Source organism: Phocoena phocoena, chromosome 11 (genome assembly GCF_963924675.1).
Source record: "Phocoena phocoena chromosome 11, mPhoPho1.1, whole genome shotgun sequence".
Lineage (NCBI taxonomy): Eukaryota > Metazoa > Chordata > Mammalia > Artiodactyla > Phocoenidae > Phocoena > Phocoena phocoena.
This window is the reverse complement of record NC_089229.1, coordinates 10,008,412-10,073,559: the sequence shown is the minus strand read 5'-3', so window position 1 is coordinate 10,073,559 and position 65,148 is coordinate 10,008,412. Positions and strand designations below refer to the sequence as shown.

General features: G+C 54.5%; 2 protein-coding genes and 1 pseudogene across 2 annotated transcripts; 1 reads left to right on the top strand and 2 right to left on the bottom strand.

The window, feature by feature from the left end:
* Positions 1-7,895: 7,895 nt before the first annotated feature.
* Positions 7,896-8,580, bottom strand: LOC136130954 (succinate dehydrogenase [ubiquinone] cytochrome b small subunit, mitochondrial-like; annotated as a pseudogene).
* Positions 8,581-13,482: 4,902 nt separating this feature from the next.
* MAFF (MAF bZIP transcription factor F) lies at positions 13,483-22,853 on the top strand. The gene is made up of 3 exons (XM_065887587.1): positions 13,483-13,681; positions 20,409-20,474; positions 21,041-22,853. Exons 2-3 carry the CDS (start codon positions 20,439-20,441, stop codon positions 21,491-21,493), a joined length of 489 nt encoding a protein of 162 aa, XP_065743659.1. The 5' UTR covers positions 13,483-13,681; positions 20,409-20,438; the 3' UTR covers positions 21,494-22,853.
* Positions 22,854-26,663: 3,810 nt separating this feature from the next.
* TMEM184B (transmembrane protein 184B) lies at positions 26,664-49,179 on the bottom strand. Its single transcript, XM_065887559.1, has 8 exons — positions 48,988-49,179; positions 47,302-47,467; positions 35,030-35,120; positions 34,434-34,509; positions 31,575-31,666; positions 30,575-30,744; positions 29,908-30,102; positions 26,664-26,905 (listed from the first exon to the last, which is right to left on the bottom strand). The coding sequence occupies exons 1-8, from the start codon at positions 49,177-49,179 to the stop codon at positions 26,664-26,666; spliced, it is 1,224 nt and encodes a 407-aa protein (XP_065743631.1).
* Positions 49,180-65,148: the final 15,969 nt, after the last annotated feature.

Sequence of the window (65,148 nt, the reverse complement as noted above, 5' to 3'; positions counted from 1 at the left end):
GTTGTGTATATGAGCGCCTTTGTATTCATCCTTCCATTTTCTGTGTGTTTGAACATTGTTATAATTAAAAAGTTGGGAAGGGCTTCCCTGGTGGCTCAGTGGTTGAGAGTCCGCCTGCCGATGCAAGGGACACAGGTTCGTGCCCCGGTCCGGGAAGATCCCACATGCCGCGGAGCAGCTAGGCCCGTGAGCCATGGCCGCTGGGCCTGCACGTCCGGAGCCTGTGCTCTGTAGTCGGCAATGAGGCTGAAGGGAAATCAGGGCCTGTAGTACACTGTGGACAATTTTTAAACTTTAGCTTTCACTCTGAGGGAAATGGGGAGCCACGGGAAGTTTTTGAGCACAGGAGTGGCCTGTCAGACTTACATTTTAACAAACTGTGTCTGTTCTGTAGGAATAGACTGTAAGGGCAAGGCAGAGGCTTGGGAGACCAGTGAGGAGGCTCTGGCAGCCACCCAGGTGAGGTGAGAGACAATGGTGTGACCACCATCCCATTTAATCATCACAACTGTAGAATCATTACAATCGGGGTTTGTATTATGACAAAATGTGTAAGGTACAGAGGGCTTTGCGAGAAGGCATGGTTGAACTCTGTCTTCTGGGGAGATTTGTGAGATGACTCTTGAACAGGGGCGGGCAAACTATCCCACCTGCCACCTGTTCCTGGAAATAAAATTTTCTTGGAACACAGCACCATTCGTTTATGTATGAACATGCTTTCTACAGTGGCAGAGTTGAGTCATTATGACAGAAGCTGTATGGCCCACAAAGCCTGAAATATTTCTATTTGGACCTTTACAGAAAAAAAAAAAAAATTCACCAACCCTTGATCTTAAGTTGGGTTTCAAAGGTTGAATGGGAGTTTGCCAGCTGGATTAGGAAAGTAAGAAAGCCCGGTGGAAAGAGCCGTATGGGCAAAGGGCAACATCGTGAGATTGTGTGGATTGTCTGGGGAACGGCAACAGGTCAGGTGTTGCTGGAACCTGCTATGTGAGCAGGTGAATGGGCAGGTGAGCCCCAGAGGCAAGGCACGAAGGGTCACGAGTGCCAGGCTGAGGCTGAGGAACTTGCCCTGCGGGCGATGGGGGCCCCAGAATGGTTACAGTGACTAGAAAAAAAAATCATTCTGCTGCAGTGGAAGAGGTGACTGAAGGGCCCAGAGGCCACGAGGCAGCTGTGTAATGATTACAGTAACGAGGTGGCTCTGATTTGAGGAGTGGGCCATTGGGGCTTGTGCCTTCCTCAGGGAGGAAACGAGCACATGTGACCTTGAGCTGTGAGGCTGCAGCCACGTGTGCTCCCAGCCTAAGGGGGACAGCCAGTCCTGGCCAGCAAAGGCAGGATTTCCCCACTTGGGCGTCCCTCAGCCCAGCTCAGGGGCTCACAGGACAGACTGTGGGCTGAGGGGAGGCCGGTTCTCAGGGCCAGCGGGCCAGGGAAGCTTGGCCAAGAAGCTGGCCTGAGCCTGGGTTCTGAAGGACGGGGAGGGTTTGGGGAGGCTGCTGAGAAGACGGCATTTCAGACAAAGATGCAGGCCGTGTGCTGGGGATCATGCAGGATATGGCTTCTCGGGACGAGGTCCAACGGGGGGTTCATGAGGGTCAGAGTGTGCAAAGCCTTCATCCCTTTCTTCTTTCTCCTGGGCTTCTCATCCTCACTTAAGCTTCTTCAGTCAGCAATTATGATTTATTCCCCCCTGAGCCGTGCAGCATGCGGGATCTTCCCCGACCAGGGATTGAACCTGTGTCCCCTGCAGTGGAAGCACCGAGTCTTAACCACTGTACCACCAGGGAAGTCCTCAGCCAGCAATTATGAAGTGCCTACTACAGTCTGTATGGCCTCACTCCTGGTGGTGTGGGGTCACACGAAAGATATCCATTCCTGGGCTTCCCTGGTGGCGCAGTGATTGAGAGTCCGCCTACCGATGCAGGGGACACAGGTTCGTGCTCCGGTCCGGGAAGATCCCACATGCCGCGGAGCGGCTGGGCCCGTGAGCCATGGTCGCTGAGCCTGTGCGTCCGGAGCCTGTGCTCCGCAACGGGAGAGGCCACAGCAGTGAGAGGCCCACGTACCGCAAAAAAAAAAAAAAAAAAAAAGATACCCATTCCTGTCCTTAAAGTTCACAATTGAATACAAAGTTGCCTCAAATACCGAGATAATTGTTTGTTGTGAAAAAGCACTGGAATAAAGGCAAATACGGTCTTCCTGAAGAAATCACGAAATGACAGCAGATGATGTTCCAGGCTCTGTCAGGCAGGATAGGCTAGGGAATGCTGCAGTAACGAACAACCCCACAGTCTCGTTGGCTTAACAGGAGTTAACATCTTTGTTCACACTGTGTGTCTGATGTGGGAGGGTGGTGGGTGGGGCGTTCTGTTTATCAAAATCACTCGGGAACCCAGGCTGAGGGGGCCTCTGCTCTACACGGGGCTGGGGATGCGGTGAATCAGGCCCTGGGTCTTAAAGCCGCCGCTCAGAAGTGACACGTGAGTCTTCTGCTCACATTTCACTGGCCGAAGCGCATCACATGGCCATACCCAACCTCAAGGGAGCTGGGAAATGCAGTCCTACCAGGCGGCCAGAAGAAGAGGAACTAGGATAGTTGCAAATATCCCAAATAACTACACTGATTGACAAGGCAATGAGGTTCTGTTTTTGTTTGTGATGACAGAAACCTCCCTGCTTAATCAACTGTAAATCATATTCCCAGTCAGTCTTCAGCCTAAAGTTTTCTAAAATGTATATAAATTAATTTAATATGGCAATACCACCATAATTTTAGAGCTTTCTGGAAGAGAGGACTGAGTAAGAGGCACAGGGTTCTATGGGATTAAGAAGAAAGAGACCAGAATGGGTCAGGACTCTCTTGATGGTAAGCCTCAGAAACCCGACTCAAATTAGCACAGGCAAACAGGCAAAAAGACTGGAAAGTAACCAGAGAATATCCCAGAATCCAAGAAAGCGGTGACCAGCCAAATGCTGGAGGAACCTCACGGTGAGCCTTAAACAGGCCCTCCACGGCCTCTGCCTTTCAGCGCATCCATCTCACTCTCTCCTCTGGCTTCTGCCCAGGAGTGAGGAACGTAGCCCCCGCACCACCTACAGCTCTCAGCACTGGAAATGGACTGAGCTTCTTCCCTTAGCTCCTGGAAACAACTCTCACTGAGTCAGCTTGGGCTGTGTGCCCACCCCCGAGCCCATCAGCTCTGGCAGCTCCCACTCTAGCTGGGCATGCACAGAATTATCAGGAGAAAACAGGGTGCTGGGCACACAGCATCCTACAGAGACCCTTTCAGCCCTCAAGGAGGTGATTCCAAGGTAGAGAAGACCACCAGAGGCCAAGAGCAGAGAGGGGGTCTGAAGCCTTGGGTGATGACAGGGGCCAGGCACGGTGAGTGAGGTGGCGGGGAGAGGAGGTGAGGTCCCGAAGAAAGAACATGGGCAGAACCCACTGGGCAACCACGCACGTTTGAATTATCCTGGATGATCTACATTCTGTCCTGGTGGTCCTTGTTTATGTTCCAGGGGCTCCCGAAACTGCTGCAAATGACACATTTGTGAGCAGGCTGAATCGGATAGTCCCTGGGACGCAGTGGTCATCAGGGGGAATGGCAGGGACTCCCCGAGGATCCTGCCACTGGTGGTCAGGCAGGGCACAGCGGACAGCCAGCGAGTGGACACAGCCTCCACTATCAGGGCAGAAGGACCTTTTAGGAAATTAACCATACCCTCTCCCTCCCTCCCTCCCTCCCTCCCTCCCTCCCTCCCCTGCCCAGCCTGCCCCACTGCTCCAGCCTAGGACACCGCCCAGCCCCAGCGGAGCAAGGGCAACTCCTCCATTCATCCAGCAAATAGTTACTGTGCCACAACTGCTTGACGGCCGGGGCTAGGCACCGGGGACACAAAAATGAAAAGATGTAGTTCTAGTCCTTAAGGAACTTGTGGATTAAGAGGAGAAGGCAGCCACAAAAACACGGAACACGAACTCGGAGGGAAAAGTGCCATCGTGCAGGGGGCCGTCTCTACTGTGAGGGCAGGAGCCTGGGTCCGCCCCGGGGTTACTCGGGAAGCTCGCTGAGGAACGTGACCTGTGCGCTGGGTATTGAAGGACAAGCTGCACCTGCGGAGGGAGTTTCCGGTCGAGGGGTCTACAAGAGCCAAAGCGTGGCGGTATGGAAGAGCCCAGAGGGAGGGGTGAGAGCTGGGCAGTCAGAGGAGGCAGAGGCCAGACCTAGAAGGTCTGTGGAGAGAGTGTCAACTTTGTTGTGAAGGCAGTGGGGAGCCATGGAAGTTTCTGAGCCCAGGAGTGTCCGGGTCCGATTTAGGTTTTAGAAAGCTCTCTCTACTTTCCCCCTGGAGGCTGGATTAGAAGGTGCTGGAGGCAGGGAGACCAGGCAGGAGGCCGTTGCCACGTCCAGGAGGAGAGATGCTGTGATTTGAACTGAGACCATGGCTGAGCGAAGAGAGCGGAGCATGGAGGGAAGCTAGGGGGACCACGGGGACTTGGTGACGGGTTAGCTGTGGGATGGAGGGACGGGGGTGAGGCAAGGATGGTGGCCTGGTTTCTCTCTAGGGTGATTGATTGGAAGGTGGTGTCACCAACCCATCTGAGAAATGTGTGGGGAGCAGGGGTGCAGGCTGGGAGGGTGACGCTGAGTGGCGCTGTGACTGTGGTGGGCTGGACATACCGGAAGCGGGGGTGGGGGGGTCGGGGGGGTGTGGAGGGATGGGGGGAGGGCAGGGGGAAATCCACATCTACTGTGTAGCTGTTTAAGAAGATCTGGCCCCTGAGACGCAGAGGCGCACAGGTGAGAGACGAGGGAGTCATCAGCATCAGGTGCCGCCTGGACTCTCGAGGGTTAATAAGATTCCCCTGGGAGAAGAGGCTGCGGGCAAAGGCGGAAGCTCTGAGCATCACTGGTCACCGAGAGGTCAAGAGGAGCCGGAGCCGGAGACTGAAAAAGGAGGAGAGAAACCCACGCCCTGGAACCCCAGGGGCCAGAGTGTATCAAAAGGAGGAGGGGAGGGAGCAACAAGGTCCAGGGCTGTCAAAGGACAAGACAGATTAGGACGGAACATGGACCCCGGATTTAGCAACAGAGAGGTCACGTGGACCTCAGCAAGAGTCCCTTCAGAGGACTGTGGGTACTGGAGCGAGGCTGGGAGGGGAGGGGGCAGGGAGGGCTCAGAGGCAGAGACGACTCGAGCGTCTGGCCATAAAAGGGAAGAAAAGGCAAAGGTTGGGTGGGTGGAGGAGTGAAATGTAGGGGAGTGGGTGTTACAGATGGCAGCCGCTTGGGGAAATTTCGGGGCTGAGAGGACAGGAGCCGGAGGGTGAGTCTGAGGGTCCAGGAAAGAAGAGAGGGAGGTAGCTTTGGGGCCGGAGGAGGAACAGCTTGTGCCGGGACTGAGAGGGAGGGGATGAACAGTGCAGGGAGCTGAGGCCGGGCCTCGCAGGTGGGGGCGAGGACGAGGCCAGCGAGAATGGGGTTTGGAGAAGGGAGGCGGTGATCAGGGACCCCGAGTGCCTGGCTGTGACGGGAGGATGACTTTGCAGTGGAGTCTTGTTGCTGTGGGTGTCGTGTTCACGGTGGTAGTTTCTCTCTGAAGCCCAGAGCAGCTGGCAGGGCAGAAGGGTAGCAGACAAACGAGGTGCCCAAGGTTACGGGTTTACAGGCTCGGGGCATGGAAAGGACTCAGACTGGGAGTGGCAGATTTCCAAGTACACTGAAGCTGTCAGGAGGAAAAAGTTTTTAGAGGGAAAATATGATGGAGGGGTGGGAGAAAAAAGGGCATCTGTACAGTTCTAAGTCTGAGGGCCCTGAAATGTCAGTTTGCAGAGTACAGAGAAATGTACCTGTACTTTTCAGTACCCTGAAATGTCAGTTTGCAGAGAAGAAACTCAACTGATGAGCAAAAGTAAGGGAATGTGTCCAAGCCCATTCATATTCAGAGAAATGTAAATTTAAACAAGACAATGTTATTTGCCTAGAAAATTAGCAGAACTTAAAAAAAAATGGTAACAGGGACCTCCCGGTGGTCCAGTGGTTAAGACTCCGTGCTTCCATTGCAGGGGGCATGGGTTCGATCCCTGGTAGAGGAACTAAGATCCCACATGCCATGTGGCGTGGCCATGAGAAAAAAAAAAAAAGGGAACACCCAAAGCTGGTGAAGTGGCAGCGAAACGCTCATATTCACACAGAGGTCGTGAGGGCCTTTATTCACTGGGGTGTCCTGAGCAAATGGCATTGCCTCTCCGAGCCTCAGTTTCCTTATCTGCACAGTGGGAACAAGAAAGACGCTCATCTCACAGCGTTTTGTGTGATAAAAGGTTCACAAGGGAAGTGTCTCATAAACGGGACAACAGTAGTTACTGCGATTGTCTGGATTTGTTCAAACTCATTTTTCTCCCTGCTGGACCATCTCTAGCCCAGACCCAGGACCCTTGCAGACAGCAGCCCAGTGCAGGGACACCCTTTGCCAGCCCCTCCCTAGTTTGCCTTATGATTTAAAAGTAGGAAGGGAGAAGGGGGGGGGAATTGCCACGTGACAGGGGACATCTCTCTCCAACAAAGCCCATGGTTATGCCTGGCCCTGGGCAGTGGGAGAGCATGGCCCTTGAGTCAGACCACCTGGGTTCAAGTCCTCCTCTGCTGGGGACTAGCTGTGTGATATTGGGCAAGTTTCCTCACCACTCAGAGTCTCAATTTCCTCACCTGCAACATCTAACTCCTAAGATGTGGGAAGAGGATTAAGGGCATGAGGCACACCCAGCAACAGGAGGGTACTCCCTGGACAGTTAGTGAACCCATAAATCAGTCAGAACCTCAGCTTGCCTTATTTATTTACTTTTTATTATATAGCATTCGATTTTTTTAAAACTTTACCTTCATAGAATACATTTTCACATTAGAGATTCCCACAGTGGGAAAAAAACAACTTACTACTTATAATTTTATATTTGTGGACAGATTATTTTAGGACCAGTAAAACAAACACATTTGAGGATTAAGTCTCAGTTTAGAATCTGTAACAATTTGAAACGTCTATAAAGGGACCTCTTCCCTCCGTGGAACTTCTCTATATTCAGAAACTCTCCAGGCTCTTCTTCCTAGTATTTAGAAATCAGTAATGTGAAATATCAACATTTCTAATTTTCAAATTTCCCCGGGACACAGAACCATTGGTAACTGGTATCAACTGAACAGAGAGGGGATGTTTGCAAAAACTAAACACTGCCTAAATTTCTGCCAAGCCTTTACTTACGAAATAACAGTCTTCCCCTTTCTCCACCATCCTAGGACAAACATAGATGCTTGATCGGGTATTGAGAGTAATAAAGCTGATTTCCCTCTAAGAGTTTGATAAATTAAAAGGGAAAAGCTCATATATAATGTTTAGTTATACTGTGAGTCTTGTGAGAAGCTGAGAGACACCCCATTAACTCCCCAGCATACAGAACTCAGTCTGACAGCTTTTTGGATGCAACTCCTCTCACATCTTTCCTCAAAGATTACATTCTAAAAATAACCAGGAGGGGACTTCCCTGGTGGTCCAGTGGTTAAGAATCCGCTTTCCAGTGCAGGGGATCCCACATGCCGTGGGGCAACTAAGCCCTTGCACCACAACTATTGATCCTGCACACCACAACTAGAGAGAAGCCCGCGCACCGCAAGGAAAGATCCCGCGTGCACAGCTAAGACCCGACGCAGCCAAAAAATAAATAAATTAATTAAATATTTTAAAAATTAAAAAAATAACCAGGTGATTAGGAGAAGAGGTTTGTCTCACCAGTGGACTTATCTGTTATTGCCTTGTTATTGTGAGTTGAATGGCATGACGGAGCAAAGGCGAGCTGGTCTACAATCAATTCTCAAGGTATTACGTCTAAAGGGTCAGAGCTTCCACAGCACAGCCACAGCTTTGCAGGTGCCCACATCTTGATAGTTGAAATAACAAAGCCCACCCAGCAAAGGTGAAAGCCGAGGGCACCAAAAGGCCTGCCTTGACAGCTTTCTGCCATGCATCCCCTCGAACATACAGCTGGTCCAATGCCTCAGTGACTATGAAGAGTGAGGGCTGTCGCCAGGAAGTAGTGCATCGCAGAGCAAGGATTCAAATAAGCAGCTGGGGGACTTCCCTGGTGGTCCAGGGATAAGACTCTGCTCTCCCAATGCAGGGGGCCCAGGTTCGATCCCTGGTCCGGGAACTAGATCCCACATACATGCCGCAACTAAGAGTTCGCATGCCGCAACTAAGGAGCCCGCCTGCCACACCTAAGACCCAGTGCAACCAAATAAATAAATATTAAAAACAAACAAAACACAAATAAGCAGCTGGAAGTAGGCCCAGGAGCAAAACACTGACAATCCTCTCACCAATCCAGTGGAGAGATGCAGCCTTGGAAGCAGAACGGTGGTTGGGTGACAGGTGAATATGCTGTGTTCCACACCATCCTGGGGTAGGTCGGTCCTAGAGAAATGCTGAGACCTGAGCCAGTCTGACCACTGGGATTTAGAGGAACAGAGCTCGTCCTCCTCCGGCACCACAGAGGACACTCAGCCTCCAGAGAGTCCCCATGTCGCTCCTGAAGGCTCAAGGTCATCCCCAGAACGTCAGCTTTAAAATGAGGATGATTGTTTCTGCACCACCGTTCCGCCTCACTGGGGAGGGCTATGGTAAGAAGGAAAAGTTGAATTTATAAAGATATTGAAATGTGATAAAAAGTACAGATAATTTTTGTTTCGGATGATTGTTTTGTTTAGCAGTGGGAGAAAAGATACACTATGGGAAAATATATACTATGCAAACAGGTTTAGGCATTTAGCACTGTGCTTGGCTCAAAGGAAGCATCTCGTAAACGTAATAGGAATAAGTATAGTCAGAAGTAATAAGCTGTAAGAAGAAACTGATATGGGCCGTGCGGTGGGTGGAAGAACTGGGACAATATAAGGTGCCTGAAGGTGCCGAAAGGGATGCCTCTGATTATCACTCCCACCTAGTAGAGGGCCCTGCAGGAAATGTGGGACCCAGCCCAGCTGATGGAGCTGCCCTGCAGAGCGGGGCAGGGAAGGCCCCAGGGTCCAGGGACAGGCATTCATGGGGGCCTGGAAATCAAATCTCAGGGCAGGAAGGGCCTCCAGAGAACACTCAACAGGGGAACCTTGAAGCCAAACCTGGTCTCCTCCATAGCAGCCCAGCTTCTAGCTGTTTTAGGAGGAGGGACATTCTGCAGAGTCAACTTTCATGTGAAGAAAGTTTACTGTGGTTTGAGATTGTTTAAAAACCACTGCCCTAATTCTACACTCTCACTCTGCAGGTGGAAAACTGAAGCTCGGAGCAAGGAATGCCCCACTCTGGGGTCAGCCAGGGGTGCGATCTGAGCTGCAGATCCTGGCTTGGGTCAAGCCTGGTTACTGAGCCGCTACTATCGGGCAAGGTGCCTACTGTGCACCAGGGTCCCACAGGGACCTGCTTGGGCGCTGTTTGGTGTTTTGGACCCTCGAGCAGGTGAACAGGGACTAGCTGGGCCGGTTAGAGGTCTGCTGGACTGTGCTGGCAGAGGGTGGCTCTATCCCTAGAAACTGGCGACAAGGCCACTCCCTGTTGACAGGAGGTGGGGTCTCTGGGCAGGGTGAGGTCTTCACTGGCTTCGAGTCACTCACCTGGGGAAGACGCAGGTTCTCAGAGGGAGTGTCCTAGGGGACTCCAGAGGACTCATCTCTCTCTAACCCAATATTTATTCCACACGAGACACTGTGCCCCATGCTTCTAAGTGTGAACCCATGAAATTGTTTCACAATCTATGAAGCAGGCGCTATTAGTAAACCCAGGTTACAAAGGAGGCACGGAGAGGTTAAGTCACTCAGCTCGTGGTGGGTGAGGCTGGGATTTGAGCCCACAGGCTAACTTGAGAGCCCCTACTTAATTTTTCTTTTTTTTTGGCCGGGCCGAGTGGCTTGCAGGATCTTAGTTCCCCCACCAGGGATTGAACTCAGGCCCTCAGTAGTGAAACCCTGGAGTCCTAACCACTGAATCGCCTGAGAGCCCCTACCTTAAACTAACAAACAGGGACTTCCCTGGGGGTCCAGTCGTTAGGACTCCACACTTCCACTGCAGGTGGTACAGGTTCGATGGGGGAACTAAGATCCCGCATGCCGCGTGGTACGGCCAAAAAAGAACCAACCAAACAAAAACCTACTCCTTTATTAAACCAAAAATTGCAGGAATGATAGAGAATTTCTATATGCACTTCACCCAGATTCCCCAATTGTAAATATTTCATCACATTTTCTCAATAATCCGCTCTCTCTCAATCTCGTTTTGAACCATTTGAGAGTAAATTGCAGATAGATGCCCCTTACCTCTAAGCACTTCCGTGTGTGTTACCTAAAATCGAGGACATTCTCTACCATGACCATAGGACAATGATCAAAACCAGGAAATTAACATCGATACGATACTATTATCTAGGGTTCAGACCTTATTCAGATTTTACTAATTATCTTCATAACGTCCTTCATGACGAAAGAAAATTCTGGGTCCCACGTTGCGTTCGATCATCTCCTCTGGCTCCTTTAATCTGGAGCAGTTCCCCTTTCTTTATCTTTCATGATCCTGTCACTTTTTCTCAGCATAGAGTTCCAGTTATTTTATAGAACTTCTCTCAATTTAGGTTTGTCTGATGTTTCCTCATGGGGAGAGCGATCGTATGAATTTCTGGCAGGAACACCACAGAAGTGATGCTGTCTCCTTCTCCATGAATCGTTTAGGAGCTACACATGTCAATTTGTCCCATTCCTGGTGATATTAACTTTGGTCACTTAGTGAAGATGGTACCTGCCAGGTTTCTCACTCTATTTGTAATTAATAATTGTCCATGGAGAAATACTTTGGACCCATGTAATATCACGTTCCTCATCAAATTTTTGTGTCCACTGGTGATTCTTTGAGGAATCAATTATTACTTTGTGGTCTTAATTGTCATTTTCTAATTCTGTCCTTCTTTTTACTTGAAGGACGAGTTTTCTCATTTATTTATTCATATCAGTTTGGATTCCTCTCTTATTCGGTAGGTTATAATCCATGGTTACTGTTACTTCTTTTGATGTTCAAATTGTCCCAGATTTGGCCATTAGGAACCCCCTTCAAGCCAGAGAGCTCCCACTTTTAAATATGACATTGCACCATGTCCCTTGACCTTGACCAGAAAGGGAGACACATCCGTGGGGAGCAGTCCCTGCTGGGTGGATACTGAAGCCCTGACCCCCTAATGCAGGCAGGCAGGGGATGGGAGAGGGTTTAGGCAGCCTGGTGTCCAGGGGTGTTGTGCAGACCCACTGGGGATTCATTCACTAGCTGAGCACCTACTATGACCTCAGCTTTTGAAAAGCTCATTGAAAATGGAGGGTAAAGAAACCAATCGCAATTGTGCAGTTTCTAAAACTGAGAACTTTTTACCCCAAGAGGTAACATGAGTGGCTCTCCTTGATATGTAAATATAAGGTAAGGGGAATTGTTTGAGTGCCAGACATAACTGCTGCAATATTTGGTCACTTGGGAAGCTAGTGGGCCAACCTGCATATGAAACCCAAGGCTTTTGGGAGGTAAGGGATAGATGTCACAATCCCAGGTGGACAAAGGCCCACAGCCCAGAGGCAAGGAAGCATAGCAAGGGCTCTGAAATCAAAGTACACTACATCAAAGGAAGAGGGAGCCTTGCTGGTGACCAGGGCTCCACACAAAGACCTCCTAGTTAGGGAGGTCCTATGCCCTACTCAGTAAGATAAGGTAGGTGCTGTGTTGTCAGTTTCAAAAAAAAAAGACATGGCTCTTGGAGTGACAGCAGGCACTTCAGGCAATGGAAACACCATGAGCAAAGAAAAGAAGGAACTGGGACACTCTCCCGTTTTGCCCCCAAAGCCGCCTCTTTTGGGTGGAGCTCCAGGCCCTGAATACATCCCCACATTTATGCTGGGCCCCACCCAGTTGGACAGAGCCCCAAACGTCTGGATCAGGAATTAGTTAGGTCTGGATTCAAACTCAAGTTCTTATACTTCCTGGCTGGGTGACTTTGGAAAGTCACTTTACCTCTCTGAGCCTTCACTCATTTATTTCTTCAACGTGCGTTTATTGAAGGCTTACTATGTACAGAGCACTGCTCTAGGTACAGGACGTGAAGTGGTCAGCAAGATAGACAAGGTTCTACCTTCATGAAATTTACATTCTGGTTGAAGACTGACACTGAATAATAAGCAAATACATAAGCAAGATAATACCCTATGGGAATATTAAAGTAGTATAAAAACGAATTTCAGAGGTGGGGGCTCCTTTAGCCAGGGCTGTCAGGAAAGACGTCTCTGAGGCAGGGACATCTGAGCTCACCTGAAAGATGAGAAAGAGCCAGGCAGTGAACAGAAGAGGAAACAGCAAGTGTGGCAGGAATGCCGCAGTGCCGCAGACCTGTGGCAGGAATGAGCTTGGTGTGTTTGAGGAACAGTAAGAAGGGCAGTGTGGCTGAAGAGTAGTGGTGAGGGGAGAGAGACGGGAGGTGAGGCTGCAGCGCTGGGTAGAGGCCAGATGGCTTAGGGTCCTGTATGCCAAAGAGAGGAGTACAGTTTATATTCTAAATGCAAAGGGAAACCTTTGAGGGCGTTAAGCCAGAGGGTGGGAGAGTGTGAAACAATCTGATCTTTGTTTCGAGAAGAACATTGGTGTGCAAAGAAAGCCTTTAGGGGCAAAGTGAAGAAGTTATCAGGAGCCCTCCGCCATTGTCCAGGTGAGTTGATGGTCCCTGGATCAGGTGGTAGGACTGGGGGTGGCCAGAAGCGGTCAGATGCAGGGTAGTGTTGGAGGTGGAGCCAGCCTGACTCATGAAGTGAAGAGGAAGGAGAAAGGGATGCAGCAAGGCTCCTAGGTCTGGGCTTGAACAGCTGATGTGGGAGAGACTGGAGGTGTGGGTTGCTGAGGTAGGGTTAATGCTCAGGAGTTGGATTTTGGCCGTGCAGGGTATGCAGGCCCCATCTGGTACCCACGTGGAGGCGTTGAGTGGGCAGTTGGATACAGTCTGAAACTCAGAGAAGCTGTTCGCTCTGGAAATACAAATTTGGAGCTCCTGAGCCTATAGATGGCATTTAAAACCACGAGACTAGATGAGATCATCAAGGCAGAGGGTGTAGGTCGAAAGGAGGCCCAGAACTGTCGACTGTAAAATGAGACAAATGACACCTTCATCCGAGCGGCTCTAGTGAGGTGTCACGTGAACGCCCCTAGCCGCACTCTAACTGGGATTGAAAATTCTGGGGGCGGGGCTTGGCTGTGGGCGGGGTCTTCCGGGGGCGGAGTTGGCCGGGGGCGGGGCTGAGGAGCTGGGAGCGCACTGCGGGGCCGGGGGGGGCGGGGCGGCCGGGGAGGTGACGTCACCGCATGACTGAGTTTTTATGAATGAAAGGAATCCTATGAGTGAGTAATTCCGGGAAGCTCGCCTTACAACTCCGCGCGGCCCCCTGCGCTTCCCGCCCCACAACAAAACTCGGCGCGTCGCTCCCGGGAGCTGGGCTCGGAGCGACCCGCGGTCGGGACCTGAGGGGAGACTGACCAGGGCGCGGGCCGGGACAGCAGCTCGGAAGGCAGCGGGACCCGCGAGTGCCAGGGACGCCAGGCGAAGCAGGCCGAGAGGCGGGTGAGTGTCGCTGGTCCTGGACCGGGACGGGCGCGCGGGACCCGGAGGCGGCAGGGTCTCCGCACCCCGGGAACGTGCCTGGGGCAGGGCGCCGGGGCTCACTCAGTCGGTGCTCCCGTGGATCCCTCGCTGGGACGACTGGCTTGAGGAGTTGGTGGGGGGGGGAAGGGCAGAGGTCCGGCGGGGCCGAGACGCGGCCGAAGCAAGCTTGGCGGGGTGCGGGGGTTATGGGCCCCATTTGGGGGGCGCAGGCCGAGAGGCGGCGAAGCCAGGCAGGAAGGGACAGCGCGGGCTGGCGAGCGTCAGCGTCCGCCCAGGCGGGGCCGGGAGCGGTGTGTGAAAGTACGTGACTCGGTGAGAACAGTCCCTGGACCGGTGCCCGCGGGCCGTGCGTGCGCGGTTTGTTTACGTCCGAGGGCGGCCGTGCGTGTGTGTTCCCTGGCCACCTTCCTGGGTATGCCGTCAGGTGCGTGCTTGCGCCGTGTACCTTGGGGAGTGTGCGTGTGTGTGTGAGTGTGTGTGTGTGTGTGTGTGTGTGTGTGTGTGTCCGCGCGCTCCCAGGAGGATAAGGACCCTGGCGCCTGTGTACCAGCGGAGCGTACCTCGGAGAGAGAGTGACCACAGGAATAAACACGGAATAGGGACGCAGCTAGAGAAGCGCCCCAGTCCATAGTCACAAGGGGTCCGGGAATTCTCTCCCGGGTTGTCTCCTCTCCACCAGCCGGCGGCGTTCAGGCCCTTGCTCTCCCCGGAGTTTCCCAGGACCGCAGCCATGTGACCCGCGGTGTTTGTCCCCCGCCCAGAGCCGGCGCCTTCAGCCACAGGGTGGGGCGAAATATCAAAGATCCCACCGGGCTCGTCTGGGCGACGAGGTGAGGGGGCCACTCCTGGCCCCAGCACCCTAGTGGGTCTGGCAACAAAGTAGGCTGGGGTCCAGGTCCTTGTCCCAAGGTTTTCTGGCTAGCTGGGGGAAGACAGACTCTCCCCTCAGGACTCTCCTTCATCCCCAGGGTTGCCCAACCCTTCAGTCTCAGGAGAAACAGGAAGAGCCAGAAAAACCCACGGCAAAAGTCGGAGGTAGGAAGGGATACCACGCTTCCTCTGGGTGGTCTGGGTTCTAGAGGTTGTACCTGCTGGGTCAGGGAGGGTGAGAACCCAAGGTTGGGGTGGAGCTGGTTTCTGCACTCCTGGTGGTTTCAGTTCACAGGTGGGACTAGTCAGACAGACCTATGGATGACTGGACCTGAGGAGATAGTTGAGGGCCTGGGCCAGGCATGGAAAATAAGCAGTGGGACTGCTGGTCTTGGTGCATGAGGGGGTAATGCGTGAGGGGTGGGGCCCTCAACCTCACCCCACCCCCTCCCCATCAGCCCCCTGCTGAGGGAGGCTGAGGGGTGGGCTGGGGGTTAGGGATTCCTTGGTCCTATTCTGCCCTCCCTGTCCTCCCACCCACAAGGCTACAGAATCATGGGGGTTGGGAGGAGGGCATTGAGCTTGATTAGATTACCTTTTTTTAAAAAAATAAATTTACTTTATTTATTTATTTTTGGCTGCATTGGGTCTTCGTTGCTGCATGTGGGCTTTCTCTAGTTGCAGCGAGGGGGGGCTGCTCTTCGTTGCCGTGCGTGGGCTTCTCATTGCAGTGGCTTCTCTTGTTGCAGAGCACAGGCTCAAGGCACATGGGCTCAGTAGTTGTGGCTCCCAGGCTCTAGAGCGCAGGCTCAGTAGTTGTGGTGCACGGGCTTAGTTGCTCCGCGGCATGTAGGATCTTCCCGGACCAGGGATCAAACCTGTGTCCCCTGCATCGGCAGGCGGATTCTTAACCACTGAGCCACCAGGGAAGTCCGATCAGATAAACTTTTAACTTTGAATCTTTGAGCAGCTACCACAGCTGGGAACTTCCATGTCCCCATCTGCAACAGGAACTAGGTAACATCCAAGGTGGTAGGATGGGAGTAGAATGGGGGAGGTATGGCAGCCTGCACACACAGACTAATTTCCAGGGGAACTGTGGGAGAGAAAGCAGAGCTGACCACCCCGGGCTGAGGCCAAGGGTGTCCAGAAGTATGTGGGGTCCAAGTAAGGGAGGCGGCCGCCAGGAGCACAGGAATCAAGCAGGCCCATCCTCAAAGCTGGGCAAGAAACATCCCTGCATAGGGCTAGGGACCAGGGGGTTGGGGGGCAAGAGGGAATGGCTGGTTGACTCAGTCATAGATGGAAAGCTAGTACTGAGAGGTTTAACCTCCCATGGAACCACCCCTGGGCCTTCAGTAGGGTCCAGGACCCAATGTCGGCTCCCTTGGCCTCTATGCCTCCCTCAGTCCTAACACTTTTAGCCTGCATTGCCGTGGAGCCCATCAAGGCCTAGATGCTGGGGATAACATGGTGAACAAATCAGATCCAAAGCCTGCCCTCTGGGAGCTTACAGTCAAGGAAGGGAGATGAAGTTGAAGGAAGAGCCACTAACCTAAATGTAAAACCACAGCTGAGATGGGTGGTATGAGGGAGAAGTCACTGTGGTTAGAAAGTATATAACAGAGCTCTGATTTAGCCAGGGCAATCAAGGAAGGCTTCCCTGAGGAGGTGACCAGTCAGCCAGGTTGTCAGTTCAAGTGATGATCATCTATGAATGCCTTGAGGGCAGGGGCTTTGATTCAACTTTGGGTCTGAGGAAGCCCAGCACTGATCCTGGCACCTACAGGGTAGGTGCTTCTTGGGTGTTTGCTGATTGAATGAATGAATGAGCACTGGGTCAGTATTCTGGTAGAACTCCACAACACCTAGAGAAAAAGCCCTGGGAACCCCAGGGAAGCAAGAAGCCTGGGCATGGGCTGTAGGATTCTTGAAGCAGTTTTTCCAAAGCGAGCAGATACTTCAGGGTCCAGGTGACATCCTCCCCCCACCCCCCTCCACACACACCCCGTGTGACCCTCTAGGAAAAGTGCAGAGATGGTAGAGTTTACTGGGTGCTCATTCATTTATTGTCAGCCTGAGGATCCTGGAAGAGAGTGGGGAGAGAACATAGTGGAGGCCCAAAGGGCTGGAAGGGAGGCTGGCGTCCTAGGGTTTTGAAATGGGCCGAACATGATCAGGTTTATAGGCTTGTGTCAGTAATGCTCCCTCTGACAGCTCTTGGGGGAGGATAGATGGTGGGGTCAGAGGTGGAGGCAGGCACAACTAGAGGCCAGTGAGGAGGTGGCTTTGGTCATGGTTCAGCTGAAAGAGGAAGTGGTCCCTGGCTATGCAAGTGGAGCAGAGGGAGGGTTGAGGCTGATAGTCTCTGAGTTTGTGTTCTCATGCCCCTGCCCCCAAGAAGCCTTCCCTGATTTCCTTTCCCTTCCTCCAGGGTCTCTACTCTGCTAGTGGTCTTGGAGCTCCATTCTGGGCCAGAAGCTGACACTCTAAACTCTGAGACTGTCAGTGCTAGGAGGTACCTTAGGCTTGGTGGTTTTGCGTGTTGGGCCCAGAGAGAGGGAGTGGCGTACCTGAAGTCACACAGCAGGTGTGAGCAGGTGGTAGAACCTGAGCTGGACCCCCAGGCTCCCACTTCCCAGCTGGGTTCTCCCAGCTTTGCTCCCCTTCCAGCAGGGAGGAGGCTCCACCAGTGCTGGCTGCCAAGGCCCAGGAAAACACATTTTTTCCCTCTGTCCTCACAGAGGAAGCAAAATGGCTCAGCAGTCAGTGAATAGCCCATGCCAGCGGGTGGGCCGTCTACTAGGGGGCCGGGGATGTGGCTGCTGACTGGGCAGGGCAGCTGTCAATCCCCCAAGAGAAAGTTCATTCTCCAGGCCTCCAAGGGAATGTTAGGAACCTGCAGACCCCAGAAGTCAGCTCTGCGGGCCTCAAGAAGAAAAAGGGAAGAAGCAGGGCTGGGGGCGTGGGGGAAGTGCGGTGACTGGCAACGAAGAAAGAGCCCTGAGCTGGGGGTCGGGACTCCTGGGTTCCAGCCCACCACTGCCACCAAACAGCTGCCCTGTTGCTTCAGTTACAGAACAAGGAGGTTGGAACAGCTGCTGTCTCAGGTCCCAGGTCTACCGGACTGGCCGAGGCAGCCTGGTGGAGGACCCTGGCCCCTTGGCTGACAGCCCAGCAGCCCCTGGCCTGAAGTTGGAGGCTGAAAGCCTGAGGTTATCAGAAAGGTCCCCCTTCTTGTGACTTTCCCTCTGTGGTTGCCTGACTTTGCTGAGCTAGGACATTCCTGCGCAAACATAGGTACCTCAGCTGACATCCAGCATGTGCTTGAGGCTGCTGAGGGGAGGTCAGGGGGAGGAAGATGAAAGGAGGGAAGAACAGGTTCAGAGCTTCCCTAGGGCCCCAGCCAGCAGAGGGGGTGGGGCCTTCAGCCACTAGATAGAAGAGGGCATGGCCAACAGTTTCCTCTTGGGCCTAATCTGGAGGGCTGCGTTGACGAGGATTCTGAGGTTGTGTCCAACCTCAGTGGGAAAAAGTGCTGTGATTGATTACTGATGTCTGTGTTAGGAGTGGAGGGAGGGGTGATGGTGAGATAAACCAACCGTCTGCCACTGCTGATCTTGTCTAAGCCTCTTGTATTTTACACGCTAATACTATGATGATTGTCCCCACTTTATAAGTGAGGAAGCCAAGGTCCAGAGAGGAAAAATGACTTATCTGAGGGGACATGCCTCCCAAGTTCTGCATCAGCCATAGCACCCTGTGCTCAGCACCCAGCAGGCTCTTAGTTAACCTATGTCAGGAGAGGCTTCCCCTCTCCCATTAGGCTCTCCGCGTAGCCCAGACTGCCTGGGTGTCACCTAACACCCCAGCTCCCTGAACAACCGGCCAGGGGGCCTGGATATCTGTATGTCATTTGCATATCCCTAACAGACCCAATACAAATCCTAGCACATCAGAGCTGGGCAGCCTCGTAGACTGGCAAGTCCTCCGCTTCACAGGGTTGGGGAAACAGGGCCCAGAGAGGGTGCCCTGTAAGGGCCACACTGGGAGGAGACACGTGGCTCAATGTGGCCTCAGTCCCAGGATCCACCCCCTGTTAGCTGTGTGACCCTGGACTACTCTATTGACATCTCTGGCCTCACAGGGTTGTTGGGAGAACTGGGGTGATGATGGTGTGAAAGGGATCAGGATTCAGTCCTGGGGCCTTTACAGGTGTTCAGAATTCCTCCTGATTTGGGGGGAGGCAGCCATTCACAGGCTGTGTGACTTCAGGCAAGAGATGCCCCTCTCTTGTCTCCACCTCCCCCTGGGTGAAGTGAGGAGGCAGGGGCCAGACGGTCTCTCAGGACCTTTCCTGTGTGGCTCTGGCCAGCCGGAGCTGCCAAATCAAAGCGAGGTCCCAGGAACTGCTACAGGCCCAACCCCTCCTGGACAGACTCGCCAATTCTAATAACCACCCAGGTGCTCACTGACCTCTCTGGTTTGTACCACTTAGTTCCACCAAAACCCTGCGAGGCAGGTATTGTTTGCATCCTACAGATGGGAGAGTGGAGACCCAGAGAGGTGGAGGGGCTTGCCCACAGTCACACAGCCTGGGGAAAAGAGAGATGGGACTCAAACCCAGGCTTTACCCTTAATCCCATGTTCCTCTCCCGTACCCCACCTGGGAGCCAGTCATGAGGATAGAATCCCTTCTGCTCCCTTCCCATCCTCCTGGTGTCTGTGTACCATCCCTGCCATGCAGAAGCCAGGAGGCAGATGGAAAGCAGGAAGAATCGGAGGTAGGGCCAAGAGGTTTGTCTCTCGATGGTATTCAGCGGGGCTTGGGCTTGGCGTTCGATTCAGACTCTGACAAGCTGGGTGACGGACGGTGTCATAGACCCATCCATGCTTCACCGGTGCCTGCTCCCTGCCAGCCCCTGTGCTGGCAGCCTCAGCACCCAAAGCTGCCTGGGCCTGGTTCTTGCCTGTGGAGCTCCCTGTCTGGTAGGGAGTCAAGGAAACAGACCATTACAACGTAGGGGAGAACTGCTGGGGTGGGTGGTGTTGAACAAGTCCTAGGAGCCTGGGAGGGCTTCCTGGAGGAAGAGATGTCTACGTCCAGGGCAGAAGGCTGAATAGTAGGGTCTGCCAGATAAAGTGGGGGTGGGGGGAGAAGTGTCACAAGGTTTGGGGCGGCCCAAAGGCAAGAAAGCATAGGGTGAGAGGAAGTGTAAGTAATTCTGGGACTTCCCTAGTGGCACAGTGGTTAAGACTCCGTGCTCCCAATGCAAGGGGCCCAGGTTCGATCCCTGGTCATGGAACTAGATCCCACATGCATGCCACAGCTAAGGAGCCCACGTGCCGCAACTAAGGAGCTTGCCTGCCGCAACTAAGCCCCAGCACAACCAAATGAATAAATTAAATAACTAAATATTAAAAAAAAAAAAGAAGAAATTCCTTGTGGCTGGAGTGCCGAATGGAGGCGGGCAGTAGTGGGAAATGAGTCTGGGGTGCCTGTGGGTTAGTAAATGGGGTTATGTGATATGGCACAAGGAGTGGTTTAGCTGGATAGTTAGACCTTTTTGAACAGGTGGCACTGAGCAAAGACCTAAATGATGAAGAGTCTGGAAGAGAACAGTAAAGAGAACAGCAAAGGCCCTGAGGCTGGAATGAACCACTCAGTGAGGCCACTGTGGCTGGACCACTGGGGCAGAGGAAAGTGGTATGAGATGAGTTGTAAGACAGCAGGGGCCTTGAATGCCAAGGTAGTGTGTTTGGGTTTTATTCCAAGTGGGAAAAAAAACTGACCTTGGCCTCCTGTCTCCCCTAGGTCTCAGCCCAGAGGGCACCTTCTGCAAACATGTCTGTGGATCCCTTATCCAGCAAAGCCCTGAAGGTGAGAAGGCAGCCCTTATTGTCTCTGGTCCTCCCCTCCCTCCCTGCCCCCGCTGAGCTCCCATCCCAACTTCCCCTCTGGAATCCCCAAGAGTGGCTCAGCACTCATGAAGCCACTGAAAGGGCCCCGGGCTGGGAAACCAAGAGGCCAGGGCTCTGGCCACAGGCTGTGTGCCCCGAGGCAGGTCACTTCCCTCTCTGGACCTGCTTCCCCATGGAACAACGTTCCCTGGGCTGTAGGACTTCAAAGTGCTTTCCTGGGTTTCTCTGGCTGAGTCCAGGCCCGGTCGCTGGGTTAGAATCTGGGCTGAGCTCTGGGGTGGCTCCTTTTGTGTTCAGATCCCGGTTTGGCCCGGTTTCCCCTTTCGGGATTACTGCTCCCCTTCCGAGTCTTGGAGCAAGTCCAGCCACCACCTCAGTGCCCCTGGCGGTGAAGGGGGAATACTAGCGGTGGAGGGGGAGCCGTCCCCAGCACCTGCTGCGCGCCAGGTCCAGAGCTCTGGGCCCGCAGGTCGCACTGTGACCCTGGGTCTCAGTTTCCCCATGCACCCGACCTGCTGCCCGCAGATCAAGCGCGAGCTGAGCGAGAACACGCCGCACCTGTCCGACGAGGCGCTGATGGGGCTGTCGGTGCGCGAGCTGAACCGGCACCTGCGCGGGCTCTCAGCCGAGGAGGTGACGCGGCTCAAGCAGCGGCGCCGCACACTCAAGAACCGCGGCTACGCAGCCAGCTGCCGCGTGAAGCGCGTGTGCCAGAAAGAGGAGCTGCAGAAGCAGAAGTCGGAGCTGGAGCGCGAGGTGGACAAGCTGGCGCGCGAGAACGCCGCCATGCGCTTGGAGCTCGACGCGCTGCGCGGCAAGTGCGAGGCGCTGCAGGGCTTCGCCCGCTCCGTGGCCGCCGCCCGCGGGCCCGCCGCGCTGGTGGCTCCGGCCAGCGTCATCACCATCGTCAAGTCAGCCCCGAGCCCCGGCCCCGCCCCCGGTCCGGGCCCCGCCCCCGGCCCCGCCGCCTGCTCCTAGTGGCCGCCGAGCCCCGCTCGCTCCGCCCACGCCCATTCCCCAAACCACAGGCCCCTCTGACCCCAGCTGCCTTCCCTAAGTGCCTAAGCGCAGTCTCTGTCTCCAAGTGCCATATCTCTGCAGCCACCAGCCCCCGTGGTGAACACACACGTTCCCCTCCCCAGAGCCTGTCTTCTCCTGCGGCCCCTGAAACTGGGACCTAATGGCCCCGGGGAGGGGCAACGGTGATGAGATAGGAGGTAGGTGGGGTCGGGGTCTGGGGTTTCCTCTGGTAGAAAATTTCAGACTTCTTAGTTTGGGAGGAGGGGATACAGAGCGGATGAGAGAAGGGCCATCGAGGGGAAGACGGCCACCCCTCATTTTGTAACAGCTCAGCTTGTGCCATCAGCCCCTCCCCACCCGCCAGGGATACAGGACTAGGCTTGGCCCGGTATGGGTCTTGTGGGGCTGTCTAGCTGGGAAGCTGATGCTCCCGCCTCCGCCTTGCACCCGGATGCCTGGCCTTCCAAAGCTGGAAGACTCATTAGAAATCACCTAGTGAAGCCCACTTAACAGATGAGAAAACAGGCCTCTATCGGACGTGCCCAAGGCCACATATGCTTAGTGGTTGAGCTGGAACCCTGTCTTCCCACGCTGCCCTGAGATTCCAGCCATGGTTGTCAGGGGGACAGCGGCCAGGGCCTGAACAGGTGGTGAAAGGGCCTCCGTGGCCTGGGAGATGGCTCTCTGTGAGTCAGGTGAAGAGAAGTAGAGGGAGAGAGAAGGTGATGCAGATGGAAGAGAGGGAAGGAGCTGGCCAGGCTCAACCCTGGGCTCTCCCTGCAGCCAGGGAGCTGGCCAGCCAAAGAGAAAGGGGACCAAGGAGGTGACCACTTTGGCGGTGGGGAGATGAGAAGACAGATCCTATGGTTCTGCAGCCTGGGATAGGGGTCCCTAAAGGGAAGGGTCCCACCTGTCCACCCTGTGGGATGGGGGCTGACCACTGCCATTGATCGCCATTCTCTTGGGAAGCCCGGCTCGAGCCTTCCCCCGCCTGCCCGCCCCCAACTATACAGCTCCTCCTCCCTGCTGTTTATTTATTGCACGAATCTAAGTTATTCTCCCCAGCCAGAGCCCAGCGCCCACTGCCCGGGAAAAGTGGTGTGTGGCCCTGAGCTGGACTTTATATTTTATATCTGCAAATAAATCACATTTTATCTTATACTTAGGAGAAGCCGGATGGCAAAAACAACCAAAAAATGTTTTTTAAAAATTGCCCGGCCCCCGGAATTTATTTATTTTTCTGACTTACAGTAAGCGAGTTATCCGCCTTCTGTATTTTGTAGACTTTCTGAATAAAGTCAAGTTCTCTTTTTCCACAGTTTAGAAGTGTATGTCCTGGTCTATGTTTTTTTTGGGGGGGGGGTTCTGAATGAGGGGCCCAAGAGGGGGTTCTGCTTTCAACCCCAGACAGGCCCCTCTGCTGGGTGGGAAGTTTAGCCCCAATTTGCAGAGGAAGGAATTGTGCCCCATCACTAGCTCTCGCACCCAGGCGTGGTGCAGGGGCAGGTTAGGTGGAGGTGGAACCAGGCAGGGTGGTGCCCAAACATCTGTCCTTCCATCTGGTTGCCTGGGGCCAAGGAGCTTCCCTGGGGAAGGCAGAGCCAGGAGGATAATGATATGGGGGGTTAAATTCCCTGGGCATCCCTTCAGCAAATAAACAGCCCCACCCAGGGAGGAAAATTCCCCGATTGGAGAGTAATCTTTCCAGCCTTTCACATTGAGGTCAGATTTTCTACAGCCAAGTAAAAAACATTCTCCTCGTGTTCCAAAAGGCACTGAGAAGCAGGGAGAGAAGTAGCCTCCTCAACCCCCGCCTGCGGGCCTGAAGCACAACCGTGTGTCTCATCCTAGGCCCCAAACTCCCTGTAATTCAACCCAATCTGCTAGCCCGATGGGGTGTTCTGCGGCCTGTGGGTCAGGGAGATCGAGGTGTGTTTTTCTTTAGCCGTATGACCTTTGATGACTTATTTCACTTCTTGCAGCCTCGGTTTACCCATGTGTACAACCAAGGTACTCTAAGGGTGTAGGTGTGACAAGCACTGGGAACCTGAGGGGCTGCAAGCTTTAACACGCAGAGTGAAAGTTTACCCAGCGCACCTGAGAGCGGTGAGGAGGATTTCTGCGCGGCTGGGTACGGAGGGATGGCGGGGCTGGGAGAAGGCTGCTCCTTTGGAAACTGCAGGATCTGAGAGCTGGGGAAGGGCCAAACCACATGGTTTGGGTTGGTCCACAGGCCTTTCTCCCCTCACAGGTTGGGGCCCAGGATCCTGATCCAGAGACGCTGAGCTCAGGCCGGCAGAAAGGGCAGCAGGAAGCTGTCAGGGGGACGAGTGGAGGTTGGCTGGGCTGGGAATTGCCCCCACCCACGCTGCATTCCTGAGTGCCCCCGTCAGCCAGGCCAGGCCCCAGGAAGGCACGCGGCGGTGGTAGGAAGGTGCCAGGTGTCTGGCGCATGTCCACTGCCCCACAGGCCCTGCTCCAGGCCTCCTTACCCCTGGGGGAAGGCGCCTTGGGTCCCAGGGTGGAGGGTGGGCCCAGGGAGGCAGGAAGATAGCCTGGGAGGCGTGAGGACCCTGGGAAATCTCTTCCAACCCTGGGAGACACCTGCAGGAATGGGGCTGCCAGAGTATGGGCTCCCCCGATCTGGATGACCAAACTGGGTACAAGCTATCAACCCACTGTGCACGCCAGCCCTGTGGGGTGTTGAGGAGGGTGGACCCCTAGTGACCAAGGCTGCCACCGTGTCCCACTGGCCAGGGGAAGGGGAGACACTTTGTCCAACAGGGGCCTGGACCCCAACTTCAGTCTCTGGCAATGGGAATCGCCCCATCACCTACACCTACACCCGGAAGGAAGGGGGTTTCCTAGGACACCCTTGTCCACAACCACTAAACTCACCCCCAAACACATACGAGGGAGCCGAAGAAGAGGAAGGAAAAAGCCTTACCCACAGGCAGAGATTTCAATACAATCTATATTATCTCATATATATATTTCTTTCTCACTGTATTTGCTCACTTCTGTCACGCATTTAAAATGTCACAGAGACCAAAATAGAGTGGCTTTCTGGTGGAACTCATGGCAGTCACACACGAGATACAAAACTAGGGGACTCTGTCTTCTCATACATCATACAATTAATTTTTCAAGTATTTTTTATGTACAAAGAGCTACTCTATTGGGGAAAAAAATTAACAAAAAAATAAAAAATAAAAAGACAAGGCAGATTACACATCCTAGGAAGGAGGGGTGGAGTGGTCGGCACGTGTTCCCAGCCCCCAGCCCCCCAGGGGCTGCTAGCTCCCTGCCACGGAGCCCTGCATCCACCATGCCAGCGGGCAGGTAGCAGGGTAGGCAAAGACCAGTGGGGCAGGGAGTCAGCAGCACACTTTGGCCTGGAAGGAGAATCAGAGAAACAGATTCATGAAAGCAGATGGTGGGGGTGGATAGAGGTCCTCCTGGGACGGGTTGCCTCCTGCGTAGCCTGCCACCACTGGCCAGGCCCACCAGGGGCCTGAGAGCTGGTCTCCGGCACCAGACATGCAGGCCTCAGTGCCTGCCACCTGCAGAGCTGGCTTGGTCACTGAAGGAGGCCGGGGGACACTACTGTGATGGAACCCCCCTCCCGACCTCGGCACAGTTCAGTCCAAGAGTGGCCAGAAGGAGAGATGCCACAGCGAAGTTCTGCGCCCACGGGGCAAGGCCCTTCTCCCCCGCTCTGCCCCGTCCTCCAGGCTGTTGCAGCCCAAACCCATGTGCTCTCCGGGTTGCAAGTGACAGAACGCTCTGCCTGTATGAATGTGCATTGTGTCCCATCACAAGGCTCTTCTGAAGACAGCGGCCAGTGTGAGGCCGGCCTGCCCGGGGGCTGTGGCCCCGGGAGGCTCCATGATATGGGCGTGGAGGTGGGGGAGGGGGAGGGGACTGGTGGTCCTGGCCACCCGAGGCCTGTCCAAGGGCGCTTGGCCCAGCACTGCAGGATCCTCTGAGCGCCAGCAGCTTAACAGGGGGCCCCCAGGGAGTGTCTGGGACAGGCTGAGGGCCTAGTGAGGGGGAGCTTTCATATGTGACTAAGGCACAGAAGAGACGGGCCTTGGGGCCAGATGAGGCAGGACACCAGGCCCTGTTTGGATACGGGGCCAGAGAGAGGAGTCTCCCATCTCCTGGCTCCCCGCCACATGCCCCATCCCTCCCTCCTCCCTCCCAGAGTCCTCTGGAGGCTGGAAGCTGGTCTGAAATGTGGAGACCAGACCCTCCCCAGGAAACAGGAGGGAGCAGCCCCAGGGAGAGAGACGAGGATCCAGCAGAGGTGCTGACTGCTCAGCCTGGGAAGGAGGGGTGGGGACCCCTGACCCTTTGAGTAGCTGGGAAGCAAGGGCTCTACCCAAAATGCTCTCAAGAGGAAAGACCGCAAGTGGGAGGGCAGTGTGGGCGGCCGGCTGTCTTCAGCAGGCCAGGAGGAAGGGGCATGAGGCAGGCGGAAGGTGCAGCCACAGAGAGATCACTCAGGAGCCCAGATGCACCTGAGCACCCTTCTGAGGTGGGACCCATGGCTCTCGGTGTCTGGCTCTGAGCCCTGCAGCATGCCAGTCAGGCCTGGGTCAGGAGGAAGGTCCACAGAGAGCATCCGTTCCCTCCTCCCTCCTCCCGCCCAGGGTGAGGCTAATCTAGCATCAGACAGGGGGACAGGGGAGGGAGCAGGCGGGAGGGAGAGCCCGGGTCAGAGTATTGCACGGTGTTTGGGGGAGGGGCTGTACGTCTTGTGGGGGAGGGGCTGAGAAGGCTGCGGCCGCTGGTCCACAACACAAGTGTCTGGGCCTGGGCACGGCTGGTCCCAACATGCTGCCGCCAAAGGATGAGCTGCAGGGGCGTGGGAGTCGCTCCCACTGTCCGGTGCCCGTCGTCCAGGCAGTAGAGCCTTGGCCTTGTATAAACATTCCTGAAGGCTCCTGGGTGAGCCTGGGCCATCCTCTGGGCAGACAGCATCTGGCTGTTCCTCTTGAAGCGATATGTGTTTCTGGTCCAATAAATTAAAGGCAGCCTGCCTCCCAGCCTGGATGTGAGGCTGGAGGAGGGGCACACCCTGCCCTGGGCCAAGGTCCCAGTCCTTCCCCGCCAGCAGCCGCACCTAGAACTCGTCATCAGAGCTGAGCAGGAGGGTCTTCTCGTTGTCCCGGGCGCCAGTGAGGCTGTGGGAGCGCGAGAGGCCGTGGGCACCCCCGCGCCAGGTGGGCCCGGGCTCCAGGGTGGACTGCTGCGTGTACTGCTGGTAGGCGGGCGAGAAGTTGTGGATGGCATCCTGCACGATGTCGTGCGGGTTCATGGTCTCCTTGAGGCTGCTGGAGATGCTCTTCATGGGGGCGCAGCGGCCTGCAGGGCGGGAGGCGGGGGTGAGGGGTCCGGGCAGCGGGAGGCAAGGCAGCCTGGGCCCCTGCCCCTGGTCCTGGGACCGAACCCCCTGCCCCAAGGCTGTGTCATCTAACCAACCCCTCCTGGGACAGAGAATGGGGTCCCGGACATGAGAAGGGACAAGCAAAGAAATGGCTCCTTTGGCGGGGTGCAGAGTGGAGCGCACCCCCGGGGAGAAGGTAAGCAGCCACTCGGGAAGTCTGGCAGGCGGGAAGGGAGCTGGGGTGGAGACTGGCGTGCTGCAGGCGTGAGCCCGAGCACCCTGGGGAGGCCAAGACAAGCTCCGCGCCAACTGGAGACAGGGAGTGGAGGGGAGGGGCCCAGGCTCCACGGCACTGGCCCAGGCCCCTCTCGCCTGCGGGGTGCTCCCCTTCACTCTGGGGAGTGGACCAGGGACCCGCTCCGTCAGGACAGGCCGACAGGGGCCTGGACCCACAACGGAGCAGACATCTTGGCTCTGACAGGGCAGGGGCCACCTGCCTTGAGGTGCTTCCTCGTAATTCCCTAACAAATCATCCCCAAGGTTCTGTGGGGGCAGAAATGGCCCAGGCCCCCAAACCGAGATGGAAGGGGTGAGCCCGACTCTGGTCCCAGGTCTTGAGACTCAAACTTGCATGCTCTTTTCCCCTTCACGCTCTCTGCCACGGAACAGAACTAACTCCCCAATTCCCCACTAACAGGCACCGTGCCCCCAGACAGTGCAGGGCATGTTCCAGGACAATGGGAGACCAGGACGGAAAGAGGAAAGCTCTACGGAGGGCAGCCCTTGGAGGCGAGTGCTCTGGGCTCTGCCGCCCAGGGGTGCCTGGCGGGGAGGAGGCGGGGACACAGCGAAGGAGCTTGGGAGACACACATGCTGCTGACAGGGACCAGGACTGACGTGCAGGACAGCCGTGCAGACTGAGAGCAGAACCTACCGTAAGGGCCGTATGTCGGCACTGCCCGCGGCCAAATCCGGGGCAAAAGCGGGGCAGGGGGAGGGGGAGAGGAGCCAGAGAAACAGAGAAGACAAGAGACAGCTGAGTGAACGCCTCGTGCCCACCACCGAGGCCGGCACCGCACCACGCACCCTGCCCGCCCCGCCCCGGGCCCTGCCGGCACCCAGGCAGCCCGCTGCCCGCTGGGGGCCTGGGGGGCGTGTCCACCTAGGAGACTCCTCCTTCGAGGCTCACGCTTTCTTCTGGTGGGGGACAAAGAGTGGACCCCCAGAACGCTGGTCGGAGTTCCACCTCCGCACTGAAGTAGGGACCGCCCACCCCACTTCTCCTCAGGCTTAGCTAGAACTGCTGAGCCTGTGTCGCCTGCTTTACAAACCTCACAACACTCCACAGACGGGACACGGAGGAGGGGGCAGGTGACGTGTACTGACCGCACCACGGCTTTGCACCCAACCCTGACGGGCTGAGAGGGGCCGGGCGCCGCGGTTAGTGGGTGGACAACCGGCCTGGGACCAGCACAGCGGTGGACAGGGGCTCTCAGCACCTTGGCTGGGCTGGGCTGGGCTGGCATCCCCGCTACAGCTGGATGCCTGACAACGCTGTTTCTGGCTGGAGCTGGATGTGTCTGTGGGCGGTGGACGGGAAGACAGCCCAGGCAACCGCGGAGAGCCCCTGCAGGGCCACTAGTGCAGAAGCGCCAGCTTGAACCATGTTAAACCTCAAGGGTGTAGAAAGGGTTCTTGGCCACGGCCTCAGACTCCTGGCATAAGGGTGACGTTCCCAAGGGCAGAGGGTGTCAGGACCAGGTCGAAGGGACATCGCCCTCAACACTGGGAGGGTGTCAGCCAGATCCTTCCAACTGGGGGCCTGGTGGGAAGCAGGTGGGATGCCGGCCGGCAGCGGTGAGCCCTGGCCAGTACAGCGCCCAGCACTAAGTGTAGAACGCAAACCGGAAAAAGTACCTAGAGTGCCCAGGCAGCAAGTGTCAGGTGCCCGAGTCGCGAGGCCTGGAGGGTGATTCAGTCCACATGCTTCCAGCAGCCTCGGGTATTTTAAGGCCTCTTCCCAACCAGGGAAAGAACAAGGCAGGTAGGGCGAGAGGTGGGGGGCCCGAGGAGCCCTGCACAGGCCAGGCCAGGACAGTGCTTCTACACTCCTCTCAGCACGCCGCTCCCGGGGCCCGAGGTGGGCACAGGTGGTGGGCCTGGGCAAGTGGGTCCCGCTTTCAGCCCCACAGGCAGGGAGCTGGCAGCAGCCAAACCCCGGGGTGGATGTGTCAGACCAGGAGGCTTCCTCCTCCCCAGGCCCCGCCCCCCCACGGGGTGAGTCAGTTCAGGCATCCTCCGCCCCCACGAGCATCCCCTCTCTGCCCAGCAGCAGCCAGAGGTAGCCCCCAGCCCCTGCTTCTCCAGCCAGCAAGTTAGAATCACCTGGGGATCTGTCAGCACATCCTGCCAGGCCCAAACCCAGGCCAATTATGCAGAAGCTCCGAGGGTGGGGCCTGGACAGCATGGACTTCTAAGACTCTCCAGGGCATCTTAATATACAACCGGGGTTGCCAGCTGCTGTTCTAACAAAGTGAAGATTAGCAGGTGTAAAAAGAAAGCTGTTAAAAGCTATTACCATCTGAGTCTGTTTCTTAGAAGGGATCAGGTTAAAAAAAAAAAAAAAGCTTTAGAGACAAGGGAATTACAGGACAAAACGGATAACAGTGTTCGATGTCAGGAACCCTTAGGAACTTGCTTATTCTAGGGTCTCTGTCCTGACCTTCCCATGGGGATATTGTGCTATATCATCTCCATACTCCAGATCTGCTGCAAGAGACAGGTGGGTGTAGCTTCCAGGACCAGTCCCTGACCCTGACACCTTGTGACAGGGGACAGGGGAGCCTGGACCTCTGTGGCCCCTTTCCTATACCTGGGATCCCTGACCTGACCCATCAACACCTGAAGGACCCTGGGAGGCAGGAGGGGCCCTGGGGCGGGGCCGGGAAGCACCCTTCGACTCCAGGACCCTGGCTCATACCTTGTGCGTCCAGCCTCTTGTCAGCGTAGACCTTGTAGGTGAAGGCGTGCCGCAGGGCCAGAGCTGCAAAGAACATCTCCACGCAGATGATGAAGTCCTGGTAGCCAGCAGCCACGGTGCCCTCACCCACCGACACGCGGGCCGAGTGGATCTTGGGGATGGCCCCGCACTTCTCCAGGATGGCCAGGAGCATGCCTGGAAGGGGGGGTGTGGAAGGGGAGGCATGGGCGTCTGGTCCCAGACTGGATGCCCTTCCCCATCTCCCTTCTTCCTTATAGCCCCCCTCAAATGCCACACTCCCCAGGGAGGTTGGAAGCAGGGTCCACGGTTACCCCTGTTGGGCAGGGATGCAGACACAAGCCAAGGCCTCAGGGAAACCACACTCCCCAGGTCCTGGCTGGACACCACCTGGACTGGATCCCCCTGTCCAGGAAGCAGTCCCGCCCACGGTCATGGCTCCTGTGAAAGAGCCCTGAGGGCCCAGACATCACATCCCACAGGTGCTCAGTGGACAGAGGTCCCTTTGAGCTCCAGGCCAGGATCGCCTAGGGACAGCCCCATGGCCTGGGCCCTCGGGGCACTGGGGACGGTGGGCAGGAGGAAGAGGACAAGGCTTCGGGGACAGAGGGGCACAGGCCAGCCTCACAGGCACTGGGAGGAGGCTCACCTTGCCAGAAGGAGAGAAAGATGACAGACTTGACCATGAAGAACTTGAGGACGGGGCTGTAAGGGCTAAGCAGATCCCGAGTGGCAAAGTAGAAGAGGAAGAGGGCGTACAGGGCCAGGCTGACGGAGATGTTGTAGATGATGGTCACGTACAGGTAGCCACTGGTGACGCTGTGGGAACGGGGAGCATTCTCTGGCTTGAACTGACCCTTGTGCAGGACAAGGGGCCTCCTTCCCCGCTTTGCCCTGTCCACATGCCACTCTGCACAGCTCTCAGCAATGCTCCCCGAGCTATCAAAGGGAGGGGACGGGTGATCAAAGCGGTCCAAACACTGCGGGGAGTGCAAGGGTGAGCACCTGCAGGACAGGCCAGCCCTGCCACCTGCAGCTCCGGTGCCCACGCTCCTGGTGGAGGACTCCAGGTGTCCTCGGGGGCGGGGCCTCAGACTGATGGTCGGAGGGACACGAAGCTCAGCTTTGCTCTTTGCGCTTGAGCCAAGTGACGTCCCCTGTGAGCCTCTGTTTGCTCACCGGCCCTTGGGGGCTGTCGTGTAGGACACAGGGAGTGTGTCTGACGTGCGTGCAAGCCACGTGGTCACTTTCACTAACCCCCCGCAGTCTTGTGTGTGCGTCAGTTCACACAGGAGAGGAGACTCGAGACGGGCCCCTCAGGGCTCTGGCCCTCTCGCCCCCTGCCCTGGGATAGTCACTGTCCCTTCTTGCTCTCCCCGGCCCCCACCCGGCACCGCTCTGCAGCCTGAAGGTGACAGATGCTGAGTGCTCACTCTGGTGCCAGAGGCGGGGCCAAGTGCGATGGCACCACTGCCAGGCTCCATCCTCACAATTCAGGGGTGCAGCAGGAGGGAGGAAGGCCGGGGTCAGGCTTGGCCTCCGCTCAGAGGATGGACACGGGGGTGGGGCAATCTGAGGCCAGGGCATGAGCCTCGGGGCAGGGCCGCCCACTCCTCCCCACCCGCGCCGTGGGGGGACCCACTGCTTACTCAAAGTCACCGTCTCGGTACTTGCCGAAGGCCTGGAGGACCACGGTGCTGACAGCCATGAGCGGCTTCACCACGCAGAACTGCAGGGTGGCCTGTTGCAGAGAGAAGGTCAAGAGTCAAGGATAAGCACAGAAACCACGGAAGCAGCAGCTCCTCTGGCCAGCTGGGCCTGGGCTGGATGCCAGGGGATGGGGGCGGCCCAACCTCTCGCCCCTGGGGGAACTGCTGTCAGGAGGGGAAGGCAGAATACACGAGACAGTAACAGGGCGATGCAGCTGCGTGAGAAGACAGGAGGGTGTGAAGGAAGAATGGCAGAGACGCAGGAGACAGAGATTCCACCAGAGGAGGGGCCACCGTGAATGTGCCAGGGACGGGGGAACGGGCAGAGGGAGCAGCTCGTGCCAGGGGCACGAGCTCGGCCCAGGGGCAGAGAGCGGACAAGTGCAAGGGGTTAAGTGCTGGTGAGGGGCGGCAGCAGGGAGGTGGCCCCAGAGAGCAGAGGCAGGTGAGGGTCTCCTTGTCCGCCCCGGGTCTGGCTCCCTGCCCCATGCTCTAGGCCTGGGTCCAGGGTTTCTGTCAAGCTGGGGTCTTACTGGGGACGGAGATGACCCCACAGGAGCACAAAATAGGAAGCAGCCTGAAGCCCAAGGTCCGGAGTCCCGGCAGGCGTCTGAATTCTGGCCTTTTGCCAACTACCGCTGCGGAAGCCCGAGTGGACGGTCACCCAGCCTCCGAGTGGTTGCTCACGGTAGATGGCTGTAACCAGCCCCATGTTGCACGGCCGCTGTGCGGGGACTGGAGAACAAGACCGCACGGGGTGTCCTTGGAGGTCTCCCACTTCTGAGCACTCAGCAGAGGCCTCTGCCATGGAAAGAATCCCTCAGCCAGGTTTCCACAAGTCCCTACAGAGGCGCCAGTAAACGCCAGAGGTACCCTCGGTGCCCATAAAATCACTAGAAGCACGATTCCCTTGAAACCAAGTAAGTCTAAGCCACAAGGCCCCTTCCGTGGAGATGGGAGTCATTCAACAAGGCTAAGCTAGTGTGACTCCAAATGGGACAAGGACCCCGGAACAGAGAAAGTAACCTGTGGAACCCCCAGTTTCTGTCCCGAAAGAGGCTCGAGTGCAGTTTGCAGGGGAGCCCGGGGCGGCCTGAGCCGTGTGGCTGCCAGGAGGAGAGGCGCGTGTGACGGGGGCTAGAGGGGCGATGCTGCTGTCGGCAAACCCCGCAAAACTCCCCTGCCCCCCACCCCCTAGAGGAAGCGGGACCAGCACGCTTTGGGGAAAGGGAGGGTCAGCAGCGTGTCCCAAGCGAGCCTGCCGATAGGCCGGTGCTGCCCCGGGTCAGCTCACTTGGGGCCCACGACAGCCCCGTGACTTATAAGTACTGTCGGCATCCTCAGGGTACAGATGAGGAAACTGAGGCACAGAGAAGCTGAAGTGGCAGAAGAGGCAAACTCTCCAGGAGACTCAGACCCGGGCGCCGGCACTGCTGGCAAAGCTGCGGGGTCCTCTCTCACGTGGGAAAGGGGGGAGGAGGCTTCTTCAGTTCTTTCCTTTTACTACCTGACCCTGCCACTTCCAGGAACAGCAGTGGAACATCACAGCCCACAGGGCTGGGGAATAATGTGCAACAAGGCAACCCAGCTAGTGATCTGGGGTCAAAACTTCATACACTACATCACCATCAAAGAAGGCGGTGAGTCACAGCTGGGCCAGCGCTGGTAAACAATGGCTCTGACAGGCCCCACCCTGAACCCAGGACAGTCTGAACTCCTTCCCTGCAGGTCCTGTGGGGAGGTTTTGAATTTAGAAACACCCTAGGGAAAGAGGATCTGGAAACAGAACTGCAGACTGGGCCGTCCAGGCAGTGCTTTGTGGGTGCGTCTGCACTGCGGGCACGGCCCCGCCCAAAAGGGAGCAGAAAGGCCAGTCCTCCCGCAGGTCACGGTGATGGGCCGTGGGTTTCATTTCCCCTCGTGACGACGCTGCATGATGCTGGACGGGCTGACAGGCCCCGTGGAGCCCCAGAGGAGACTAAATCGAGGTCACGCCAGCTGGGCGTGGTGCCTGACTGCCTCCCGGGCAAGGGACAGCGGGCTCTGAGCCAGGGCTGTGTTAAGGGCTTTCCCTCACCTGTTCCTCAAACCATCCCTTGAGGTAAGTATCATTACACTCATCTCACAGAAGAGGAAACCAAGGCTCAGAGAGGTTTCGTACTTTATCCAAAGTCACACAGTCACGGGAGAGGCTGGAATTCAAACCCAGATGGTCAGACACCCAGAGCCGTGCACCTAGGCACACCACCACACTGCCTCCACCCAGGCCACTCGAGGCCACTGGGGCGGCAGCTCTGGAAACTGGAAGCTGATAGACTGCCTGACAAGTGGGAAATGGGGGAAGGGACCAGAGGCTGCTCAGGCCTGTTCTGTCACGTTCTTTAGTGCAGAAACCCTCCTGGCCTCTAGCCGCAGCTAATCCGAAGTTTCTGAACTGAGATTCTAGAATCGCCATGCACTTCCTCAGACACTCACACGCCACAACTTGGTCAAAGTGAGCAGGAGTCTGGGACCACTTCCTGCCCAGGGCTGCATCGGGCACTCCTGGGAGACCTGTTGCTTCCCCTCTGAGCACACCCCACCCATGCAGGTGCATCCCTAACTGCTCAGGGAGTGGGTGCTGGGGCTTGGGGTGCCTCACAGGAAATGGGAACCCTGCAGGTGGGCCCTATGCCCGTCTTTGTCCCTATGTCAACCAAGGGCAGCACGGCCCCTGCAGCTGCTACTCCAGGGCACAGACCCAGGCTCCTGGTGCCTGGCCTGCGACTCTTGACCAGGGCAGCTGCTGGGGGTACCCACCTGCTTGCAGAACCGCAGAAATCCGATGGAGTAAGTCTTTCCCCAGAGGCAGCACGTGCCATACATACAGCTGGACCTGGAAGAGACAAGCAGAGAAGGGGTTGGTGAGCAAAGAGCCAGACTCAGGAAGGCAGGGCTGGGGGAGGCCGCCCTCACCCTCCTGCAGATCCAGACAAGCTGGGGTAGGGCGGGGTAGGGTGAGGATGGGGCTTGGATCCTGGGCAGTCTTTGAGCACAAGGCCAAGCACAGGGAGAGAAGCAGGAGAGTGTTTGCATATGCAGTAGGGTATATGCAGGAGCCGGGAGACACTGACCTTGGGATAACAAACCAACTTAAAAGGCACTGAATGTAAAAACTACAAGAGGGAGAAACAGGCAAACAGGAAAGGACGGGAAGAGAGAGAAGGAGAAAGAGCCAGACAGGCCCTCCCAAGAGTTCCAATGAATGGCCTCGCTCAGGAAGTGTGGGAGAGGCAGAGGTCAAGGTCACGGGCAGAGATGGTCTGTGTGACCGGCTGACACCAGGAGAGCTCGGAGAACGTCAGGCCCGGGAAACAGGGTGGTGTGGGGGGGCTCTGGGGGGACTTCATACTCACTCGATGGGCTTCCCTCTGATCTCTGACATGATGGAACTTTCCCCCCCAAGGTATTCATAGCACAGGCTCAGGAAATTATAGATGACCAAGGCTGTGAAAACAATGTCCAGAGAGAAACCACTCAAATCAACAGGATGGATAAACAGATGGTGGAGTTCTAAGCAGCAACGAAAGTGAAAGAACCACAGTCACAGGCGGCAACGGGGAGGGAACCTCAGGGACGCAAGAATCCGCAGTGAATATTCCATTTGTAATCAAAGTCAGTCACGGCTAAATCATGCTGCTCAGGGAGGCGCACACACACTGCTGGTCACACCACAAAGAAAGGCAAGAAAGTCATTAGCACCAAACCCAGGGCCGTGTGGGAAGCTGTGGGAGGGGAGCTCGGGACGGGGTGCCGGGGGCTTGAGGAGCTGGCAGTGTGCGTGGTCTGGGTTTCGGCTTTACAGTTAGTTATTACTAGCTTTATGCACTTTTCTGTTTGTGTGTCACAGATCACAATTTTATGACAAAGCAACAGTAAAACTTTCTCCAGAGGGATCTCAGGAGAAATTCTCAGCAAGAATGAGAGAGAACCCCTTACGCATTCAGCAGCGTGCAGCGGCATCTCAGCACAGCGTGACAAGCTGTAACAAAACCTATGAGAGGTGCACAAAATACAGTGCAAATTTCTTAGGAAGCTGGGCCAGCTCCTCCTGAATCATGACACAGCTTGACATCACCCACAGAGGTCCAAAATTTACAACAGCAACCTAGGGCACGGTGGAAGCACGCTGTAAATGCTGCAAGCACAGCACTATGTTGTAATTGGTCTCCTGGTCAGAGGACTTCTGCGGGGTCAGCAAATGCAGGCTGCTGCCTGCAGGGTGCTAGAAGCACACAGAAGTGCCGGGAGCCAGGGAGACAGGGCGTGGAGGGGAGGACAAGGTGCACAGCGGAGGACGCCACGTTGGAGAGGATGCAGGAGGCAGATCAGGGACCTAGCGCAGGGGAACAGGAGACGTGTCCAGCGCAGGAGTGAGGCCAAGGGGAGGGTCAAGGCGGGGTCAGGGGATAATAAGATCAAGGGAGAGGCACCAGCAGCCCCGCAGCCAGCGGGCTCCTTCTTATCTGACCAGCCAACCCCAGCGCAGCAAAAGGGCCTTCAAGACCCCCCGGTGCAGCCCCCTGGCTCAGCTCAAGATCTCACCAGGTGGCTTGGTCCCTGCCCACCCGTCACACTTCCTTCCCAGCAACACTAGGCGCCCCCTTCCCCTCGGCAGGGTCTCGTGCCCTCTGTGTTTCTGCCCTGGCAGATCCTACGGCCTGGACGCCCTGCCCTCTGGCCTCCTGGTACCGTCAACCCGTCAGACACCACCCACCATGAGAAGTCCCCGGCCACCACCATGGGGGCTCATGCGTCCCCACCCACGGAACCTACCGGACGGACGCTGTGCCCCCGCCCCGCCCACCCCTGGACTGGGAGCCTGCTTCTCCCTCGAGCGTGGGCCCAGCCCTCGGCACATACTAACCACACCACAAACGCTTGACTGCCTGAAACTGGAACACGGGAAGTCCTGGCCGTACGTTTGGAGGTAGAAGTTGGCCTTCAGCAACGTGGAAAGGAATATATTTGCGGGCTGTACGCCCCTCAGTTGCTCTAACCTAGTAAGGTTTCACGTCTGGGGCTGGGGAACAGGGGCCCAAGTGGCACCCTGCATAAACATGACCCATAGCATCTGTCACCTGTGCTGCAGCCGTCCCCCTAGAGACACACAGCAGAGGGTTTGCAGTGTGACTCTGCTGGGAGCCTCTCTGTGGCTCAGTTTCCTCGCCTGTTAAAATGGAGACAGAAAGAGCCCCTACGGAGTTAGGAGGTGGCAGGATTTCAGTGAGTATGCAAAGTGCTCAGAAGAGTGGCCAGCACTCAGTGTTGGCTGTCACGGCCACTATTGTTTATCTGTCCCCTGACGGGGCTGAGGGCCCTGTGAGCTGCCTGTCCGACACGGAAGCAGCTCAGGATGTTTGGTGGCTGCAGGAATTGCCACTGACTGGGCTCCAGATCACTCTCCACTGACAGAAACTTTGGGGTATCTGAAGGCCGGGGGGTGAGGGGGCGGGGGGCATCACGCCCAATCTGATGTCAGCCTGCTAGTAACCTTCATCCAAAACCATATAAGGCCAAGTAGGGTGGATGTGCCCATTCCGGTCTGGGTCCAGCTGTATTGTGGTTGATGGTATCTTCCAAAGGCAGCCACATCCCATGACAACGACACTCCTCTCAGAAGATGGGGTCTTCTTCCCTCTCTTTGCATCTGGGTGAACTGGGGTGACCACGGCGGAAGCGAAGCTTGGAGACACCTGATGCTGGGGTTAGAAAAGGCCTCTTTCTTCTGGCTCTTCCTCTCTTGAGACGCTTGCCCTTGGACCCAGCCACCATGCGGTGAGGAAGCCCATGCTGGCCCACGTGGAGAGTCCACGTGGAGAGGCTCATGTGGGGGAGGAAGTGAGGCCCCCAGCTGACATCAGCATCAACTGGACACGTAAGTAAACCAGACATCAGATGGCCCCTCCCCCAGCCTTCAGGTCTCCAGCTGAGGCCCAGGTACCACAGAGCAGGACCCAACTGTCCCCAGCGTGCCCTGTCCAAATTCCTGACGTGCAGTATCCATGAACACAACACATGGCTGTTTTACACTAGTCTGTTTGGGGGTAGTTATGTACACAGCTACAGTAAGTGGAATGTACATAAAACCCCTTCCGGAGTTCCCAGGACACGCCGTGATCTCCCACACCTCCCCTTGGTGGTACATCCCGATCTCTGCTAAACCCCAGAGGCAGACCCAGTTCAGATGCCACCTTGTCCTTGGCAGCCTCCCCTGTCCTGTCGCCATGCTCACATCACACCCCACAATCTCTCTGCTGATCTGTCTGATCCTTCCAGTACAAGAGGCAGCATAAAGCAGCCAGAAAGCCATGGATCCCGGAGCCAGACTGCCTGGGTGTGAATCATGGTTCCACCACTTAGGAGCTGTGTGGTCTCAGGCCAGTTTCTTAAGTGCTCTGTGCCTCGGTTTCCTCATCTCTAAGCCGGGGATAACAACAGCTTCTTCCTGGTGAGGCTGCTGTGAGGATGGGCCTTAGGGGTGGGAGTGTGATGCCTTATCTATAAGCCTGTGCTCACAATGAACAGTCCATAGTGTTACCCACTGTCTTCTGTAAACACCTTGCAGGCAGGAACTGAGGCCCACCCACAACAACTACCAAAGGGCCTGACACTTCCATACTCAATCAACACGGAAGGATGGACACAGGCCACAGCTCCAGGCGAGGCTCAGAGAGGCGGGGCAGGCGGGTATGGCCAACACTCAGTCTTGCGCTCAAGGAGCTCACCCTGCCACAGCCTGGGAAGCTGCACCTTCCCCAAGGGGATCAGACTTCCAGTCCCCAAAGACAAAACCCTCAGGCGAAGCCACAGGGGCCCAAGGTTCATCAGCCTCTCTGTCCAGAACCACCAAGCTAGGCTGTCCTGCAATCCACTCCTGGGAAGAGCTTGGTGCCTGAGCTCACATCCTTTCCTGTGTCACAGCACACGCAGCGCGCTCTGGATTACGTGCTCCACCTGTCTGTCCACGTGCAGCTCTGCATTCAACTGGTCAGGTCATCAAACTTCATCTGTCTCTCTCAGTTCAGGACTTTTGACCTTTTCACAGTGCTATGGGGCCAGACAGTCTGGCCAAATACCAGTTTGCTGACGGTGTCTGTTAAAGAGTCATTAGTGAGTCAATAATGCATCTCGGAGAAGGGAGACAAGACAGGATCTCCTCGAGATGACTCACCCAGCCCACACCAAGACCCACTGACCATCTGGACAAATCAATGCCCTTCCGAGCCATGCAAAATACCACCCACCCCACCCCAGCAGGCATGTTTAAACTGGACAACTCAACACACACCCCAGGAACAAACACAGAGATATGCTGGCTCTGGACGTCAGAAGAGCAAAAAAGATTATGAGTGGGGTTCTCGGCCAGCAGCACTGCCACCTGACCACGCTTCTGACCACAGCTCCAGTTCTGGTCCCCTGGAGAGGCCCCAGACACACAAGGGACCAAGGGGCCCACAGGGGGCATCCAGCATGAGGGAAGGGATGGGCTCCCGCCCACCCCACCCCGGCCTCTCTCTCTCTCGCCCTGGAAAATCAGGTACCTGGAACTTTCAGCTCCATTCTAGATACCAAATCTTAAAGGAACTAGAGACAAATGCACACAATCAGGGGCAAAGGACCAGAATGGAGATGAAAGGAGGATGGCACTGGAGACTTGAGGCCTGGAGAAAAGACATTAGGGATCACTTTCATGTAAGTGATGACCACCTTCGCCCAGAGGACCCACTCATCCCAGGGGCAGATCCTAGGACTTCAGCTTAGTATAAGAAACAATTTCTGGCAGGTAGTCTTCAGAGATGAAAGGTAGTGAGCTCCCTGCCAGTGGAAGCATGCAATCAGAGGCTAGGCAGCCTCTGAGCTGAGACATTAAAGGGGTTCCAAGCAGCTAGGATTTTACAGGTCCCTTCCGACGCTGAGATGCGAGGCTTTCTTTCCTCACTGGCAACTTCTCCCACCAAGAGCTGTCTGGACAGGAAGCCGCAGACCAAGAGGTTACTCTCCACCCAGCCTCCCATCCAGCATCCCCCCTGGCCTGACAACTGCAGCCACACAGCCCTCAGGGGCCCGAGGGACTTCAAGAGAGGACCACTAAGAAGCATACTCTGACTGTCCCTGCTAGCTGCAGGGGACTGTCCTCATGAGTCCCCCACTGCAAGTGACACTGGCTACAGGTCACTGACGATCCCCAGTTCACCTCCTCCACACACCTGCAGCCCCTAAAGCCGGCCTCAGGGCCTAGCTCCTTCCACTGCACAGAAATACTTTGGTTATTTGGAAAGATATATTTCAGAGTAACTTGTGGATGAGCCCAGAAAACTTAATTTTGACCACTTTGGACAGAAACCTTCTCTGCTCAGTAAACAGGGGCAGCCAAACATTCCTTCCCGCTTTTTCTGTGACTGGTGATCACCACTGACAACGACGGATGCGGCGACGTGCCACAGCCAGGTGGGCGGGGTCCTCCCTAAGCACCTGTCCCCAGACACTGAGCTGCTCCAACGGCACTTTGCTCTTCCTTCCTCATAGCTTTTCTGTCCTTTGCCGTTCCTGCTCATTGATGCCTCTTGCCACCCGAAACACTGATTCTGGTCCCTCTTTCTATTGGTTTCTTCCGGATGTCTGCCTTTATTCTGATTGGTTGAGCTCTTCTGATTCCTGGCTCTCTCAGAGCCATGGCCAGCAAGGGCCACCACCAGCCCGTGAGTCCTCCTGGCAGCACACCGGCCTCTGGGTCTTCTGTGGTCCTCAGCTGTATTCATCCAGGCTGTGTGCTCCCTACCTGGGAAGACGTCTTACTTGGGCCAGATTCCAGGAAGCTAAGTTTTGTCCCAAATCTGAAACCGGGACAGATTTCAGAAAATGGGGCATCATTCTTTGCTTCTTTCACGCATGTAAAATCTCTTCCCTTAACAAGAGCTCACACTTTTGCAGGGGAGAGACTTGTCCTGTGTTCCTTCACCAAGCCTGGCACGGAGCAGTTCCTGGGCCTCAGAGACCCAGGGCTCAGTCCGGTCCCTGGCAATCACTCTCTGGGTAACTTGGGCAAGTTTCTTAGCCTACGTGAATTTTTTTTTCACATCTGTAAAACGGGGGTGATAATGTATACCCCACCAGGTAATTGAGAGGTGAGAATGAGCTAACAGTAATGAAAAACACATGGTGAACTGTGAAGTGCCACACGAACGTTATTAAAAAAACAGCACCGCACGAAACACCTGTGGAGGGCGTCTCCCCCGTCTGAGCTCTGGCCACCCACATGTCTGCCCACAGAGCTCCCCAGGCTGTCTCAGAGTCAACTTTAGGGGCTACCTCTCACCCCAAACACAATCAAACACTAAATGTAGGGAAGGGGGTTGGATTCTACCCCTCCACCATCTGCCTGCCCCCTACACCCTGGTGGCACATTCCTTAGGCTCTGTGAATTCCGGCCCTTACCAGGTAGTAGATGCAGAGCAGAGGCACCGTGGACAAGCATTCACTTCTCCCTGGAAAATGGAAACACTACCTCCAAATTCGCAGGGTTTACCTCCACTCTCCCCTGAAATGCCCCTGAAGTGAGAACGAACGGGGGGACAGGTACAAACCTTCAAGGACAAGGACATGGCACCAGAGGCAGCAAACAAGGGATGTCGACCAAAGCTCTGGAAGATGCGGCATGGTCACTAACCCCAGGGACAGGAGGGAGCCAGTGAGAACCCCAGGAACCCGAAGACTGGGCGCACCACGCAGCTCTGATGGCTGTGGGTAGGGGTGCAAACAGAAACGCTGGCCTACAAGTGTCCACGTGGAGCTCTTGGCTTTTTACTTTCAAGACAGGTTGTGATGGTTCTGTCCTCACAGAACGTGGCCCAGCTGAGAACAGCAATGCGAAGACTTGCAGAAAATATAGAGAGGAAGTCTAAATACCAAGGGGAGATGTCCAAGGCCTTTCCCCGGCTGCACCTGTAGCTCAGCCCCTCAGCTCCTTCCTCCCAGGCAGGAGATGAGAACATTATTCTCTGGGGAAACAGGTCCAGAATCAAAGCCTTCATTTGGTGTCTGCCCACGACCACACGAACATGGAAGAGGAAACGCCCCATGTCCTATCACCCAGCTGGGAGGAGGCCCAGCAGTTTTAAGCCCCATCCTTTTTTTATTTTTATTTTTTGCGGTACGCGGGCCTCTCACTGTTGTGGCCTCTCCCGTTGCGGAGCACAGGCTCCGGACGTGCAGGCTCAGCGGCCATGGCTCACGGGCCCAGCCGCTCCGCAGCATGTGGGATCTTCTCGGACCGGGGCAGAACCCGTGTCCCCTGCATTGGCAGGCGGACTCTCAACCACTGCGCCACGAGGGAAGCCCCCCATTCTTAAATATAAAAAATAGCCAAGGACATGAGACATTTGAGGAAAGCTTCTTACCCAAAGGTCAAAGAGCAAAGCAAACAAACAGATGGAAGGAACTCAGGAGACAGAGATAATGCAGGGAACAGAAGAAAACTGTAATTAGCATCCCCAGAAAAAGAAGAACCAATACCAAGAACAAGGCTAGGAAAAAGAGAGCAGGGACGAGCTCCTGACATTTTACAACATGATAAAGGAAATAAAACCTCAACAGAGGGACTTCCCTGGTGGCACAGTGGTTAAGAATCCACCTGCTAATGCAGAGGACATGGGTTCAATCCCTGGTCTGGGAAGATCCCCACATGCCGTGGAGCAACTAAGCCCGTGCACCACAACTACTGAGTCTGCACTCTAGAGCCTGCGAGCCGCAACTACCGAGCACGTGTGCCACAACTACTGAAGCCCATGTGCCTAGAACCCGTGCTCCGCAACAAGAGAAGCCACCGCAATGAGAAGCCCGCACATAGCAATGAAGAGCAGCCCCCTGCTCGCCACAACTAGAGAAAGCCTGCACGGAGCAATGAGGACCTAATGCAGCCAAAAAAGAGAGAGAGAGAGAGAGAAAAACTTCAACAGAAAAGCTCAAAGGTAAAGATTAAAAAACAAAACAAACAAAAAAAAACACCTCCTGAAAAGCAGAACAAAAAAGAGATGGAAAATCCCAGGAAATTGTAAAGGAAATTTGAGGCTCAATCCAGAAGTGCAACATTCTACTTAACAGGAATCCCAGAAAAAGGGCTAATAAAGTGGAGGGGAAGACATGATCAAAAAACATTCAGGAAAACTTCCCAGAACCACAGGACGGGAGTTGCTTCCACACTGAACTGAAAGGGCCCATCAGGTGCCCGGCACAATGAACATCCCACCTCTTGTGAGGTTTCAGGACAATGGGGATAAAGGCAAGATCCTAAAAGCCAGCGGGTGGGGGGGTGGGGGGGTGGGGGGGAAGGTCACATACAATCATTAAGGATCAGAATCCAGCAGACTTTCCAAAAACAACACTGGAAACTAAGAGAATGTGAAAAACATGCCTTCAAAATTCAGAGGGAAAATTATTTCCAATTTAGAATCATATTCCCACTGAACACCAATTGAATAAACAATATAATAAAGATATTTGCAGATAATTTTCAGATTTCAAAAAACAAAACTCCAGGGGCTTCCCTGGTGGCGCAGTGGTTGAGAGTCCGCCTGCCGATGCAGGGGACACGGGTTCGTGCCCCGGTCTGGGAAGATCCCACATGCCGCGGAGCGGCTGGGCCCATGAGCCATGGCCGCTGAGCCTGCGCGTCTGGAGCCTGTGCTCCGCAACGGGAGAGGCCACAACAGTGAGAGGCCCGCGTACCGCAAAAAGAAAAAAAAAAAGGTCACATACAATCATTAAGGATCAGAATCCAGCAGACTTTCCAGAAACAACACTGGAAACTAAGAGAATGTGAAAATCATGTCTTCAAAATTCAGAGGGAAAATGATTTCCAATTTAGAATCACATTCCCACTGAACACCAATCGAATAAACAATATAATAAAGATATTTGCAGATAATTTTCAGATTTCAAAAAACAAAACTCCCATGCAACTTTTTTTTCTCAGGGAGCTCCTAGAAGATGTGCGTGAACTAAAAAGAGAGCAGACGTCAAACGTGGAAAAGAGGGCATCCAGGGAGCAGGCGATTCAGGACAGGAGAGGCGACAGGATTCCCGGGATGACGGTGAAGCAAAGACCCAGGACAACAGCTGAGCAGAAGGAGGCCTCAAGGGCAAGCAGTGCAGACGGGAGCAAGAAGGGCAGGGCTCCAGGAGCACCACCACCCGGAAACCCTAGAGCTAGGAGGCAAGCTGATGTGTCTGGCGTCACTGACAGGAGGGCTTCTTTTTTCACTTGACTGAAGCATTTGCGGAATAAAGTAATGATAGAGACACAGAAAACAGCAAACCAAAAAGCAAGACAAGTAGTAACCAGAGGAAAAATGAAGTCAAACGAGGAAACGTCGTCTTGGGACACTGTAAGGCTCAGCTCTGAACAACATTTACAGACGTGTAATGATGTACACGCTGAACACAGACTAAGAAAAATCATGATATGGTCACATTAAAAAGATGAAGGGGGCTTCCCTGGTGGCGCAGTGGTTGAGAGTCCGCCTGCCGATGCAGGGGACGCGGGTTCGTTCCCCGGTCCGGGAGGATCCCACATGCCGCGGAGCGGCTGGGCCCGTGAGCCATGGCCGCTGAGCCTGCACGTCCGGAGCCTGTGCTCCGCAGTGGGAGAGGCCACGGCAGTGAGAGGCCCGCATACCGCAAAAAAAAAAAAAAGATGAAGGAAAGAAAACGTGTGTGTGTGTGTGTGTGTGTGTGTGTGTGTGTGTGTAGTTGGAGGTAACATACCTAAATCAGGACCTTCCACAGCAGGAAGTCACTATGTAACACTACATAAAATTGAAAAATCAAGAAACAACAGTATAATCATATTTTTAGGTTATTCTAGAAAAAGAAACCAGTTTAAAGTAGGATGACTTTGGGAGTGAGGAGGAGTTGGGGCAGTTCTGTGTTTCAAACATGTGCATGTATTACCTTAATAAAAGTAAAATTTTAGTTGTTTTAATTTTGTTAAAAAGAAAAGCAAATGTCTCTGCGATGCCCGGCAGAGAGTCTGGCTCTGACCTGGCCTGCAGGACGGGCTGGCTCCAGGCGTTGGGACACTGAGGAGGAATGGTGGGAGGAGGAATGAACGGGGAGGGGGCTTCTTTTTGAATTGTAAGGGACACACCCCATCACCAACTCTACAGGGGAAGCTCTTGCTGGCAGCCGCGGATAAGACCACAAAAGGGGAGGGTCCGAGACAGAGCAGAGGTGCTCGAGCTGGCCAGGCCAGGGCCAAGCCCACTGACTTAGACACTGCAAGCCGGTGAACCGGGGGGCAGCCTGAACTTCACAGCAGCTGCTGTGCTGTTTGTAAACTCCCTCGGAGAGGCCAAGCGGATAATAGCGTTGCTAGGAGATGTGCTTCGCAGGGCAGCAGCCTTCCCGGGAGGACCCTTACGTGGCTGGGAGGAAAGCTGGGACAGGCAGGGCCTGAACAAAAGGGCTTCTGGGGTGGGGGGAGCTACCAAGCATCTGCTCTGAGGCCTGGAGTGAGGATGGTGCGGAGGCCCCGGCGGTGCCCCCCCTTCTGCCATGCGCCCCAGGCTTCAGGGCCCAGGAGAGAGAAGAGCCTATACTTGCCCCCCATCACATAGGAGACACCCCCCACCTCCGCCCCCAGCAGGGATCAGCTCTTTGCTTCTCAAGAAACCAGTCGGCATTGGCTGCTCCTGAGCACCGTGCAAGGCTGGCAGCTGAACGGAAAAGGGTTCTCAGCCCCGCCTTCCCCATCCCCAGCCTTTACAGCTCCCCAGGTGCCCAAAGGTCTCCCTGGGGACTCCACTGCTTCCAGGAACACCAGGCGCTAGAGCCCCAGTTATGCCCTGAGCAGGTCCCCGCCTGGCCGCAGTGTTCTCACCTGACAGAGCCGGGCCAGCCTGGGGATTCAATGAGGCCCCATGTGGGCGAACGCAAGGCATGCAGCAGGTGTTCAATGAAGTCCCTTATTCATTCGAAAAATGCAGAAGGAGTGAGCACCCATCACGTGCCTGGCTCTGTCGCACAGGCTCTCCGCCCATTCCTGCTCTCGTGGAGCTGACAGTCCACGAGGGAGACGGAGCAAACCGGGCTCGCAGGCTGTCTGAGCTTAACTGCAAACCGCGGTGAGGCTGAGAGGACTTGGACAGGGGGCTGGGAGCGGGAGCGACGGGGAGGCCTTTCCGAGGAGATGCTGGAGGCAAGATGAAGGAGGAGGCTCTGCAGCCACTGGGGAAACTGATGTGCCGGGTGGGCGGGAAAAGGGGTCAATGTGACCGCAGGGCTGGTGGGGCGCAGTCTGTGCCTGTCAGGTGCCTGCATTCCCTCGCCAAGTCCAAAGGCATCTCCTGTGCCCTGCGAGTCCTCAGGGATGCACAGGTTCAAAGTGGGACAAGAAGAGAGACTCTGGCTTCTCTGGGAATGAGCAGGCTGCACCCCAATATCCACGGAGCCCAGGACTGGGGCAAAGCCCTCTGGGGTCCGGGAAGCAAATAACCAGTCGTGGTCAGAGCTGCCGGGCCTCGGCATAAGGAATACCAGGTCTGGTCACTCTATCCGAAACCAACAGTGCAGGTATGGGGAGAAAACAGGAAAACGCAGGACCATGAGAGGAGGGTGGGCATCAGAGCAGGGATCTTGAATTCAAGGGCCCTCCTTCCCATCCCTGCTGGCCTGTTTGGGTACAGGCCAAAGCATCGCTGGCCTGTGACTTGTCTTGGGGCCTCTGGCCACCCCCTCCCCTTCACCCACCCACCACCTGGAGATTTTCTAAACTGCAGTTTCCAATCACATCGTATTTTTGTGTATCACCAGTAAAAAGAAAATCTAAGTTTCCCTCTATGTCCCACAAGGCTTTGTATGTCCCCATCCCTGTTCCCATGGCAATGCCCTCCAGCTGCTGGTCTCTCCTCTGGCTGTGGCCGGCCCCCTGCACAGCTCCCAGCACCTCCCAGCCCAGCATGCTGGGACTCCTCTCTGCCCACCCCAGGCCAGGGCCACTGGGAGAGAGCGTCCCTGTCTCCTTGTGCTGACAGTTTAGGTGGCACAGACGTCTGGAGAGCAGGCGGGTTGAGGGCGGGCTTGCCCAGGGCCCAGCACAGGGCCTGGCCGGTGCTTGCAACTCGGTATAGGAGCGGGTGATGCTTTCACACCACACATGAGAACTGCCCCGAAAGGCAGCAAGTCACCTGTCCCAGTAGCACAGGCTCCTCCAGGGACAAAGCCCTCAGAATTAAGACACGTGGGGAGGGAGGTCCAGTCCTGCTACCACCTTACCACGGACCCCTGGATAAGCCCCTTACCCGTCTGTACCTGGGGCTTCTACCTACAAATGGACCACTTATTTGCTGCCCACTCCCCCATCAGAGATGCCGGCACTGAGAAATGGGACACAGGTGGAGGGTCCCTGCTCCCAGGTATCTGTGGAGGTGTTTGGGGGCCGCCTCAGCAGGTGAGACGCTGGCTACATGTGTGCTGGTACCTGGATGGAAACCGTGAAGGGGTTCAAGAAGTGACGGCTGGCCCCTCAGGGAGGAAGCTGGGACACCCAGACAAGGTGGGTGCACAGCCCCCGGCCCAGCTCTGCAACCCCCTCCCCTGGCCCTCCCGGCGCCGCTCGCGCTGTCCTCACCCTCGTAGCAGTCGCGCACGGTGCCAAAGTACACATAGTACTGGTCGTTGGTGAAGAAGAGGAGGCTGAGCCAGGAGTCGAAGGCGTAGATGGGCACGATGAAGAGGATGCGGACGATGTAGCGCTGCTCGTTGGGGCAGCTATAGCAGCGCAGGTGCATGTAGATCTGGGGGCAGAGGGGCCGGGTCAGTCAGGGCCCACGGCCCGCCTTGGCCCGCCTGCTCCACAGAAGGAGGAGACCAGCCCGTGTCTAGCTCCGTCCTCACTAGCGCTGGGACCAAGTTACTCAACCCTGAGCCTTGGCGTCCTCCTCTGTAAAGTGTGATGACACAAAACTTCCGTCGTGAGGCTGTGGGAGCATCAACCACAGGGCGCGTGAAGCTTGCAGGCTGCGTGTGGTGGCGCCGGGGCCACCACACAGACACCGGCCGCGAGGCCACGCCCAAGACCGTGCACACCAGCCAGGGATGTGCCGGCATCCACAGCTGTGACAAGCTCCCTGGGGACCCATGTGCACGGCCAGGTTTGGGAACTGGGTGCCTGGTGCAGAGGAGGCTATTAACATGCGTGTGCGTGTCCCTCCGCCGCCTGGCCTTTCTAAACACCTGGCCCCTAGGGCATGGAGCTAACACACAGGCGTCCAGGTGGTCGCCCACCCCACCCCGTCCCTTAACTAACTTATGGTGTAGAGGGCGGGAGGGACGGGACCCTTGCTTTCACAGAAGGTGGGAGCACTTCCTGGCTGAATGGCTGCAGTGATGGCCTGTCTCATTTTCCCATCTGTTGAACAGGTGCAGTGCTGCCTGCCTTGCTGGGAAGTTGGGAGAATGCAATGTGGTTTTTAGAAAGCAGGAGAAAAAAAAAAAGCTGCATACAAGTGCCAAGAACTGCTCTAACCACGATGCACAGTCCCAGCAGCCAGAGTCTCTCGTCTCCGCTCCCATGACTTCATGCTTGGCCCAGCCGAGCCCTGGGCTTGGGAGGAAGAGAACAAAGTATTCCCCATCTGCTGTGAGCCAACCACCTTGGAAGCAGTCGAGTTCTAGAAGGGACGGGGAACACTGGGACCCGAACAGGCTCAGCCTCCCCTCTTCTCTTGGCAACCTTCAAACCTTCTTCCTGGGGCAGCCAAGGCACATCCCAGCCCATGGCAGCCTCCCCGGGGACAGCGAGCACAGGGGGACGCGAGACCTCACTTCTATCCCAGCTCCGCCACCAACCTGTACGTGACTAGGCTAGTTCCCCTCCCTCCTCCCTCTCTGCGTGTCAATTTTCTCATCTGCAAAGGGGTCACTGCCATCCTGTGCCCCTGAACAGTTCCCAGGCTCCCCTGCAGTTTAGGCTAGACATATGACCAGTTCTGGCCCTTGGAAGTGGGCCATTTCTGGTTGAGAAAGTTAAACACCCAGAGTGCTTTCTGCACACGCCCCTCCCCACAGTTGTCAGATGGATGATGTCTTAAAAGCTGCAAGATGCTGGAGCCACAGAACGGAAACTGACCTGCACTGGGCTGACTGAGCAGGAACCTGACTCCCCCGGGTGAAGCCCCTGAGATTTCGGGCTTAATTTTTACTGCAGTGTAGCCCGGCCTGGTCTAACTAATACTCTGTTGGACAACAAACCTTTCAGGACCTCCCTAGAGGGCTGGGGCTCACTGGCTCAGGGGCTCCTGCCCGGCCTGGGTACCTGGTGGCAGGTGATGAGCAGGGCCGTCCAAACGAAGAAGCCAGAGATGGCCTGAGCGGCGGTTGTCATCAGGAACACGGGCTGCTCCATAGCTGTGGGGCTGCCTTCAGGCATCACGGAGACACTGGGCGAGGCTGCTGCTGTTGTGGGCGACGCTGGATCTGGGGCCAGTGCGGCCCCCCTCACAGTCATGGTGCCCGGCAGCAGGGGGCTTCCTGAGAGAAACCCTCGGGGTAAGCGATGAGCTGGCCTAGAGAGAGGGAACCGCAACGTTAGCCTCCTTCCAAGCATCAGTGGCGGTGTTGGAAAGAACCTTCCAGGTCTCTACTTCCACTTTCAAAATGTGACCAGACCCTGACCACGTCTCACTCCAGCCCCCAGCATGTCTCCCCTGGATTAATGGAACAGGCTCCTGACCAATCTCTCTGCTTCTGCCCTTGCCCACACCACCCCCACACGGCAGCCGTGTGAACCTTCTAAGATGTTAGCCAGATTGGGTCCCTCCTCTGCTCAAAACCCTCCAACAGCTCCTATCTCCGTCGGAGTATAAGCTGCTGTTCTTACAGAGCACATGGGCCCTCCGTGCTCTCTGATCTCATCACAGTTCCCATCTCGATCCTTCCCTCCAGCCACACTGGCCTCCTGCTGTTTCCTGGACACGCCAAGCCTGCTCCTGCCACAGGGCCTTTGCACTGGCTGTCTCTGCCCAGCCACACAACTCGCTCCCACACTTCCTTTAGGCCTCTGCCCTGACCACCTGCTCAAATGTGGCAAGCCCTCCCTCACCCCAGGCGCTCCTGACCACTTTGCTTTGCTCGATTTCCCTCCAGAGCACTCACTACCATCCGACTCCATCTGACAAACTGTACCTTACGCACATGTTCGTTAACCACCTCCTGCAGGAGACACAAGCTCCCTGAGGGCAGGGGCCCCACTCTGCTCACGGCCGCATCTCTGGCACTTGGAACAGGGTGGGCACACGGCAGGTGCTCAGTAATTACCTGCTGGCTCCGCCCATCTTTACACCTCCAGGTCTAGCAAGATCACTTTAGCACTGAGGCATCCCCTCTACGGGTATGTGTCTTTTCTTTGCCATTTCTCCCCAGTTTCCCTAATGGCTAACATCCACTCCTCACCAACCAGCTGTGCCGTTCTGGAGACTTTGCGGCCCTTCCCCACCAACAAACTGCTCACCTTTTAATTTAGCTCATGTATCACTCTTCCTAAAACCCTGTCCTGTTCACCTTCCCCAGTCAGGTACTTCCACGCATTTCACCCGCCTCTGTTGTTCTACGTAACACGCAGTTCTGTCATTTGCTCGCGTTTATGCTCCTAAGTCTGCCTACTCTTTGAGGCAAGACCACTTTTCCATCTTTAAGCCCCCAGCACCAAGCTGAGCGCCAAGGCCATTTGTAACATTTATTTTATTATCTATTGATTTTCACAACTTATTCCAAAAGGAATTTGAGGTACTTCAGAGAGAAGCAAAGAACAGAGTTGAGGAAGCCGGCCTAAAGGAAGATTCTGGGTGGGAGAGATGGGAGTGGGCGGGACACAGGATGGCACTCCAGGGTCCCAGGCAGTTACCCCAGGTGGGCTGTCATGTCAGCCCCGCACTTCCTGGTGGCAACAAGTTAATGGTTTCACGCTGGATGGTAACCCAGATATTACGGGAAGAGCTGCTGTTAGGGATCTCCTGGCAAGTTTACAAACAGGGACCAATGCTGGCCAGGGGCTAGAACCGCTCTCAAAGAGCAAAGCCATTCTGTCAGAACCACCCGGAACTGCTCTTGGGAGGGCTGGCCACTCCTGCGTCCGCGAGCTTCCGAGACCCACGGACCTGACGGAAGTGCCTTTCAGTGCTGCCACCTGTTGACAGGTTAGGCACGCCGTCCTGGGGCCACGGAGCCTCCTGGCAACAGAGGCCCTGGAAGACTAACCTGCAATGGGCCAGGGGACCAACCAACCACTGATGCAAACAGATGCCAAGGTGAGAGTTGAAAGAGTCCTGGCCGGGGCTCACGTCTCAGCTCCACCCCAACCAGCCATGTGTCTGCACGGGCTCACTGGGCCCAGAGGGTCCCCACTGCCTGACCCAGAAAATGGCCAAACCCCCAAACCCAACCATCTCAGCCTGAACCCCGAGGTCAGCCCAGATGACCTCTCCCAGTGCCTTCCCAGTCTGAGCTGATATTCTCAGCCAAAACATTCTGACACCAACGGGAGGTTTCCCTGGGCCTTCCTGGGGTGCACCATGACCCCGCAATGAAGAAGAGGTTCTTTGCCCACCATCTCCCCACCCTTCTGCCTCCATCTGAGCCATGTCTGCTCTTAGCTGTAAGTTATTACCCCAGGAGAGCCCTCTATATTGCTATTTTCCTATAAAAATAAATGATCTCTAACACACCAACCAAGAGAAGAATCGAGATTAAAAACTCAAAACTGGAGACGTCATCTATATAAAGAAACTCAAAACTGGAGAAGGTGCCTATATAAAGACTGGTGGTGCTTTGAAAAAGAGACACAGTGACAAGTCTAAGAATAGCTCCTGTAAGTATGGTTGCAAAACTGAAAAGCAGTGCCAGAAATATTTCCAGAAAAAGAAGATTTGGGTTGTAAATCATCATCTTTGTCTGTCATCCCAAATTAAATGAACAAACACAAGGAAATGGGAGGGGGGGCTTCAGGAAGTACAAATACTCCCCAATCTTCTCCTTCTGAGCAAGGGCCGGGTGTGTCAAAGGCTGTTTTGTCCTCTACTAACGGCAGCGTTGAGAAGGCCCTGTACAGACTCCCCAGAGGGGAGACGGCTGAGCTCTGACCCCACCCTAACCCGCACCACAGGTAACCCTCCAGGGCATCTATGTAGCTTGTGGGAGCTGATGAAGGCTCCGCCCCATTTCTTGCTGGGACTCTGCTTCCTCACACTCAAGTGCCCTCCTTATGTAGGTCATCTGGTTCCCAAGAAGTCCACTCAAGAGAGGGCAGGTGACTTGCCCCCAAATTAGATGCTGGACTTAAACCCAGGTCCTATAACACGTTTTAGGTGCCTACTGTCTACCAACCCGGGCCGTGGATGAGCTGCCCTCGGGCTCCAGAGCCCCCTTCCAGGACAGGGGTCACGGCCGTCTCACCAGGGCCCTGACTTCTTCTTGCAGGAAGGGGAGGGAGGTACTTCCCAGGAGGGGAAGCCACAACCTGAGCGAGCACTCTGGCGGCCCGACCCACGCTGGCCACGTTTCGTACTGGGGGCCCTGTGATATACAAACCATTTACTTCGCTCTCGGGCGGCCCTCGCTGTTTGCAAACCATCTTCCCCAACATGATCTCATGCTTTCTCTCACAGCAATTCTGAAGTAAGTAACACTATCTACATCTTAGAGATGAGAAAAATGATGTGAAACTGGGTTTTACAGCTTCCCGGAGTAGCACCAAATGACTTGAGGGTTTTCATAATAACCCCTCAAAATACTTCAGACAATGCTCTGACTTACAGACGCAGGGTCCCCGGCACCCAGAGAGGCAGGTGAAGGCAGCTCCTGGAAGGCTGCCTCCCAGAGCTCACCCTGTTCCCAGCACCCCAGGCAGCTCACGGCACTAGACCCCGCAAACTTCACAGACTGTGGGTGCTGGTGGCAGAGGATGTACACTGGGGTCCCATCCTTTCACACTCGGGACGGGCACCTACCTGGAAAGGACCTCTGCCTGCCTGGGTCCCACAGGTGAGCAGGACACTGGCCCGGTGGAGCCCCGGACCTGGGAGAAGTGGGAGTTTGCTCCCCGGGGAAAAGCCTCCCCCACCCCCCCAGCTGCCTTTCTTCAACGCGGCACACACATGCCAGAGGGGGGGATACACGGATGCAGCTCAGAACCCCAGATGCTCTGGCAGGTCCCCTGTATTTTCTTAATCGACTGAACGTTAAAATTCTGCCAGGGTCAGGCAGAGAGCCTGAGGGGACACACTGGAGTCAACTTTCCAACAAACACAGCCGGAGGCCTCTGGGTGCTGTGCTGGCCATGGAAGACCCGGCCTCGGCCTCAAGGACTCACGGCTCCTCTACACGCCTGCTCGATGCAACAGGGGTACCCAGAGGCCTTACTTACCCCACCGCACTGCACAAGGGTGAGTGCCGAGCACCCAGGGAGCCCCGAGGAAGCACCAACTGCCTTGGCCAAGGCTGGGGAGAGGGGTGGGGCAGGCTTTGAAGGGGCAGGGACTTTGGGGCAGAGTCTCTATGGAGCGAAACCGAGCTCCAGCTGTGAAGTCACCAAGCCGAGTTCCTGCCGGACTCCACCGCCTGCTGGCTTGACTTCATCTCTCAGAGCTTCAGCTGCTGCATCTGTAATATTTGAGGGTAACGACGTCATTGTCGGGGGAGTGTTCCGCTTTACACAAGCCCATTAGTAAATGGAGACAGAATGCGACCAAAAAAATGACCATTTTGCAACTCCTAACACAAATAATGGGCAAAGATACAGATCATCAGTGGATGATGAAACCACTAAGTGAGAGGCTGATGGGCAACTTGATAAGGGATGGAACAGGCAGCACCCTCCAAACCCACAGTCAAGGTCAACATCACTAAAGAGGGGCAGCCAGAAGCCCCCTAGTGAGGTGCACAGGCAGCACACAGCACCACCTAGGAAGGACCTCACCCCAAAAGTGAACTGGAATCAAAACAAGTCGCTAGAACTAACCACCAGTATCCAGGAAATAGAGAGCAGCAAAACAGATGATACCACCAGGAAGTAGCAGCCAAAGCCAGACCATGGGACGGTCTATAGAACAAATGACCTGGTTTCTCCCGGGAATTAGGGGCTTATAAACAAAGGTGGCTGAGGGGCTGTTATAGAACAAAGCCAAGGAGACATTACAACTAAATGCAATGTCTACTAGACCTTGTTGGGTCCTGATGCGAACAAACCAATGATTAAAAGAAGACCTCTTTGAAATACACAGCACACAGGAATTCTTGACGATTTTGTTAGGTGCATGGTGGGTATGTAAAAATAAAAGTCCTTATCAATGGAGGAAGAATAATCTTTTTAATAAATAGTGCAGGAACAATTGGATATCCAGAAGCAAAAAAGAAAAAGAACCTTAACCTAAACCCTATACCATATACAAAAATTAATTCAAAACGCATCATGGATTTAAATGTAAAGTGTAAGACTACAGAACTTTTAGAAGACACAGGAGAAAAATCTTTGAAACCTAGGGCTAGGCGAAGTGTTCTTAGACTTGACACCAAAAGCATGACCCTGTAAAAGGAAAAATTGACTGGACTTCACTAAAAGTAACAACTTTCATGCTGTGGCTCTGTGAAGAGGATGAAAAGACAAGCCACACAGTGGAAGAAAATATCTTCCAGCCACATACCCAACACACCAGCACCTAGAATACAGAGTATAGGAAGCATGCTCAAAGCTCAACAGTAAAAAAAAAAAAAAACAAACCAAAAAAACCCCAAACAATCCAATCAGAAAATGCGCAAAAGACATGAACAGACATTTCACTCAAGAAGGATCGTGGCCAACACATAAATAGCTGTTCAACGTTAGCAATTAGGGAAATGCAAACTAAAACCACAATGAGATATCACTACCCACATATAAATACGAAATAGTGACATCAAATGCTGGTGAGGATGCAGAGAAACTGGCTCTCACATACGTTCCTGGTGGGAGTATAAAATGGCTGAGCGGCTCTGGAAGAGAGTTTAGCAGTTTCTTGTAAAACTAACATGCACCTACCATACAACCCAGTAATTACTTTTAGACACTTATCCTAGAGATATGATTGTACATTCACCCAAAAACGTATACACAAATGTTCACAGCAGCTGTGTTTGTAATCCTCAAAACATGGAAACAGTCCAAACGTCCTTCAACGGGTGAAAGGTTAAACTCTGCTCTATCCAGACCATGGAATACTACCCAGCAACAAAAAGGAACAAACTATTGACACAGGCAACAGTCCAAACAGATCTCAGGGCACTATGTTTAGTGAAAATAGCCAATCTCAAAAGATCACATACTGCCCGATTCCGTTTATATAACATTCTCAAGATGACACATCTATAAAGACGGAGAACAGATTAGTGGTTGGCGGAGGCAGCAAGGAAAGTGGGCGCACAGATACCCAGAGGATAACACAGGGAGTTCCCTCCAGGCGGTGAGATACTTTGTATCTTGATAGTGGTGGTGGCTACAGGGGTCTACAGGAGACAAAACTGCATAGAACTACACACACATAAGAACAGTGAAAACGGAATAAGGTCTCTCGTCTAGTTAACAGTACTGTACTGATGTCCATGTCCTGGTTTTGATACCGTCCTACAGTAATTTGAGATGTCACCATTGGGGGGAAAAAAGGTACATGGGACTCTACATACTATTTTTGCCACTTCCTGTGAGCCTATAATTATTTCCAAATTTAAAAGTTTTTAAAGGGTTCTTATTAAGAAGAGCTGTACAATGAACTACTTAAGGGCAAAAAAGAACATGACATCTGGGCTTTTGCTCTTTGAAAAGGGGGAGAGGGACAGATGCAACAAGACTGCCAGATGTTGCTAACTGTTGCAGCTGAGTGACTGACGGGTAGAAATGCATTCTATCAATATTATGCACTCTACTTGTGTTAGAAATTTTCCATAATAAAAAGCTTTAGACTGTAGAACAGTAGAATTTTCCACCAAATTTGTAAAGAGATGGGCAGTCACTCAGGAAATTGTATCAGAGATTTACTGGTTATCTTGTAGAAATGCAATCAGAAAGATTTGTCAAACCTAACAACGGAGCTCAACACATCTTTTTTTGTTGTTTTTTTTTTGCAGTACGCGGGCCTCTCACTGCCGCGGCCTCTCCTGTTGCAGAGCACAGGCTCCGGACGCGCAGGCTCCGCGGCCATGGCTCACGGGCCCAGCCGCTCCGTGGCACGTGGGATCTTCCCGGACCGGGGCACGAACCCGTGTCCCCTGCATTGGCAGGCGGACTCTCAACCACTGCGCCACCAGGAAAGCCCAACACATCTTTCTTTTACCAAAAAAAAAAAAAGTTCCAATTCCCCATTTTTTCCTATGACCACTGGTTATCAGAAAGATGCTTCCCAGGGATGTTTCAAAAACATCTTAAGGCATATTTAATATGTCCCTTCACAGGAAAGGCATGTTATCACAATGAATGAGAAAGGAACTGCTCTTCGAAAGAAACCTCAGTTAGGGCAGAGCTTTCTGGAAAAGTATATGTGAAAATGCTTCTCCTGTTGTAGGATTTTATCACCAAAAACAGTATGTCTGTAACTTACAAAAAACGCTCATATCTGAGCTCCTAAAAGCCTACGTAACAGAATTTTCTAATCTGTTTAAAAATTTCCAAAGCATTTGAGTGGGTTTTGGACTCATGTGTTGAGAACTTTAAAATACCTTCCATTTAGTTCACAAGAACATCTGATTGGCATCAGGGACGATGGAAATGTACTAGCCAAATTTCAACAAATCCTCTGCGTACACAGTGGATGGGATGGAAAAATGAGTAACCCGATTTAGAAAAAAAGCCAATGATGCATTTCCTCTGTGTGCAGCTACATGTCCTGGGCAGGGATCTTTTGCAGGGACGGTGGCCATTAAAACCAAGTATCTAAACAAACGGCTCTTTCCCAGAGCATCAGAGGACAGTTTCCAAAAATAAGTACATGAAGTCAAAAGGCTTTTGTACCACCAACAAAACTTTTTTTTTTTAATTTTTAAAAATTATTACATCTTTAACTCATCCTTTGATTTCTGTTTTTGGAGGTTTTATGATTTACAAAGTATAACTAACGTAATACAAGTATAGAATAACTTCATCACTATCCATATATTGGGGGTGCATGCCCCCAAAGTTCTTCTACTGATAGGGATGTGTGGGTAGAGAAGGTCTAAAGAGTGGTGCTGTAAGCAGTGGGAAAAGCCAGACGATGACATGGCTCTTAACTTTCTCTGCAATGTCTCTGCCTCTGCCCTCCCGCCGCCCTCAGTCCCAGGCTGAATCAGACCAAAAGCCCAGTCAAGGCCCGGTCCTGCCTCTCTCTCCCAGTGGCCCACCTACTGGCAAGGTGGCTCCACACCCAGGCCCTCACTCACCCGACTCCCTTGCAGTCCTAGGCTTTGAGTCGGGGAAACTGAGCTGGAATCTTGGCGCCACCACCCTGCCGGGACTGGATGTCTCTGAATTTGTTTCCTGGGTGCATCGTGCTATAACCAGGGCCCTTGGGCCAAATGAGTTTAGGAATTCAGAGCTTTTCAGACTTTAGGAAGGATTACGGTGCTGTATGTGGTGCTCAGGCAGTAACACCCCCAGAGGGGTCTGGGCGGCACCCCGAAATCAAACACACAGTACTTCCACAGAGAAAGGTGAGATATTTTTAAAGACCCTAATTAGTCTCGCATCAATTCAGGTCAGATTTTTGCCACGAAATTAGCTTGCTGCAGACTTAGGAAGAACCTCTGGGATTTCGAGCGCTCTGGATTCCAGAAAGGTGGAGAAGGGACTTGGGCGTGGACCATCCTCCAGAGCTCCGGGGAGGTTGATGCTCAAGGAAGCAGGAATCCAGTGTGGTTTATTTTTTCACTTATTTTCAAACATGACCCCATCCCGCCTCCTGACCTGAAATCCTTTGAGAACATGTGAGGCTCTGAAGGTGGGATGCAGTCCTGACTCCTCTGCAGAGCCCAGGGTCCTGCCAGCTGGGTCCCAGCCTCCCTCCCTAAGTGCTGGCAATACCGGGTCCCTCCACACGTAGCTCTGGCCCCTGTGCCAACGCACCCTCCCCTCTGCCCTGGTCCTCGTGGCAGGTGACAACTTTCACTCACAGGTCATCCTCAACGTCACGGCCTCACCGAGGGCCGGCCCACTCACTCCCGCCCAGCCGCACCGTGCTTGCTCCGTGAGGTTTGTTCTGACAGTGTTCCCGTCTCCCCACACCTGAGTCATCGCTCTGTAGGCCTGGCACAGTGCCAGACACACAGCAGGGACCTGGAAGAGAAGAATCAATCAGACGACTGATGAATGTCCGGCATTAAGCCACGTGCTGCACGCTGCCGGCTCTCCGTCACCTGGTCCCCTCCCCACCATCCAGAGCTCAGCTAAGGACCTGGACATTTGGCTGGAGGGAGGGATGGGCTGGGTGAGGGCAAAGGATGGAGGCTGAGTCACACCATCTCACACACATCTTCCATCGTGGAGAGCCACACCAATGAGGGCAAAGAACTTGTCCTACGTGCCTCCATCAGGACACAGCCCAGTCCACCTGGTGCGAGCAACAGGAAGGTGAGGACCTGCCAAGATAGACACATTTTTACCAGCTGGCGCAATCTAGCAATGTTCTGCCAGAATAAGGAAGCTCCCGATCAAACAGGGCTAGAAGTCTCCCGGCAGGAACACTGATCAAGGAACCTCTGAAGGGTGATCGCTCATCCCTGTCTTCTCCCCAACCAGCCTGCAAGCTTGTGGAGGTCAGAGGTCATGTCTTATGTGTAGCTCTGATCCCCGGCACCTACCTCAGAGCCTGGATATGGTTAGCACTCAACAGGCTTTGGCTGGATAAGGGGGCAACCGAATGAATGTTTGGGCTTTGCAGTTCCTTCCAACTCTAAAACTCCTTGACACCCTCCACCATCCTTGTACCAAGTCCCGGGAATGGCATGTTATCCTGCTCCCCCCTCACACCCCCAGATCTTTATTCCCACCTGCCTTTGTAGCTATCCCCTTCTACGGCCTATTACAGTTTGCACGTGGCATGTCTTCCCTGGTCTTTACCATGATTGTGATTAGATTTGTTCCCTTAACATCCTGTGAGTGGGGCTCCATGAGGGCAGGGACCAAGTACTGTGATGAAAAAGTACTTGCTGAATGACTGCTTTGGGGATATGTTGACAGACACTCGGCCAGGGGTGTACCCAGAGCAGGCCTGTGGCACTCTACAGTTGACAAAGCGCTCCTGACAGCCGTGTGGAGTAGGTCTTATTGCAGTCAGAACATCCTAGCAGGGGTATCAAGGTCCCCGGAGAGGGCCTTGGGGAGCACCAGGCTGCAAGGTTGGACAGAGTGCACCTTGTGGGTGCAGAAAGCCAGGCTTCAGGGGATCGAGGGAACAGGGTCGGGCAGACCCAGCTCCCAAGAAAAGGGAGGAGTGCCAGTTTATGAATGTCCTGTCCACCTCGTATTAGCTGCCAGAAGGGCACTTGAGAGCACAGGATCGAAGTACAGGGAAGTGAGGGGTCTCGAGTAAAATTCAACCAGGCCCTGGCGAGCCCTGATGAACCAAGCCACGCCTTAGCAAACAACTCAGAGTGATGCAAACGCTCACTTCCCCTAACACAAGCCCCACCCCGTCCTTCTCTGGGAAGGACGTCTCTGGCTGACTCCCTTTCTGAAGACACCCACCTTTTCCAGAAAAGCTACAGAGCTCTGTGTAGTCACTAGACTCAGACACCTGCCTTGGAATTTAGGTATTTCGGAGAATCTCACCATCTCACCCAGATCTTATTCGACCATTTCGCTTCATGCTTGGCAGACACCTTGCTGTTTCGTGTCTCCCACGGATTTCCTGCCTGGAAGGCTGAATAATGGCCTCCCGAAGATGTGCACATCCTAAACCCCTGAACCTGTGAATATTTTACCTTAAATGGCCAAAGGGACCTTGCAGGTGTGATTAAGTAAAGGATCTTGAGATAAAGAGATTATCCCAGATTATCTGAGTAGGCCAGATATTATCACAAGGGTTCTTACAGGAGTGGGAAAGAGAGGCTCTGAAGCTGGAGGAAGGGCCCTGAGAGCCAAAGAATGCATGTGGCCTCTAGAAGCTGGAAAAGGCAAGGAAACAGATTCTCCCCTTGAGCCTCCGGAAGGAACACGGCCCTGCCAGCGCCTTGGTTTTAGCCCCGTGAAATACATTTTAGACTCTGGCCTCAAAACCAGAAGATAATAAGTTTGCATTTTAAGTCACTAAGTTTCCGGCAGTTTGTTACCAGCAGCAGTAGGAAACTAATACACCCAGTTTACAGATGAGGAAACAGAGGCCTGGAGGGCTAAAGTCCACGGAATCCTGGTAAACGGCTCCTCACGCTGCCCGTGCCGTCCTGTCAGGGGCCCAGATATCCAAGGGCTGTTGAAGAGCCGTGGGCTCTGGAGTCAGACACCTGGACTTGGCTTCCAGCTCCGTCACTTACTCGCTCTGCGTCTGCAGGCAAGTTATACAACCTCTCCCTGCTGCAGCTTCCTCAGCGGTACAATGGGCTGTAGCCACACTTAGCTCCGAGGGAGCTGTAGGGAAGAAACAAGTCACTATAAGGAAGCACTGCGAACAGGACCCGGCACCGAAACAAGTCACTATAAGGAAAGCACTGCGAACAGGGCCCGGCACCGAAACAAGTCACTATAAGGAAAGGACTGCGAACAGGGCCTGGCACCATACGATGTTCCCTGTGATGACTCACTCCGTTTCAATCATTGCATCCTTCAGCCAGGCCAAGAGAGCACACTCCCAACGGCCTCTGAGACCCGGGCCAGTCCTGTCTCTGGTACTTGGCTCTTTTTTAAATCTTCTGAGGTCATAGTTTCATTCATCACTTTCAGATCCAAAGCCTCTTGAGCTGTACCCATGAAGTGCTCGCTCGGGCAGTTGCTACACACCCACGGGCCAAGCTGGGCTGGCAACACGCTCGCACGCACATCTCCAGAATACGGAATACGAACGCAGCCTGGGAGGGGTTTCGGTTCTTTTATTTAAGATACACGGAGGAATCTCCACCTTCGCAGAGCTCACCAGGCAGCACTTGACCTGAGCACGGTTAATCTGAACTGGCCACTGCTCACTTCAGTTGCCTGGGGATGACGGGCCCTCCGGTCTCTGGGGGCTGTTTGTTCTGTGGACTTCTGGGTGGCTATCTTTTGGGGGAGGCTGACCCACATTAGAGCAGGTCAGCAACCCACAGCCTGGCCCTTCTCCAGAGATTAGAGGGAAAGCGCAGCCATGGGCTGGGCGGTGCTGCCTGGTTAGCCTCTGGAAAAAGGATCACATGCCCTCACGAGGGGGCAGGGTCCCATCTCTCAGTTCCACGCCCCTTTGATCAACACGGACAAGCTGAGGCCACGCTAGTGGTTCCACATCTGTTCCTGTTCTCCTGGGGTCAAGTTCCCACGAATCTCTCAACAGGAAAGAAAAACCATCCAATCATGTATCTGTCCTTCACGTGGTGTTGGGGGCAGGGGGTAGGTGCAGAAATAAAAGAGAACAACAAAGTAATCCAAAATCCTTCAGCAAACACTTACTTAATTCAGCCTTGTAATTAAGTCTTTTTTTTTTTTTTTCAACACATACCAGGCCAAATTTTGATCTTTACGGTTTTCTCTCAAACTGAGAACGGATGGGCCAGTGCTCGGTCTCTCTAGCTAGACTCTGTGTCCCTCTAATGAGACCACCTTTTCATCCAGCTAAACCCCACCCAGCCCTAAGCAAACGGGTCCCCTTGGGATGTGGAACCCTCAACAGTCCCGCTAGCCCTTGGGTGCAGGCTGTCTAAACTGAGATCCCTGAACCTGCCCTGACCCCTGGGACCCCTCTGACAAGAAGCCCAGCTCCAAGGGCAGAAATAGAGACACAGACGTAGAGAACAAACATATGGACACCAAGGTGGGAAGTGGCGGGGTGGTGGGGGTGGTGGGATGAATTGGGAGATTGGGACTGACATGTATACACTGATGCGTATAAAATAGATAACTAATAAGAACCTGCTGTATAAATAAATAAATAAAATAAAACTTAAAAAAAGCAGCCCAGCTCCAGCCCGGTGAGAAATCCTAGCCTGAACTTCATCCATGCCAACGTGGATGGCATGTCAGCGTTCCACCCCAGGTGCACAGCCCACAGGAGTCCATGTGTGCCACACAGACAAGAACAAGAAACTTCACTGCAGGCCTGTTTATAACAGAAAAAGCCTGGACACAACCCAAATGCCTATCCTCAGAATGAATAGTGATAGCTGAACCTTGAACAACAATGGGTCAGGGGCGCCGACCCTCAAAAATCCACATATAACTTATAGTCAGCCCTTTGTATCCACGGTTCCACATCCTCGGATTCAACCAACCGTGGATCATGTAGCACAGTATGTATTTATTGAAAAAAAAGCCATGTATAAGTGGACCCACACAGTTCAAAGCCATGCTGCTCAAGGGTCAACTGTATATTTAAACAGTGTGAACTTCCGTGGCACAGTGAGCAAGGACTGCTCTACACAACCTGGGTGACTCTCACTACAGGTTTTCCCATATGAGACTCTATTTGCAAAAAGGTCAAAAACAGTCAGAAGTGATGAGGTGTGAACAGTGGTTACCTCAGAGGTTCATGACCTGGATGGAGGAGGCTCCAGGGAGCCCCCAGGGAGAGGCTGGGAATGTTCCACAGCTTGATCTGGACAGCGGTTTACACGGGTATTTACAGAGGTAAAAATCCATCACACTGTACATCTAGTTGTGTATTTTATTGGAGTAGGTTAATAAACATACACTTTCAAGCACCTTCTATGTGCTAAGTCCAAAGGGTATCTCCAGCAAGACTCTAACTGCTTAAGAACTTACAGTCCAGTGGGGAAGAAAATACACTCAAATAACAATATAAGATTGCCCGTGGCCAGTGGGGCAGTTAATAAGAGTGGGCCAAGGGATCAGTATTACTCATGAGTCAGGGGAAGTGGTAGAATAAGCTGATCAAATGCAGGCATTTTGGAGGCAGCCAGACCTGTGTCCAAATCTTATTTCTAACTGTGTGACCTGGACGAGGTGTTCACTCTGCTTCATGCTACGGGGGAACCACAGTTGAACCACAGCACTTCATGGGTCCTTGTGAGGATGAGGGAAAGAATGTACACAAAGCACTGGGGCATAAGACTTGTTATTCCTGTTGCGGGGGGGGCCTGCCCTGTGCCAGGCACCACAGTTCACAGATGTGAAACGGGCCCCGCCCCCCATGGCTCCCGATCCCACCATGAAGAGAGCAGCCACCATTCACCCACTCGGCAAACATCTAACAAAACAGGGGCTGTGATGTGAACTTTGCCCTAAAGGAGCCCGCAGCCCAGTGGGGAATCAAGACACCTAGGACACAATATAAAAGGCTTAAGTGCCAATGGAGAGGAACAGATAAAGAAGCAGGGGAGGTCTGAGCTGGGCCTTGAGAGGCAGAAAGGATTTGGGCACGTGGAGACTGCTAGAGAGGGAAAGGCAAGCAGGCAGAGGGAACAGGATGAGCAAAGGCACGGAGGCGGGAAGGCGAGGAGGCACGTGGAGAAAAGAGCGACCAGTCAAGTGTGGCCCAACAACAGGGGACCCAGTAAACAGGGCCTGGGACAGGGTCTTTATTTATGTGTCAGTGGGGAAGCCCCTGAAGGTTTCAGGGGAAACAAGCATATCAGAGCAGGGATTTAAATGACAAGCCAGACAACAGGGAGGTGGTTACATTTCTCCAGGGCTGGGGCCACAGGTCAGATTTCCCAAGATACACCTGGTCCCCTTCCTGAGACCCAAGCTTGCATTCTTGATTAGCTGATGGTCAGGGGCCTGAATGAGGATGGCTGGTCCTTGAGGGGGTAGCCTTGACCTTCCTGCACTGGGCAAGAGGGTGAGGATACATTTCTTACGGTTCTTGTTTATTTAATTGTATTCAGTTTAACTTTTTGAAAAAGTCACATATTCACACGAATTGGCACTCAAAGCGTACAAAGGGTCTCCAGTGAACAGTCTCCCAGCACCAGCCACCATCCCAGAGGCACTGCAGTCACCAACTTCGTGTGAATCCCCAGAGACCCTGAGCACATACATAAGCAAATGCACTTTCTATTTCCCTTCACTTTCACGCAGATGGAAGCACACCAGACATACATCCTGTACCCGCTACCTTCACAGCAATCTACCTTGCCGACTGTTCTGTACCCGTGCATGGAGTCTCCATCTTATTTTTTATGGCTGCACAGCAGTCCATGGTTTGGATGGACCATAATTTGTCCCTGGCCCCTGCTGGTGGACTTTCAGGTTGCTTCCAACCTTTTGCTATTAAAAACGAGGCAGCCATGACTAACCTTGCACACGTGGTAACTCATCTGTAGGATAAATTCCTAGAAGTGCAACTGCTGGGTGAAAGCTTTCAAGGATCTGTAATTTTGAAAATGTTGCTAGAGAGGCAGGACACATCTTAATTGCTCATCCAAAAAATAAGCCTAATTATTGGGGAAAATACTGACAACATGTAGTTCCAAGGATGCCCAGATGAAGACACAGTAGACACAGAGAGAGCACTAGGTCGGAAGATGGCTCTGGACCCAAATCAGCCCCAACTCGCCCAGCGTCCTGGTCCATGGACTCGCATTTCCTCACCTGTGAGTGAAGGGCCAGACCCGCTCAGCCCCTCGGCCGTTCCCAGAACGGACAGGCTCTGGTGCCCTGGTCCCAGGACAGGGGCAAGTGTGGGAGATGACTGGAGTCACCACGACACCCGGCCCTAATTGGTCTCCCTGGGCAAAGGTGCCATGGGAACAGCAGGCAGGCCACGGAGCGTGCACCAGAAGCAGGTCTGGAGGGGACAGGTGGGAGTGCAGAGCCCGAGACGGCGGGGTGCTTCCAGTCTAGCTATCCTGAACGAGTGACAAGCACCTCTGGCCACTTCCCGTGCGTGAGCTGTAGGGACACCACAGCCATGCGAGACACACTCAGGCTCCACGACATTTACTGCTGTGTCCATCACGGACCTGTTACGTAACAGCCACGGCCACCTAAACCTCACTCATCAAACGGTGGCTGGCAGAGGATGGAGGAGGGCCTCTGGATACCTAGTGTCCTCCCTGTGAGTGAGGACAGCTGGGTAAACGCAGCGGGCAGGGCAGGGCTTCCTCCCACCCTCACGGGTCTGGCTCAACTACTGAGAACTGCAAATGGAAGAAGTGGTCTTCCGCCCCCAACCAAGCGGGAGATGCCTCTTGGCAAAGCAAAGCCAGCATTTGAGAGGCAGAACCCTCGCCGACCTTCCCGTTTCCCAGCCCGTGCTCTGCTCCAACAGACTGGACAGCCAGGAACGCCTGTAAATCGAATCATACTTAAATGCACCGAGGTTATATCGCCATTAACGTT

Excerpts from the sequence above, each read along its gene's own strand:
- MAFF (XM_065887587.1), top strand. The coding sequence starts at position 20,439 with ATGTCTGTGGATCCCTTATCCAGCAAAGCCCTGAAG. Across the intron at positions 20,475-21,040 it reads TATCCAGCAAAGCCCTGAAG|ATCAAGCGCGAGCTGAGCGA; the intron begins GTGAGAAGGCAG and ends TGCTGCCCGCAG.
- TMEM184B (XM_065887559.1), bottom strand. The coding sequence starts at position 49,179 with ATGACTGTGAGGGGGGCCGCACTGGCCCCAGATCCAGCGTCGCCCACA. Across the intron at positions 35,121-47,301 it reads CGTGCGCGACTGCTACGAGG|CCTTGGTCATCTATAATTTC; the intron begins GTGAGGACAGCG and ends TTGTTTTCACAG. Across the intron at positions 30,103-30,574 it reads CTTTCTCTCCTTCTGGCAAG|GCATGCTCCTGGCCATCCTG; the intron begins GTGAGCCTCCTC and ends CCCCCCTTCCAG.